This window comes from Salvelinus namaycush, chromosome 15 (genome assembly GCF_016432855.1).
Source record: "Salvelinus namaycush isolate Seneca chromosome 15, SaNama_1.0, whole genome shotgun sequence".
Classification (NCBI taxonomy): Eukaryota; Metazoa; Chordata; class Actinopteri; order Salmoniformes; family Salmonidae; genus Salvelinus; species Salvelinus namaycush.
The window spans coordinates 18,083,752-18,147,880 of record NC_052321.1 but is presented as its reverse complement, the minus strand read 5'-3'; the positions used below and the strand labels follow the sequence as shown (position 1 = coordinate 18,147,880).

At 42.6% G+C, this 64,129-nt stretch overlaps 1 protein-coding gene across 1 annotated transcript; it reads left to right on the top strand.

Moving 5' to 3' along the window:
• Positions 1-21,139: 21,139 nt before the first annotated feature.
• Positions 21,140-54,698, top strand: LOC120059975 (coiled-coil domain-containing protein 9B). Its single transcript, XM_039009052.1, has 10 exons — positions 21,140-21,226; positions 22,927-23,031; positions 23,213-23,368; positions 23,566-23,730; positions 27,215-27,286; positions 49,294-49,402; positions 51,957-52,053; positions 53,380-53,413; positions 53,535-54,243; positions 54,601-54,698. Exons 1-10 carry the CDS (start codon positions 21,140-21,142, stop codon positions 54,696-54,698), a joined length of 1,632 nt encoding a protein of 543 aa, XP_038864980.1.
• The last annotated feature ends 9,431 nt before the right edge of the window (positions 54,699-64,129 follow it).

Sequence of the window (64,129 nt, the reverse complement as noted above, 5' to 3'; positions counted from 1 at the left end):
CATTGCGACCTGTACGCTCTCGTTGGTTGGCCCTCGCTTCATACTCGTCGCCAAACCCACTGGCTACAGGTTATCTACAAGTCTCTGCTAGGTAAAGCCCCGCCTTATCTCAGCTCACTGGTCACCATAGCAGCACCCACTCGTAGCACGCGCTCCAGCAGGTATATCTCACTGGTCACCCCCAAAGCCAATTCCTCCTTTGGTCGTCTTTCCTTCCAGTTCTCTGCTGCCAATGACTGGAACGAACTGCAAAAATCTCTGAAGCTGGAGACTCATATCTCCCTCACTAGCGTTAAGCACCAGCTGTCGGACCAGCTCACAGATCACTGCACCTGTACACAGCCCATCTGTAAATATCCCATCTATATACCTACCTCATCCCCATACTGTATATATTTATTTATCTTGCTCCTTTGCACCCCAGTATCTCTACTTGCACATTCATCTTCTGCACATCTACCATTCCAGTGTTTAATTGCTATATTGTAATTACTTCGCCACCATGACATATTTATTGCCTTAACTCCCTTATCTTACCTCATTTGCACTCACTGTATATAGACTTTTTGTTTTCTTTGTTCTACTGTATTATTGACTGTATGTTTTGTTTATTCCATGTGTAACTGTGTTGTATGTATCGAATTGCTATGCTTTATCTTGGCCAGGTCGCAGTTGCAAATGCGACCAAATGAGGTAAGATAAGTGAGTTAAGGCAATAAATATGCCATGGTGGCGAAGTAATTACAATAAAAAAAGTTGTGAGAATGACACAAATATTAATTTCCACAAAGTTTGCTGCTTCAGTGTCTTTAGATATTTTTGTCAGATGTTACTATGGAATACTGAAGTATAATTACAAGCATTTCATAAGTGTCAAAGGTTTTTATTGACAATTACATGAAGTTGATGCAAAGAGTCAATATTTGCAGTGTTGACCCTTCTTTTTCAAGACCTCTGCAATCCGCCCTGGCATGCTGTCAATTAACTTCTGGGCCACATCCTGACGGATGGCAGCCCATTCTTGCATAATCAATGCTTGGAGTTTCTCAGAATTTGTTGGTTTTTGTTTGTCTACCCTCCTCTTGAGGATTGACCACAAGTTCTCAATGGGATTAAGGTCTGGGGAGTTTTCTGGCCATGGACCCAAAATATCGATGTTTTGTTCCCCGAGCCACTTAGTTATCACTTTTGCCTTATGGCAAGGTGCTCCATCATGCTGGAACAGGCATTGTTCATCACCAAACTGTTCCTTGATGGTTGGGAGAAGTTGCTCTCTGAGGATGTGTTGGTACCATTCTTTATTCATGGCTGTGTTTTTAGGCAAAATTGTGAGTGAGCCCACTCCCTTGGCTGAGAAGCAACCCCACACATGAATGGTCTCAGGATGCTTTACTGTTGGCATGACACAGGACTGATGGTAGCGCTCACCTTGTCTTCTCCGGACAAGATTTTTTCCCGGATGCCCCAAACAATCGTAAAGGGGATTCATCAGAGAAAATGACTTTACCCCAGTCCTCAGCAGTCCAATCCCTGTACCTTTTGCAGAATATCAGTCTGTCCCTGATGTTTTTCCTGGAGAGAAGTGGCTTCTTTGCTTTCCTTCTTGACACCAGGCCATCCTCCAAAAGTCTTTGCCTCACTGTGCGTGCAGATGCACTCACACCTGCCTGCTGCCATTCCTGAGCAAGCTCTGTACTGGTGGTGCCCCGATCCCGCAGCTGAATCAACTTTAGGAGACGGTCCTGGCGCTTGCTGGACTTTCTTGGGTGCCCTGAAGCCTTCTTCACAACAATTGAACCGCTCTCCTTGAAGTTCTTGATGATCTGATAAATGGTTGATTTAGGTGCAATCTTACTGGCAGCAATATCCTTGCCTGTGAAGCCCTTTTTGTTTAAAGCAATGATGACGGCACGTGTTTCCTTGCAGGTAACCATGATTGACAGAGGAAGAACAATGATTCCAAGCACCACCCTCCTTTTGAAGCTTCCAGTCTGTTATTTGAACTCAATCAGCATGACAGAGTGATCTCCAGCCTTGTCCTCGTCAACACTCACAGCTGTGTTAACGAGAGAATCACTAACATGATGTCAGCTGGTCCTTTTGTGGCAGGGCTGAAATGCAGTGGAAATGTTTTTTGGGGATTCAAATAATTTGCATGGCAAAGAGGGACTTCGCAATTAATTGCAATTCATCTGATCACTCTTCATAACATTCTGGAGTATATGCAAATTGCCATCATACAAACTGAGGCAGCAGACTTTGTGAAAATTAATATTTGTGTCATTCTCAAAACTTTTGGCCACGACTGTATATATATATATACAGTCGTGGCCAAAAGTTTTGAGAATGACACAAATATTAATTTTATATATATACACTGCTCAAAAAAATAAAGGGAACACTTAAACAACACAATGTAACTCCAAGTCAATCCCACTTCTGTGAAATGCACATTTGTGGCCTGCTGGAGGTCATTTTGCAGGGCTCTGGCAGTGCTCTTCCTGCTCAAAGGCGGAGGTAGCGGTCCTGCTGCTGGGTTGTTGCCCTCCTACGACCTCCTCCACGTCTCCTGATGTACTGGCCTGTCTCCTGGTAGCGCCTCCATGCTCTGGACACTACGCTGACAGACACAGCAAACCTTCTTGCCACAGCTCGCATTGATGTGCCATCCTGGATGAGCTGCACTACCTGAGCCACTTGTGTGGGTTGTAGACTCCGTCTCATGCTACCACTAGAGTGAGAGCACCGCCAGCATTCAAAAGTGACCAAAACATCAGCCAGGAAGCATAGGAACTGAGAAGTGGTCTGTGGTCACCACCTGCAGAATCACTCCTTTATTGGGGGTGTCTTGCTAATTGCCTATAATTTCCATCTTTTGTCTATTCCATTTGCACAACAGCATGTGAAATTTATTGTCAATCAGTGTTGCTTCCTAAGTGGACAGTTTGATTTCACAGAAGTGTGATTGACTTGGAGTTACATTGTGTTGTTTAAGTGTTCCCTTTATTTTTTTGAGCAGTGTATATATATATATATTTATATATATATATATATATATATATATATATATACATGGGTCAACACTGCAAATATTGACTGGAAGCTTCAAAGGGAGGGTGGTGCTTGGAATCATTGTTCTTCCTCTGTCTATATATATATATATAAACTCAGCAAATGTGTAAATATTTGTATGAACATAACAAGATTCAACAACTGAGGCATAAACTGAACAAGTTACACAGACATGTGACTAACAGAAATGGAATAATGTGTCCCTGAGCAAAGGGGGGGGTCAAAATCAAAAGTAACAGTCAGTATCTGGTGTGACCACCAGCTGCATTAAGTACTGCAGTGCATCTCCTCCTCATGGACTGCACCAGATTTGCCATTTCTTGCTGTGAGATGTTACCCCACTCTTCCACCAAGGCACCTGCAAGTTCCCAGACATTTCTGGGGGGAATGGCCCTAGCCCTCACCCTCCGATCCACAGGTCCCAGACATGCTCAATGGGATTGAGATCCGGGCTCTTTGCTGGCCATGGCAGAACACTGACATTCCTGTCTTGCAGGAAATCACGCACAGAATGAGCATTATGGCTGGTGGCATTGTCATGCTGGAGGGTCATGTCAGGATGAGCCTGCAGGAAGGGTACCACATGAGGCAGGAGGATGTCTTCCTTGTAACGCACAGTGTTGAGATTGCCTGCAATGACAACAAGCTCAGTCCGATGATTCTGTGACACACCGCCCCAGACCATGACGGACCCTCCACCTCCAAATCAATCCCGCTCCAGAGTACAGGCCTCGGTGTAGCGCTCATCCCTTCGATGATAAACACGAATCCGACCATCACCCCTGGTGAGACAAAACCGCAACTTGTCAGTGAAGAGCACTTTTTGCCAGTCCTGTCTGGCCCAGGGGACGTTGTTGCCGGTGATGTCTGGTGAGGACCTGCCTTACAACAGGCCTACAAGCCCTCAGTCCAGCCTCTCTCAGCCTATTGCGGACAGTCTGAGCACTGATGGAGGGATTGTGCGTTCCTGGTGTAAATCGGGCAGTTGTTGTTGCCATCCTGTACCTGTCCCCGCAGGTGTGATGTTTGGATGTACCGATCCTGTGCAGGTGTTGTTACACGTGGTCTGCCACTGCGAGGACGATCAGCTGTCCATCCTGTCTCCCTGTAGTGCTGTCTTAGGCGTCTCACAGTACGGACATTGCAATTTATTTCCCTGGCCACATCTGCAGTCCTCATGCCTCCTTGCAGCATGTCTAAGGCACGTTCATGCAGATGAGCAGGGACCCTGGGCATGTATCTTTTGGTGTTTTTCAGAGTCAGTAGAAAGGCCTCTTTAGTGTCCTAAGTTTTCATAACTGTGACCTTAATTGCCTACCGTCTGAAAGCTGTTCGTGTCTTAACGACTGTTCCACAGGTGTATGTTCATTAATTGTTTATGGGTCATTGAACAAGCATGGGAAACAGTGTTTAAACCCTTTACAATGAAGATCTGTGAAGTTATTTGGATTTTGGAAAGCCAGGGTCCTGAAAAAGGGACGTTTCTTTGTTTGCTGAGTTTATATAGAATTCTTTTCAGGGGGTGATACAGCACCCTCACCACCCCTAATTCTTGCGGCTAAGTTTTCACCTCCAAAGAGATTTCTCTTTTCAAAAGAGAGTTTGAAATGTATTTCTGTTTGAATGAGGTTTGACGTTTGCTCTCAGGTTGCAAGTTGCCTAAGGCCAGGGAGTCTCAGCCATAACTCTGCCCAGCTAGCATATTTGGTTCCTTGGAAGTTGTGGGAACGTATGTTTTTTGTTTCACATTCGTTGTGGGAATGAAGATGTACGTTTCCTGACCAGTAAAGCTAAATGTTTTTTTTAACATTCTGAGAACAGAAGTGAGAATTTAGCCTGTCCTGGGAATGTTTATTTTTTGATTGCAGGGAGGTTATGAGAATGTTTTACTCTGCTTCTTTGAGGTTTTAGAGAGAGGTTTTATTAATGCTCTCAGAACAAAAATGCTAGGTTATTTGGAGGTTTTTGAATACTTCCTTAAAACTTTCACTGAATGTTTTAATCAGGTTTTTAATAACACTGCTAGCTTATTTGGGGTTAACTTGTTTTTTACTCCAAGCACAGATGGGACACATGGAAATTAATTTCCTTCGGCATTATTCAAGGAAAAACATGTATTTTTTTATTGGGACATGGCCTCAGTGAGATTCAAACCTATAATATTCTGTTCTCTATCCATGGAATTAGTCCCTGCACCATCAGGATGGAGCTACTGTAGCATGCCATGTTTTTTACGAATACAAAGCTGTTAATTTTAGTCCATTCAATAGACCCCATTCCAAAGGAAACAAGTACTCATTAAGATCAGGTGTGGCCAATTAGTGGGCGCGGCCAACACACCTGAACACACTTAACAACATCGAGGATAGATTTTTTGTTGATGCTGAGAAGTGAATGCATATAGTTTTAAATAACATTCTTATAATGTTATTTAAGTTTGCTTGTGGTTTGTATGGAACGTTTTCTTAACGCTCTCGGAACAATTTGAGAACCATGAGGAAACCTGTCGGATACGTTATGCTAAAGTGCAGAAATTGCCACAGAAGAATGTTGTTTCTTAACGTTCTTTGAACTATTTGAGAACGCTTCCAATGTCAAACCATTTGGGGAACGTTCCTAGAACATTACCAAAATTGAAATGAAATGTAACCATGTTTGAACTTTTAGGAAAGGTTCTGTTAAAGTCAGTAGTGTAATGTACTTCAGTAAAACTATTTTAAAGTACTTAAGTAGTTTTATGGGGTATCTGCACTTTACCTTACTATTTATATTTCGAGCAACTTTTACTTCACTACATTCCTAAAGAAAATAAAGTACTTCTTACTCCAAACATTTTCCTTGACAACCAAAAGTATTTTGACAGGAAAATTGTCCAATTCACACACTTATCAAGAGAACATTCCTGGTCATCTCTACTGCCTCTGATCTGGCAGACTCACTAAAAACAAATGCTTAGTTTGTAAATGATGTCTGAGTGTTGGAGTGTGCCCCTGGCTAACCGCCAATAAAAAACAAAAGAAAAGTGTGCTGTCTGTTTTGCTTAATATAAGGAATTTTTCTTGTCAAGTTCCTTAGATGTGCTGAGAATGTTCCAAATAAAATGCAACTATCCTGCACCATTCTCAGAAAGTTGTGGGAAGGTTGTATCCAAAATAACCATTGGACAACCATGCTCTCGCCAAGCTCTAAGAAACATATGGTTCTCAGAATGTTATGTGCTAGCTGGGTATCCACCTCACCACATAGAAATGTACAGAAAATGTCTCTCCCTGTCACATCATGCCACTGCTTCTATGGGAAGTAATTATTCCCTTCTCATCTCAAGAAAACATTGCCTGGCTGATACCAAACTCCAAGTCCTCCTTACTTTAGCTTGGCTACACCCATCAGTGATGCAAACAAACGAGACATACAGTTTTACTGATAAATCCTTGTCTTATTGGGTCTATTCTATAAAATATTTTTGTATATGACAAAGAGCTGACTTATTTAGCACTTTACCAGACTGAACCATTAATCCATGGCCCTATGTAACACCATTGACAATGGTCTCATTGGGGCTATCTAACCCTATAGTCTAGTTAATAATAATTAATAATAATAATTAATAGTATATACTGAAAATAATCTGTATATCAAATCAAAATCTGTTGTCTTCTTATCCTTGTAAATATCAAAGTTATTTTCTACATATAAACAAGAATTGCACAAGAACACAGCCATTCTCACATTAAAGTGAAAGCCTTACCTGGTGCAGAATGTTGACAGACTGTACATAAGATGTATATTCAGTTTGTATTTATAAGATAGAGCGTTTTGATACATCGGTAGAGTATAAAATAACCACACCCAGTCCTAATTTGATTACAGGTGGATGGGTGTTTGTTGTTGGCCAGGTAAAGTAGGGCGGAGAGATGAGATAATGAGTGATAATAAGTGAATGACTGAGAGTAACACCCTAAATGTTGTCATGATGATGATACTGACAGTTGAAAATGAGGTGGTTGAAAACAAAGACAAAATTAGGACATCATAATTATGTCAAACCTAAAGATCCAGGAGATGCACATTTCAAAAAGAAGATAAGATGAAAGAAGTCATCTGAGGACAGCTTAACTTGGCCCACCCATCTTAATACTGTACATTTAAAAGGAAGAGCATAAGCTAATTGTAGCTAAAGATGATCAACAACTCCCTTAACTCAAGAGAGAACACTAAAACCAACCATAATCTCTTTAGTCTTTGACAACATGATTGGCAGTTGACAATTCATGCAAATTGCTGAAACATCAGCGGCTCTTTCCATTTATGTGAAATCTACTATTAGTTGAGTAAATATTTTAGTATGTGACAGAGAGCTGGTTTATTTAGCACTTTACCAGACCTAACTCCGCTAACCCATGGCCCCATATGAGACCGGTGACAATGGTCTCATTGGGGCTCTCTAACCTCATAACCTAGTTGTGTCTTTCAGTTGAACCTCTAAAGATTTATCATAGGCAATAAATATTATATATAATATATAAAATGGTCTTTCCTGCATCAACAATGACATGACAACATAGACTTATGCATGAAAACATGCAAACAAAGGCTGATTGATGCAAGCCTGTGAATACCTGCAGTATGGCAAGTGAGGTGTTTACACTACCAACCAGAAGGATAAAGCAAGTGCTCCACCTAGAGGTTAAAATGCGTCCTTACTTGCCATATTTACACACAAATTACATGGCTTGTCATCTGCAATTTGCACAGATGCTGAACAATTTTGATTTGAATGAAGGGTGCACACTTCGCCATGATGATATGTTAAAGTTTTGATAGCCATATATGTCAGAGTTGAGATAAGTTTACAATAATACACACTGCAGTCACCATCTATCCTATAGCAGACACAGTTACCAAAGTGTTTTACTCTGACGAATGTGGCAAATCATCCACCGTGGCTTGCAACATCTCAGGTATAGATAGCTAGCAATATTTTGCTCTATTGTCTTTAAAATAATTTGACTTGCTAAATTGCAATCCGTTGAGGACAGTAAAATGTATTTGTATATTTAGCTAGTTCAATTCATCATGCATGCAGGTTATGCATGACAATTTATAATTGAGTGTCATTGCAAATCTTTTAATGTGCTGTTTAATGCAGTTATTATTGTAAGTATGCAACCATCTTTTTAGCAAACCAACTTTCAACAGTTGGGCAAGTGGGTATGGAATACCTGCATGATGGGATTGGCTATGTGGAAGAAGGCCTAGCCCTGTAGTGACCATGCTGTGAACCAGGGCGTGAGTGTTTCTTCATCTCCACTTCACCTGCTGGAACTCAGTAAGCCTATGCAGCCTGTGACAAGGCCGGCGACATTCCCAAGGTCTTTTTAAACATGTGAATTATGTTTTAAGAGGTCATAGTTTATATAACAAGACTAGCCTACTGTTCTCACCTGTCCTGACATTTGAAAGGTTTCCACTAGTTACCACAGCCACAAAGTAAAAATGGTCTACATTTACATTTACATTTAAGTCATTTAGCAGACGCTCTTATCCAGAGCGACTTACAAATTGGTGCATTCACCTTATGTCTAAATCGTAAAAATGTATGAAAACAAAAATGCCCTTTTTGGTCTTAATTTAAGGTTAGAGTTAGGCATAAGATTAGCAGTCGGTTAGGGTTAGGTTTAAAGTTACATTTTAAGAAGATAAATTGTAGAAATAGGTGACCATTTTGAAACTTGCATGTTCTGATCTAGGCCAATGTTTGATTACACTTAATCGGCTATTCCCAAACAGGGGTACGTGCAATGCCGTCGGGGGTACGCCAAATAAAAATATGATTCACATTTTCAAACAGTCCATTTAGATTTTCCAACGGGGCTATACATTTTGGTGATGTTTTTTTTCTCGCCTGAGTATTTTTTTAATTTTACCTTTATTTAACTAGGCATGTCAGTTAAGAACAAATTGTTATCTACAATGACGGCCTACCCCAGCCAAACCTGGACGACGCTGAGCCAATTGTGCGCCGCCCTGTGGGACTCCCAATCACAGCCAGTTGTGAAAGAGCCTGGATTCAAACCAGCAACTGTAGTGACACCTCTTGCACTGAAATGCAGTGCCTTAGACTGCTGCAGCACTCGGGAGCACCACTCGCTGCGCCACTGAGTAGCCTCGTTTCACTGGCAAAAATAAGATTAAACCATCTAGTGTTCAGCGAAATAACAACACGTCAAATACAGGTAGCCTAGTCAAATAATTAACATCCAGTCACATTAACCGTTACTCTCTCACGGGAAACCTCCACTCTTGCGCGGACATTTAGAAATGAAACATGTACATTTGAAAAATAAGCTACGGGAGTTTTTTGAGCGTGAATTAAGACTACTTTCATGTAGTAAGACATGTATAAAAGCAATAGATACCATTAATAAGAAGGTGCTAGAAGCGTCTTACATGTATATGGTGAGCTACCGAGTGGCTAGGACAGGCAAGCCCCATATTATTGTGGAAGACTTCATTCTTCCTGCTGCCGTGAATATGGCTGGGACAATGCTGGGGGAAAAGGCCCAAAAAACTATACAGACAACACCTTCATCAAACACTGTTTCACGACGCATCAGTGACATGTCAGGAGATGTTTTGAAACAATTACTGCTTCGCATACAAGCCAGTGAATTCTATGCATTACAGCTGGAGTCAGACATGGCGTGCCTGGCACAGCTCCTGGTATTTGTCCGTTACGTTTATGGGGGGTCAATTAAGGAAGACATCCTTTTCTGCAAACCACTGGAAACCAGGACAACATGAGAGGATATTTTTAAAGTACTGGACAGCTTTGTGACATCAAATGGACTTTGGTGGTCAAGATGTGTTGGTATCTGTACTGATGGCGCAAAAGCCATGACAGGGAGACATAGGGAGTGATACTGAGTGAGCTGGGTGCGCAATTATGCAGGTACTTTCCCGAAACGGACAACACAAACAACTGGATTCGTTAGACCCTTTCATGTCCTGCCTCCAGTCCACTTACCGATATCTGAACAAGAGAGTCTCATTGAAATTGCAATAGCAGTTCTGTGAAAATTGAATTTAATCAGAAGCCAGATTTCTGGCTAGGGCTGCGACCCAGAGTTATATCCTGCCTTGGCAAACCGAGCTGTTAAGACACTGATGCCCTTTGCAACCAGGTACCTATGTGAGAGTGGATTCTCGGCCCTCGCTAGCATGAAAACTAAATATAGGCACAGACTGTGTGTGGAAAATTATTTAAGACTGAGACTCTCTCCAATATAACCCAACATTGCAGAGTTATGTGCATCCCTTCAAGCACACCCTTCTCATTAACCTGTGGTGAGTTATTCACAATTTTCAATGAACAAATATGTTTTTATATGTAAGATGGCTAAATGAAGAGCAAAATTATTGATTATTATTATTTGTGCCCTGGTAGTATAAGAGCTCTTTGTCACTTCCCACGAGCCGGGTTGTGACAAAAACTCACACTCATTCTTATGTTTAATAAATGTATCGTATAGTGTGTGTGTGGCAGGCTTATAATGATGGCAATAAACAACATTTGAAAGTGCACTGATCCTGGTGCTAGAGGGGGTACACAGCTGGAGGTTGAATGTTTGAAGGGGTACGGGACTATAACAAGTTTGGGAACCACTGCAGTAAATTACATATTGCTGTTTTTCTAAAATAAGAATCTTAAAGTATTTGTAAAATACCACTGTTGAGAGCATTTGATATGTGTAATCCTCTAACAATGTTTGCTATGTGGGCCTAAGTGTTATTTAACCCAGAATAGTGTGCTGGGATGGTAACTTAATACTCTATCAAAGAAGCTGTCTGTCTGAAGCACTCTGGGAAAACTAAGCAACTGAGTGCAAGTCATAGTGTTTTGATTTCCCTGCCGCTTCCTTGAGCAGTCTGGCATTTGTCTGCCTGGAGCATACCCTTCAGGAGGAGTCGTGGGAAATCCTGCAGCCAACCCCCCACCCCAACCGATACCCTGCCTGGGCACTCACACTCACAGGCAAACCAGCTGTTAAAGAGATGGTAGGGGGATTGTTCTAACGACCAAATACATCCATCTCATTATGGGCTGGTACATGTTTGGAATAACATTATGACAGTGGCTGCAAATAGAACGCTGAATGGTACTTACTGGACTGCTGTTATTAGTATTGAGGGACTGTATCACTCTTAGAAAGACCAAAGATTTGCTTACTAAAAATAATCTCCCGTTTCCCTTTAAATTCAGAGAGGTGGGTAGGAGTGAGTGTATTGGTAGGGGGACAGTATTTAACCAGTGTGTTCTGAGCAGAGACAGAAGGAGGAGGGGACAGGCAGGGAAAGGGGTGTGAGAGGTAATTTTAACTGAGAGCAAGTGCTCCAGAGAGAGGGAGAGAGCAAGAGCATGTGTGTGGGAGGGACAGAGAGTGAGAGAGTGTGAGAGCAAGCCAGCGGACGGGGGCTGTAAATCCATTAACAGGGGCGCTCTGTGCATTTGTTAGACATCTTGGCTGTCAGCCCAACTTGGCTCATTGTAATCAAGGCATGATCGTGGACTCCAAGCAGCCCTCTCCGCCACCTCGGCTGTTGCCTCGCGTTTGGACCCAGCCCAGGTTTCAACGCTGACATGGAGAGACTTGTGAGTGCCTTCTCGCTCCCTCTCACAATCTTTCTCTTGCACTCTCTCTAGCTCTTTCTCTCCCTGCCTCTCTCGTTGTCTCCTGCTACAGGCTAGTATCTCTGCTCCCCCCTTCCTCCTGTCTCCAGCTGGAGGTTATAGTTGTAACTAAATGCAGTGCTTCAGTCAGACATCCTGTCTATATTCTCCTTCCTGGCCTACCAGTAGGTGCTGGGGATGCTGTGTGGGAAGGGACTAGAGAGAGAGAGGCTCTGCCGACCTCGGTTCTGCAGGCCTCCCTGCCTGGACATGGGTGTCATAAACTGGCAGTCTCACAGCCTATGTGGGTGTTTACGTGTGTGGGGCTCAGCCAGATACCGTGGGCTAAGGACCTGCCTCCTTCACAGGCGATCACAGTGACAGGGGCTCGGAGAGAGAAAGGAGGTACCCCAAACCCAGACGGGTACATCCACATCCCCCTCACAGCGTTTTCCACGTGTGGTGTCTCTCCCTCGCTGTGATACTGTAGCTGGCTGTTCTTGTGAGCCGCCATTCGCCTGCATGAGTGCTGGTGGTGTTCCTTTCCCTTTCTGTCCTATTCCTGGTGTCATCATGGCCTGTTTTGTTTGGATACCCTGACAACCAGAACTCTAAAGCAGCTCGGCACTTCCCGCCCTGCCTCTCTGTGAGTCCCAACTTCTATCTCACTGTTTTCACAGGCTTTAGATTGAATTTGATGCTATCTCGTCCTGTTAAAGCAATTTGCTAATGTTCAGTTTGGGCTGTCTGTGAATCATTGCCATTGGCTACGCTGCACTGGAAACATACTTAAATATTTTCAGTCTGTCCATTTAAAAAAAATAGCATGGCTGATGAATGTGCCATTTTCCAACTGCATGTTAAGGTTTTTGAGGAATGTGAATGTTGGTCTTATTAACATGGAGCTTCAAATAATATATTATTTTCTTCAGTCAATTTTAAAACAAGATATTTGACCAACGCCCCTCTTCCAAAATCTCCTACCATCTGCGCCAGGAGTGTGGCAGCCACTCTTTGTGGCCAGTGCAGTGGCAGTGGAATGGCTTGGAAGGATCCCGTGCAGAGTCAGAGTGCTGTGTGGTGTAGGCTACGCTGGGAGTCATTGTTCTGCAAAGTGGAGTGTCACATGGAGCAGCCAGGATCATCTTTTGTCGTCACTTTGGCGGCGGTGGGTGACTGGCAGGCAGGCAGCTTTACAGTGAGTGCACCTCCTGGCTCTCTGTCTGTGGCAGTCGAGCTGTCTGCTAGGTCTGTGCTGCAGACCTCACCGTAGTCCCTTTATATGGGGGAATTGTACAACATGGGGTTGAAAGGGATATGTTTGTTATGGTTTCCTCCCTGGTTAAGATTGTTGTCACACTGCCTCTCTGATGTCAAGTCATTGTATAACTAGATTTGAGAAGGCCTGGGTCTAGCTTTGTTATGGCCACTTGTTTTTTTTTTTATTTGTTTAGACTGTCACCATTAGCGTTATTTGCTGTATATTTTGACCTTTCATACTCTTCATGATAAACCCATTACAAGGATGACAGGGGGAGGACAATGACAGAATTGGCTTTGAATATCCACTTTATTGCCCTCCTGGCTCTTGTTGGTGTGTGTGCATGTGCATTTGTGTGTGTATTGTAGGAGCTCAAGGTTTACTCGCCTCATGAATGCTAGCCTTATATGAAGGATCGAGTGAACTTTGGGAATTGTATCCCAGAGTGGTGTTTCTGCTGTGCCAATACAATCTGGTCACTTTTCTCTGAGCACGGTGTGTGGCTGTCATTTGTTCAGAACGGACACTACAGTTTGTGTGGTGTGGGCGTTCACTTAGTCTGGAGAGGAAACAAGTGTTATTCAGAGCTACGTCATTAGCTCTGCTCAGGGCTTCCAAGTGCCTTTTTAAAATGTTCTCCGTTTGAGTTTTACTCGTCATACACAAGTGTCAGCACAGACACTGCTGGAGTGACATCTAAAAGGACCCACAAGGATCACAATAATGCAATTTCATACCAACACCAGCATTTAATTAGCAGATCAAATAATCATAAGTTGAGCTCAAAACCTGCTGCTTGTACAGTTAGCTGTAAGCACTTGTTTGCAGCTCCCAGATAAGATTTTTGATTGAACGTAGTGATGGTAGGCTACTTCTCTTTCCATAGTATCACATACAGTACCAGTCAAAAGTTTGGACACACCTACTCATTCCTAGGCTTTTCTTTATTTTTTACAATTTTCTACATTGTAGAATAATAGTGAAGACATCAAAACTATGAACTAACACATATGGAATCATGTAGTAACCAAAAAAGTGTCAAATAAATCAAAATATATTTTAGATTATTCAAAGTAGCCACCCTTTGCCTTGAACACTCTTGGCATTCTCTCAACCAGCTTCAAGAGGTAGTCACCTGGAATGCATTTAAATGTTTATTTAACTAGGCAAGTCAGTTAAGAGCAAATTCTTATTTACAATGACGGCCTACCCAGGCCAAACCCGGACGACACTGGGCCAATTGTGCACCGCCCTATGGGACACCCAATCACAGTCAGATGTGATGCACCCTGGCTTCAAACCAGGGACTGTAGTGACACCTCTTGCAGTGCCTTAGACCACTGTGCTACTCGGGAGCCTCAATTAACAGTGCCTTGTTAAAAGTTAATTTGTGGAATTTCTTTCCTTAATTAATGCATTTGAGACAATCAGTTGTTGTGACAAGGTAGAGGTGGTATACAGAAGATAGCCCTATTTGGTAAAGGACCATATTATGTCAAGAACAGCTTAAATAAGAACTGAGAAATGACAGTCCATCATTATTTTAAGACATGAAGGTCAGTCAATGCGGAAAATGGCAAGAATTTGGAAAGTTTCTACAAGTACAGTCGCAAAAACCATTAAGCACTATGATGAAACTGGCACTCATGAGGAGTGCCACAGGAAAGGAAGACCCAGAGTTACCTCTGCTGCAGAGAATAAGTTCATATGAGTTACCAGCCTCAGAAATTGCAGCCCAAATAAATGCTTCACAGAGTTCAAGTAACAGACACAACTCAACATCAACTGTTCAGAGAAGACTGCGTGAATCAGGCCGTCAAGGTTGAATTATTTTGGTCAGGTCAGGGTGTGACGAGGGTGGGTATGATTGTTTTGTATTGTCTAGGGGTTTTGTATGTCTAGGTGTGTGTGTGTAGTCTAGGCATATGTAGGTCTGTGGTGGCCTGAATTGGTTCCCAATCAGAGGCAGCTGTTTATCGTTGTCTCTGATTGGGGATCCTATTTAGGTTGCCATTTTCCAGTTTGGTTTGAGGGTTATTGTCTATGTGTAGTTGCATGTTAGCACTCATATATTATAGCGTCACGGTCGTTTTGGTTCTTTCTTTCTTTCTTTCTTTCTTTCTTTCTTTCTTTCTTTCTTTCTTTCTTTCTTTGTTTGTTTAGTGTTTCTTCGTTTGATTAAAAAGAATGTATACATATCACGCTGTGCCTTGGTCTCATCACTACGATGAACGTGACACTTTGTGAGACGCAGAGTAGGTGAACGAATGATCTCTGGCTGTGTGGTTCACACCGTGAAGCATTGAGGAGGAGGTGTGATGGTGCTCTGCTGGTCAAATCCAATTTTATTGGTCACATACACATGGTTAGCAGATGTTAATGTAAGTGTAGTGAAATGCTTGTGCTATCAAATTCACAATTACCTTATACTGATACCTTTATTTCCATTTATTTAAGTGTCCAGAGATTTGAGTCTATGTAGGCAGCAGCCTCTCTATGTTAGGGATGGCTGTTTAATAGTCTGATGGCCTTGAGATAGAAACTGTTTTTCAGTCTCTCGGTCACAGCTTTGATGCACCTGTACTGACCTCGTCTTCTGGATGATAGCGGGATGAACAGGCAGTGGCTCGGGTGGTTGTTGTCCTTGATGATCTTTTTGACCTTCATGTGACATCGGGTGCTGTTGGTGTCCTGGAGGGCAGGTAGTTTGCCCCCGGTGATGCGTTGTGCAGACGGCACTACCTTCTGGAGAGCCTTGCGGTTGAGGGCGGTGCAGTTGCCGTACCAGGCGGTGACACAGCCCGACAGGATGCTCTCGATTGTGCATCTGTACAAGTTTGAATGTTTTAGTTGACAAGCCACATTTCTTTAGCCGCTTGAGGTTGAAGAGGTGCTGTTGCGCCTTCACCACGCTGTCTGTGTGGGTGGACCATTTCAGTTTGTCCGTGATGTGTACACCGAGGAACTTAAAACTTTCCACCTTCTCCACTACTGTCCCGTTCATGTGGATTGGGGGGGGGGGGGGGTACTCCCTCTGCTGTTTCCTGAAGTCCACCATCATCTCCTTTGTTTTGTTGACGTTGAGTGAGAGGTTATTTTCCTGACACCACACTCCGGGGGCCCTCACCTCCTCCCTGTAGGCCGTCTCGTCATTGTTGGTAATCAGGCCTACCACTGTAGTGTCGTCTGCAAACTTGATGATTGAGTTGGAGACGTGCATGGCCACGCAGTCATGGGTGGACAGAGAGGAGAGGGCTGAGAACGCACCCTTGTGGGGCCCCGGTGTTGACGATCAGCGGGAGTGGAGATGTTGTTTCCTACCTTCAACACCTGGGGGCGGCCCGTCAGAAAGTCCAGGACCCAGTTGCACAAGGCGGGGTCGAGACCCTGGGTCTCAAGCTTAATGACGAGTTTGGAGGGTACTATGGTGTTAAATGCTGAGGTGTAGTCAATGAACTGCATTCTTACATAAATATTCCTCTTGTCCAGATGGGATAGGGCAGTGTGCAGTGTGATGGCGACTGCATCGTCAGTGGACCTATTGGGGCGGTAAGCAAAATGGAGTGGGTCTAGGGTATCAGGTAGGGTGGAGGTGATATGATCATTGACTAGTCTCTTAAAGCACTTCATGATAACAGAAGTGAGTGCTTCGGGGCGATAGTCATTTAGTTCAGTTACCTTAGCTATCTTGGGAACAGGAACAATGGTGGCCATCTTGAAGCATGTGGGGACAACAGACTGGGATAGGGATTGATTGAATATGTCCGTAAACACACCAGCCAGCTGGTCTGCGCATGCTCTGAGGACGCGGCTAGGGATGCCGCCTGGGTCGGCAGCCTTGTGAGGGTTAACACGTTTAAAATGTTTTACTCACATTGGCAATGGAGAAGGAGAGGCCACAGGCTTTGGTAGCGGGCCGTGTCAGTGGCACTGTATTGTCCTCAAAGCGCGCAAAGAAGATGTTTAATTTGTTTGGGAGCAAGATGTCGATGTCTGCAACGGGGCTGGTTTTCTTTTTGTAATCCATAATTGTCTGTAGACCCTGCCACATACGTCTCGTGTTTGAGCCGTTGATTTGCGTCTACTTTTTCTCTATACTGACGCTTAGCTTGTTTGATTGCCTTGTATTCGGTCATGTTTCCAGTCGCCTTGCCATGATTAAAAGTGGTGGTTCGCGCTTTCAGTTTTGTGCGAATGCTGCCAGCAATCCACGGTTTCTGGTTAGGAAAGGTTTTAATAGTCACAGTGGGTACGACATCTCCGATGCACTCGCTAATAAACTCGCTCACCGAGTCAGCATATACATCAATGTTATTGTCAGAGCCTATCCGGAACATATCCCAGTCCACTGTCAGTGATTTATTTAGAATTCAAGGCATACTTAACCAGCATGGCTACCACAGCATTCTGCAGCGATATGCCATCCCATCTGGTTCGCGCTTAGTGGGACTATCATTTGTTTTTCAACAGGACAATGATCCAACACACCTCCAGGCTGTATAAGGGCTATTTGACCAAGAAGGAGAGTGATGGAGTTGACCTGGCCTCCACAATCACCCGACCTCAACCCAATTGAATGGTTTGGGATGAGTTGGACCGCAGAGGGAAGGAGAAGCAGCCAACAAGTGCTCAGCATATGTTGGAACTCATTCAAGACTGTTGGAAAAGCATTCCAGGTGAAGTTGGTTTAGAGAATGCCAAGAGGGTGCAAAGCTGTCATTAAAGCAAATGGTGGCTACTTTGAAGAATCTAAAATCAAAAAAATATTTGGATTTGTTTACATGATTCCATATGTGTTATTTCATAGTTTTGATGTCTTCACTATTATTGTACAATGTAGAAATAGTAAAAATAAAGAAAAACCCTTGAATGAGTAGGTGTGTCCAAACTTTTCACTGGTATTGTATATTTATTTTTCTATTTAATGTTTCAACCAGTTCATGTGGTTGTATCATAACAGTTTTTATTCAAAGCCAATCGGATGTTTTATTAAGTTATTGACAGTTGTGTAAATTCCTACTAGTGGCCAATTTCAAAGCTGCAAAAAAACTTGTGTGGAGGCGTCTCTCGGCTAAACACATTTTTCAGATATTTTTCTGATAAGTGATCATACTTAATGTAAAATTAAGAGATTAATGTGTTGTATATGCACATGATAGCATATTACATGGGTATTAATTACTATTTCTTGCCAGTTGAAAATATGGGATTATCATGCTCGCGGTCGTGCCACGTCACAGTCAATACAGTAGCAACATAACTTGGTGAATCACAACAATATAATAGATCTTAAGCACTGACAGCTAACATTTCTTTTTATACATTTTGTCTTATTTTACTGTGAAATTAACTTGGAATTGTTAAACATTGTTGCCTTTTGTAAATTTGACATTTATCTCGTGTGGGCTTCAATGGTAAAGTAGCACAGAAAGAACCCTCTATACAGAATATAAATGGAAATAAATCAATATTGTTCGGTATGATCAATACTGACTTTGCATAATGTTGTCATATATAGTGTATATTAATACCCCAAACCATAGGTTTCCAAATATATTCTAAGTAAACTTTGCTATTGTGTCTTTTTTACCATAAATCATTGTTGTTCCAGTATGCTCCAATTATGCCCAGTTTGTATTGCAACACATTGTGCTTGTGTGATATCCATAATATTGAATAGACCTGAGCATAAATGTTTATTTAAGTTGAATAAAATACTTAAACTACAGTTATGCATATTATGCATCTGTCCATGGTGCCTTCACCAAGATTTTAAATACAATTAAAAACCCCTGTACTCTCTCCACAACGTTTGGAGTGGACAGGTAGTCATTGATGCAGAGAAAGAAGAATATGTTCAGGATTGAAGGATATCAGGCATAGAAGACCTACAAGTAGTGGACAAAAATTGAAACAAATGAGGGACAGGAAGACGACTATAGGATGACTACTCATGCAGTTAGGGCCGGGGCGTTGTCATATTGTTGGCCCTCATTCATCCAGGTGTTTCTATTTTTTGGATCACCATTTGTAATACAACAGTAGAGCGGGAGATTTGAAACAGTCTTCAGATAGGAAGGCAAGTTAAACTAAAGCCTAATTAACAAGTATAGGAGTACAGCAAATGTTAAACAGCTTTCAGATAATTCATTAAAAGTTGTTTGTGTTATGGTCTTTGTGGATGGTGTCTTATCCACAGAGGGCCGGTGCAGGTTTTTGTTCTAAACAAGCAGTAAGACACCTGATTCAACTAATCAAGTTTTGATTGAAGTCTATGATTAGTGGAATCCGGTGTACACTGGTTGTGTAACGGTCGTCATATTTTTCCTCCTCCTCGGATGAGGAGAGGCGAGAAGGATTGGACCAAAATGCAGCGTAGGTGGAATACATGATGATTTTAATAATAATAATGAAGACGAAAATATACTTGAACAAACTACAAAACAATAAACGAAGTCAACAGACCTGAACAAACGAACTTACATAATAACACGAAGAACGCACGAACAGGAACAGACTACAAACACGAACGAAAACGAAACAGTCCCGTGTGGTGCGACATACACAGACACGGAAGACAATCACCCACAAACAAACAGTGTGAACAACCTACCTTAATATGGTTCTCAATCAGAGGAAACGTAAAACACCTGTCCCTGATTGAGAACCATATCAGGCTAATAGACAATGAACCTAAACATAGAAACACATAACATAGAATGCCCACCCCAACTCACGCCCTGACCATACTAAACAAATACAAAAACAAGGAAAACAGGTCAGGAACGTGACAGGTTGTCAAGAACAAAAGCCTGAGCTCAAATTGATCTCTGCGGATACGATTGGACACCCCTTTTTATTAATGCTACTTCAATGATAAATAGTAATGATCATTTTATTTTAATAATTTTAGGGGAGATTATTGTAATTGTAAGCTTACATAAGAAATGTCATTTTGTAAGTGTTTAACATTTGGAAATGAATTACAATTGATTATTTAAGAGTGGGCTTATCTGGAACAACCATGGGCTTAAAGGGTACATTCAGTACCCATTAAGTCCAGTCTGTACTTTTAACATATTTGATCAAATATTTTGATGTCACATTAAAAAAATTGGGAAATTAAAGTCATAAAACTTCACGAGAGATTAATCTTTCATCTTATCTCCACTTTTCTTATGAAAATTAGGGCTGTGTATGTTAGAAATGTCTAAACTTAGATTTTGGTGGACTTAATAGGTACACTTACCCTAATAACATCAGAGACTGCTACGAGAATGCTCAGGATCAGAAGCCCAAAGTTTACCCAGATTTGTATTTTGGATTAGATTCTCCATCCCTGTGATTTGTGCCCTGAATACATTTCAAAATGGTGTGTCTGTCAACTTACCAGCTGTAGTTTTTATAGTTAATTGGATTTGTGTTATTAGGCCTAGCGGCCTTCATGGTTACTGTAATGACTATTGTTCAGTCAAAACCACAGTGTCACAGTGGTATGACATATGAAATGCCTTCTGTTTTAAAAGTGGCGTAACACACACCCTGTTACAGCCCCCTAAGAAGTCATCGAGGCTTTAGTCAGAGGCATTTTGTCGTATGAGGAGACATGCTGGTCTGTTCTGTAGTGCTGACAGCATCAGGATGTTTACGATGCTATGCTTTGCTCTGGTATTCCTACTGGGTAACTGAGCCCAATTATGAACAATCCATGAGGACACGTATGTTTGTGGGTTTGTGTGTGTTTACTGCTGTTACTGTGCGTGACCGCAACAGACACAATTGGTGTAGAAAGACGGAGATAATATTTCATACTTATGGATGGATCCTTCCGTAAATCACGTCAAGCCGAGAATTATAAGAAGATCATTTCATCAGTGCTTGCTACATATTGTTGGCCGGATTTTGCTGAGAGTTAATCATTCTGAATGCCCATCATGCACTAGATTGTTTATTGTAGATACTGTAGCCACTCACAGGTAGGCTTGGTTTCTGTACAACACTTTGTGACATCAGCTGATGTAAGAAGGGCTTTATAAATAAATTGGATTGATTGATTGAGGTACCAATAAGATTCTACATTAAGGCTCTGATGAGCTGAGTATTCTCTCTCTCGTCTCCAGACCCCCAGTGACATCATGTTGAAGAAAGAGAAGGATGTGGAGCTGGATAAGAGGATTGAGGCGCTCCGCAGGAAGAATGAAGCACTCATGAAGAGGTACCAGGTGAGTTAGTGTTCAACTGTTCTTACTCTGAAACAGAGACACCATTTTAAATCTGCACTGAGAACATGGAGAAGTTAGAGGATTGGGGTTGACAGACCTGAAATAGTTTATTTAATTTGACAAATTATTATACAAAATTCTTGCAAACAATATAATGTTATATATATGGGGGATACAACCATCCAGCTCTACAGATTTTTCTGCGAAGAGACAGAATAATTAGAACATTTGTTCTGGTACTGTCCAAATTATGTAACTTGTTTTTGGTCGCAGGTTCAGGAATGGCTGAAGTATTGCAAAATTTACCTGGAGCTAACTCTGCAAATTGCACTGCTGGGTGATTTTGAAAGTCATAGTCAATCGATAAATAATATAATACTACTTTTAGCAAAAATGTTTATCTTTAATTTACAATCTGTGGAAACTATGAGAATAGAACGGTTCAGAACTTTTGGAAAACATCACAGCACAGTTGAAAAATATATGGCAAATAGAAATCAGAACTGAATGGTGTTCAGATATAGATGGGAGGGGTTGAGCGTAGCTGAAGGATGGGATTAAAAACAAACAAAAGATAACTATTGTAAAATACATTGTGTCTGTAAAATGTACATAGTATGTGTAAGCTGGAAGTAGAAGCCAAAGTGGTGTTGTCCATTAGTTTGCTCCAATTAGGGGAGGGGTAGTAGGGTTAGGGGAAAATAATGAAGGAAAATGTATTTTAAAACATATACAGTACCAGTCAAAAGTTTGGACACACCTACTCATTCAAGTATTTTTCTTTATTTTTACTATTTTCTACATGTCTTAAAGTAATGATGGACTGTTATTTCTCTTCTTGCCATAATATGTACTTGGTCTTTTACCAAATAGGGCTATCTTCTGTATACCACCCCTACCTTGTCACAACACAACTGATTGGCTCAAACACATTAAGAAGGAAAGAAATTCCACAAATGAACTTTTAACAAGGTACACCTGTTAATTGAAATGCATTCCATGTGACTTCCTCATGAAGCTGGTTGAGAGAATGCTAAAGAGTGTGTAAAGCTGTCATCAAAGCAAATGGTGGCTACTTTGAAGAATCTCAAATATATTTTGATTTGTTTAACACTTTTTTGGTTACTACATGATTCCATATGTGTTGTTTCATAGTTTTGATATCTTCACTATTTTTGTACAATATATAAAATAGTAAAAAGAAAGAAAAACCATTGAATGGGTAGGTGTGTGTGTATATATGTGTGTGTATACACACACACACACACACACACACACACACACACACACACACACACACACACACACACACACACACACACACACACACACACACACACACACACACACACACACGTATGTATGTATGTATATGGGGGATTGGAAATTATGCAGACACTTACATTGATTCAAGCTACAATCTATATGCAATATTAAAGCTGATCTACACCCTAAAGAAAGAAAAAAAAGACCTGCCGTCTTTCTGGATTGGTTTAATCCTCATATCCCCAAATCAAGTGACATTGGAAACCTTCGATAATGATAAGTATCTAGCAACTAGCCTTGTATGGAGTGAAGATCTAAGACAAATACTGCATTTTAACTCACCTTTTTTACAGGGTTTGTTGACAACTAATAATAATATCAGGTTCCTGATGTTGTCATGTCAAGTGTTTCATGTTCTGTTTCATTCCATGCAGGAGGTAGAGGAAGACAAGAAGAGAGCGGAGAAGGAAGGAATGGTACTGCAAAGCCCTAAGGGTAAAGCAGGGGACTTAACCATCACCATCAACAAGTCTACCAGCGTGAGTTGCCCCGTCTGCCTACAGAGATGTACACAGAGATGCTTTTACATACAGAATAGTTCTGAAATATGAATATTCTTACCAACACAATTACCATATGCATACACATATTATCAGCAATAGAGATGTTTTACTGAGATACTGTGATTCACACTGTCATGTTCACTTTGCTATTGAGTAGGATCCCCGTGTTGTGATGACCAAACCAGGCACGGGTGGTTCTCCCACCCCAAAGTGGGTCCAGGAGCTTGGGGAGAGGGAGGCGGAGGGGAACCTGCTGTGCTCTGGGCGGGGCAGGAGGAAGCAGCTACTGGTCACCATGGCTGGCAACACAAAGGTAAACAACATGACGAGCCTATGAGGGACAGCAGGAATTATAAAGTTCTGTGGCCAACTGTTGTCAAATGATGCCATTGAATGATACAAATTATGTTTAGGGCCAGGACTTTTTTCTGATAAGGTCACTTGGTCAGGGGAAAGTCCTAACCTCATTGAAATGATTCATATTGATGATCCATGTTTGTTTGATCCCAGGGTAAGAGGGTGGTGAGTGAGAGGCTGGAGAGAAGGCCAGGTCCAGGTCCCCTCAGTCCACTGGATGTGAAGAGCCCTACAGAGGACAACCAGCACCGTGTGGAATCAGCAGCAAGAGGAAAACACCAGCAGACTCACACAGCAAAGAGAGAAACAGGACCACAGGTCATCAGTGCATACTTTGGGCCGAATCCTAGCTTGAGACATGAGACTCTAAACTGAGAGTCCTGGAGGAAACCGATAGGCCTATGTCATAATAGCCTGCTTTTTATAGATTGAGAATATGGCAGTAGTAAAAAAGGCTATGCACTTTTTTACACTGTCAAGACTTTGGCTAGTTTATATTGCTTCCACATCATTCCCTGCTCTGTACCTTGTTGTCTAGCCACCTTCCCCTCCCCTCCCTTGTGTCTGTCCTCTCATACGCTGCTGTCTTGTTTTACATAGTTGTCAGACATGTCGGCAGGCCCCTCCCCTCCTGTAGTAAAGAAGCACAAAGGCTGTTGGACAGAGGGAGGGCTGCAGGGGTGGTGATTGACTGGGGAGGGGGGAGGGGACGGGACTGTGAACTCTTCTGTCACACTGGTCTGACCTGGAGCTATTTGGGCCTGCTGTTTTTTAAAATTGTTATTTTATTTAACTTGGCAATTCAGTTAAGAACAGTCTTATTTACAATGACGGCCTACCCCGGCCAAATCTGGACAACGCTGGGCCAATTGTGTGTCGCCCTATGGGATTCCCAATCATGGCTGGATGTGATACAGCCTGGATTCGAACCAGGGACTTTAGTGATGCCTCTTGCACTGAGATGCAGTACCTTAGACCGCTGCGCCACTCGGGAGCCCCGAGTGTAGCTAGTAGCTTCTGTAGTCAGAGCTGAGAGTGCTCAGTTGACATACAGTTTGTTGAAAAATTAAAATATCACATTTGATGGTATATGGTTTATTGTTTTCCACAGTGTTCTGATCTGGAGGGCCATTATACTGTAGCAGGGCCCCTCAAGCAGTCCTGGTGGGGTGTAGCTGCTGTGTTCAGACAGAGCCGAGAGCCCTTAGCAGACAGCAGACATACAGCTTGTTAGTCCCTCTGTCTCTACAGTGGTCTGGCTGTTATCCTCATGAGACTGTAGGGAGAAGTATTTATCCAGCTGATTCAGGGCTTTCGTTATATTCACTCACACTGGGCCGGCCATTGAGAATGGCTGCAGCGAATAACTTGGAAAATAGATCATAAATGGTTTGTGTGTGTTTTCCTCCAAGGATTTTTCTTTAATTTGGTTTTCAGAGCCATTGTTTAAGCTTACCATTTAAGGACAATTAAGATGGTCCTTATTGAGTTACTGTATTTCAAGTCCCTAACATCCTGCCTCTTAGGGCTACTCTTAGCTCTCTATTACTTCATGAGTTATGATTCGGTGATGTGATATGGTCGTTTATAAATACGTACAGATGAAAACGTTTTAAAAGAACTGCCTGATGCAGGTGGTTTCATAGAAGCTGTGCAGGCACACATACGCACGCACGCACGCACGCACACGCACACACACACAGTACTCCCAGCTGCTCTGTGAAATGCCACACGGTTTCTGATTTAGAGCCCTTGGGCACACAGAGTCTTTGGAACAGCTGCTAGTGCTCTGACTGTCGTCGGGAACACACAAGAACACACACATTCTTACACGCACATGGCCCAATCAACACACTGACGCACACTACCGGCAGCTGATCCTCCAGCACTAAAAAGTGAAACCCAGCCAGTCCTTCAGGCTCTGTGAACAGAGAGAGGATCTGTGCTGCAGGAGGAGTGGAGAGCTGCACAAAGCTGTAGTGTGGGACAGGACAGACAGACCGAAGCTCCAGAATGATCTAGAACACAACCCTGTGGTTACAAGCTGCTGCTGCTACTGCCAGGTCCAGTGAAGTTAACGTGACAAATGTACAGGGTGAACAGGATGTTCCCTGGCTGTGTTTCTGGCCTATATCTATCTGGTCAGACACTCGTAGTCATGCCATGTACACTGAATCAGCGTTTGAGCCATGGCCAGTGTTTGAGACAGCCGTGAAAAACTAGGCCTGTTTGCCAGGTCCACTTCTATTTGGACCCCACTTACATAATGTTGTTTAGCCTCTATATGGGGGCGATTGCTCTGCAGAACACTCTCTTCAGACAGTCAGCACTGTTACTGCAGCAGCATGGTTCCTATTAATCCACAGCTGACTATGGTCCACTGCCCAGTCTTCCTCTGGTCTTCTGTACCACTCATAGTGACCCAGTGAAGTTAATAGGAACCTATAAGCTCAGTGTGTTTGTGACCAGACCAGACGGTCTCTCCAGCGTGGAGGGTGGGGTAGTTACTGTGCCCCAGTGGCAGAACAGGAGGGAGGGGAGTGTCCCTGGGAAATAGGGAGGATGTGGGGGGTTGGTGGAGGTAAGGACTGAGACTGGGAATGGATGATGACTGGAGTATCAGTAGGAAAGGATGAGTGACAGGGAGAGCCTCAGGGTGGTACTATCACTACAGGCCCTGGGATAGAGAGAGGAAGAGATGGAGAGAGAGAAAGAGAACCAGGCTTGCAGACAGGTTGTTTCCAGTCTCTGTTACTCTCCTAAACCACAGAGAGTCTGCTCTCCTCTGCCACATTGTTTCCCCATTCCCGCCGTCATGAAAATCATGATTTAATCTAATTAACATTTGGCTGCCTTTTGTTCAGAATGGGCTCATTATGGCGCCAACGACAGGACAGAGTGGGCAGCATGCCAATGAAGGGGGAAAAAGGGATGGAGATAGGAGAAGAAAGCGAGTGGAATAAAGCGTGTGAGAGAGGGGGAGGAAAAGTGATTTACAACAGTTGTAAGAGAGAGAGAGGGATCCTTTTTGAGTGTGTGCGCACAGGGGAACATAACCCCAGGCTCAATGGTGGGACTCCGAAGGTCTTCTATCATTCCTCGGACAAGCTTCCTGACTGTTTCCAAAACTCCCTGTACCTCTCTCACTCTGTCTCACACTGTTCTGGAGATGGCTGTTAGTAGCACCAGCAGTCTAGGGTTTATTCAGTAGTGGAACGTTTAGAAGGTTGGCAGTAGAGACGTTGAATTTAATGGATACTGGGAAGAATATTGCCTTAAGAATATAAATAGTCAAACATATATGAAAAAGGTCATAGAAAAAAGATTGGGTAAGTGTCAAAGTAAAAAAAAAATGTAAAGTCTCTTGCTCCCACCTCTCCCCAGTGCTTCGCCCTGGGATGTATATAATGGATATATCGGCAAGAAATTAGTACAATTGGGACTGTTTAAAAGGGGATCAGTTAAACATTGCCTGTTTTATTTATTTATCCCCCAGTTGATATTCCGTGAATTCTGTGTAAAATAGGTATTTCATAGTCTTTGAAAAATGATGATACCATGTGTCCACTTGGGGGCAGTGTAAGCTCTCTGAAAGTCTGAATTGTGCTGCTGAGTACAGGAACACATTCATTTTTGTGACAGCAATATCAGTGGGCAGCAGTGGTACCTGCTGTATGTAGTACGATCCTTCTGTATAAGGACTTAGTTGACAGACATAATCATGGTTTTTGTGGTGCTGATAACTTCTTTCTCTCTCCGTTTCTCTCTCTCTCTCCTCCATTCTCTCTTCTCTCACTTTCAGGATGAAGTGGGGCAGGGGAAGTGTTTGACAGAGGAGCGTCACTGGCTGTCAGAGTGTGAGCCTTACCACCAGGTAAGAGACCAGACCCCTTCTTATTGGCACTTAATTGCTTACTGTCCTAAGCCAATCAATTACCATGAATATAAATGTAACCTAAGTACCATATTACCAACATTTCATTATACATTCTTTCACATTTTGTTTAATTGTACAATTGTGCATACTTAATCTTCTTTTGAAGAGTGTGTGCATTGTCCATCATAGGATAATCCATGTCAAATCAGTGTGCACATGTCAGCGTAGGTGTTGAGTAACTCAGGAGTTGCGTGTTGAAACCCAGAGGCGGCAGCTCAGAGGCACATCCGCTTCAAACGGTGTTACATGCAGTCTGACTTACATCGTCATCAGGTTATTACTGCCTTATTACTACTCCATTACTGCAAACCGAGCTTGCTGATGAGCCTCTTCAGCTCACTGGTCTTGGTCTTTAAAACACACACTGCGTACCAGACCTCTGGAGTCTGCCATAGTGTCAATGATTCGCCCCATGAGTTACGTGGAGCTGTAGCATCCACAATGAGCACAAAGTCTCCGGTGGTGAAACTCAGCTTTGTGCTGTTCCACTTTGGACGATCCTGCATCATTGACAGATACTCACATGTCCATCTTCTCCAGAAAAGTTCTGCAAGGTACTGGGCTTGTTTCCATCTCCTTCGAGCATACAAGTCGTCCTTCTTGAACAGACCTGGTGGCAACAATGGTTATCCTTTGAGTTGAATGATGTGATTTGGTGTTAGGGAATCCAAGACACTTGGGCCATTCGAGACTGAAGTTATTAGGCAGTCGTTAAGAATAGCCTCCATCTCACATGGAGCTGTTTGCAGGGCTTCGTCATCAAACCTGCCTCACGACGGGTTGAAGAACACTCTTTACTTGCTGGATGAGCTGTTCCCACACACCGGCATGGTGAGCACTATGAGGAGTGTTGAATCTCCACTTTATACCGTCCTGCAACAGGGCCTTTTGAAATTTGTCTTGGTTTAGATCCTTCAGAGCTTCTCTTAGCTCACGGTTAAAGCTGACAAAATGTATTCCATTGTCCTCTCCTAAACTCAGCAAAAAAAGGAATGTCCTCTCACTGTCAACTTGTTCTCAGCAAAATTAACATGTGTAAATATTTGTATGAATATAACAAGATTCAACAACTGAGACATAAACTGAACAAGTTCCACAGACATGTGACTAACAGAAATGGAATAATGTGTCCCTGAACAAAGGGGGGGGGGGTCAAAATCAAAAGTAACAGTCAGTATAAGGTGTGACCACCAGTTGCATTATTAAGTACTGCAGTGCATCTCCTTCTCATGGACTGCACCAGATTTGCCAGTTCTTGCTGTGAGATGTTACCCCACTCTTCCATCAAGGCACCTGCAAGTTCCCAGACATTTCTGGGGGGAATGGCCCTAGCCCTCACCCGCCGATCCAACAAGTCCCAGACATGCTCAATGGGATTGAGATCCGGGCTGTTCGCTGGCCATGGCAGAACACTAACATTCCTGTCTTGCAGGAAATCACTCACAGAATGAGCAGTATGGCTGGTGGCATTGTCATGCTGGAGGGTCATGTCAGGATGAGCCTGCAGGAAGGGTACCACATGAGGCAGGAGGATGTCTTCCCTGTAATGCACAGCATTGAGAGTGCCTGCAATGACGACAAGCTCAGTCCGATGATGCTGTGACACACCTCCCAAGACCATGACGGACCCTCCACCTCCAAATCAATCCCGCTCCAGAGTTCAGGCCTCGGTGTAACGCTCATTCCTTCGATGATAAACGCGAATCCGACCATCACCCCTGGTGAGACAAAACCGCGACTCGTCAGTGAAGAGCACTTTTTGTCAGTCCTGACTGGTCCAGCGACGGTGGGTTTGTACCCATAGGCGACGTTGTTGCCGGTGATGTCTGGTGAGGACCTGCCTTACAACAGTCCAGCCTCTCTCAGCCTATTGCGGACAGTCTGAGCACTGATGGAAGGATTGTGCGTTCCTGATGTAACTCGGGCAGTTGTTGTTGCCATCCTGTACCTGTCCTGCAGGTGTGATGTTTGGATGTACCGATCCTGTGCAGGTGTTGTTACACGTGGTCTGCCACAGCGAGGACGATCAGCTGTCTCTCCTGTCTCCCTATAGCGCTGTCTTAGGCGTTTCACAGTACAGACATTGCAATTTATTTCCCTGGCCACATCTGCAGTCCTCATGCCCCCTTGCAGCATGCCTAAGGCACGTTCACGCAGATGAGCAGGGACTCTGGTCATCTTTCTTTTTGTGTTTTTCAGTCAGTCAGTTTTTCAGTCAGAGTCAGTAGAAAGGCCTCTTTAGTGTCCTAGGTTTTCATAACTGTGACCTTAATTGCCTACCGTCTGAAAGCTGTTAGTGTCTTAACGACCATTCCACAGGTGCATGTTCATTAATTGTTTATGGGTCATTGAACAAGCATGGGAAACAGTGTTTAAACCCTTTACAATGAAGATCTGTGAAGTTATTTGGATTTTTACTAATTGTCTTTGAAAGACCGGGTCCTGAAAAAGGGATATTTCTTTTTTTTGCTGAGTTTACAAATGAACCGTTGAATGGGACTGAAGCATGAGTCTGTGTCAAAGGAATGAGCCATTTTGAGAAGGATGGCTCAGCAGGTCAGACGTGAATATTACTCCATACCTCTTTACATTACTTCGTCCTCTCTTAACCTCAGTAGGTCTGCAGTAGTCAATGCCTACATGACTGAAAAGTGGTAGATCTGTAGAGATTCTGCCTATAGGAAGAGAAGCCATTTTCTGCTGTCCTACATTTCTATGTTTGCGTTGACAAGCCAGACATTCCCGTATGATGGTGCTTGCTGCAGAGTTGGCACGCAGAACCCAGTATATGCGCTGCAGCCTGGAGAGCATGACATTTCTCCTGCTGTGGCCAACCAGGTCATGACAAAGGAACAGTTTTGAAATGTGTCTGTCTTTGGGAAGAATGGCTGGGTGTTTTGTTTCTTCAGGCATGGCAGAGCTGCTAGCACTTTTTGCACCAAAGTACGTTCATCTCTAGGAGACTGAACGCATCTCCTTCATGAGCGGTATGATGGCTGCGTGGTCCCATGGTGTTTATACTTGCGTACTATTGTTTGTACAGAAGAACGTGGTACCTTCAGGCGTTTGGAAATTGCTCCCAAGGATGAACCAGACTGGTGGAGGTCTACAATTTGTTTTATGAGGGCTTGGCTGATTTCTTTGGATTTTTCCATGATGTCAAGCAAAGAGGCACTGAGTTTGAAGGTAGGCCTTGAAATACATCCACAGGTACACCTCCAATTGACTCAAATTATGTCAATTAGCCTATCAAAAGCTTCTAAAGCTATGATATCATTTTCTGGAATTTTCCAAGCTGTTTAAAGGCACAGTCAACTTAGTGTATGTAAACTTCTGACCCACTGGAATTGTGATATAATTCACTGTAAGTGAAGTAATCTGTCTGTCAACAATTGTTGGAAAAAGTACTTGTGTCATGCACAAAGTAGATGTCCTAACCGACTTGCCAAAACTATAGTTTGTTAACAAGAAATTTATGGAATGGTTGAAAAACGAGTTTTAATGACTCCAAACTAAGTTTATGTAAACTTCCGACTTCAACTGTATATAAGGTCCCACAGTTGACAGTGCATGCCAGAGCAAAAACCAAGCAATGAAGTCGAAGGAATTGTCAGTAGAGCTCCGATACAGGATTGTTTCTACACAGTGCTTATACATCTGCATTGCTTGCTGTTTGGTATTTTCAGCTGGGTTTCTGTATAACACGTTATGACATCTGCTGCTATATAAATACATGTGATTGATTTGAAATTTTATTGTTTCGAGGCAGAGATCTGGGAAAGGGTACCAAAACATTTCTGCAGCATTGAAGGTCCCCAAGAACACAGTGGCTTCCATCATTCTTAAATGGAAGACGTTTGGAACCACCAAGACTCTTCCTAGAGCTGGCCCCCAGGCAAACTGAGCAATCAGAGGAGAAGGGCCTTGGTCAGGGAGGTGACCAAGAACCCGATGGTCACTTTGACAGAGCTCCAGAGTTCCTCTGTTGCGATGGGAGAACCTTCCAGAAGGACAACCATCTCTGCAGCACTCCACCAATCAGGCCTTTTTGGTATTGGCCAGACGGAGGCACATGAGTAAAAGGCACATGACAGCCCGCTTGGAGTTTGCCAAAAGACACCTAAAGGACTCTGACCATGAGAAACAAGATTCTCTGGCCTAAAGAAACCAAGATTGAACTCTTTGGCGTGAATGGCAACCATCATGTCTGGAGAAAACCTGGCACCATCCCTACAGTGAAGCACGGTGGTTGCAGCATCATGCTGTGGAGATGTTTTCCAGCGGCAGGGACAGAGACTAGTCAGGATCGAGGAAAAAAATGAATGGAGCAAAGTACAGAGAGATCCTTGACTAGTCTCTCAAAGCACTTCATGATGACAGAAGTGAGTGCTACGGGGCAATAGTCATTTAGTTCAGTTACCTTAGCTATCTTGGGTACAGGAACAATGATGGACATATTGAAGCATGTGGGGACAACAGACTGGGATAGGGATTGATTAAATATGTCCATAAACACACCAGCCAGTTGGTCTGCGCATGCTCTGAGGACGCAGCAAGGGATGCCGTCTGGGTCGGCAGCCTTGTGAGGGTTAACACGTTTAAATGTTTTACTCACGTCAGCCATGGAGAAAGAGCCTACAGTCTTTGGCAGTGGTTCGCGTTGGTGACACTGTATTGTCCTCAAAGCATGCAAAGAAGTTGTTTATTTTTTCTGGAAGCAAGATGTCAATATCCGCGACGGGGCTGGTTTTCTTTTTGTAATCCGTGATTGTCTGTCTGTAGACACTGTCACATACGTCTCTTGTTTGAGCCATTGAATTGCAACTCCACTTTGTCTCTATACTGACACTTTGATTGTTTGATTGCCTTATGGAGGGAATAACTACACTGTTTGTATTCGGCCATATTCCCAATTGCCTTGCCATGATTAAATGCGGTGGTACGTGCTTTCAGTTTTGTGCGGATGCTGCCATCAATGCACGGTTTCTGGTTAAGGAAGGTTTTAATAGTCATAGTGGGTACAACGTCTCCTATACACTTCCTTATAAACTCAATCACCAAGTCAGCATATACGTCAATGTTGTTATCTGAGGCTACCCGGAACACATCCCAGTCCACGTGATTGAAGCATGGAATCCAATTGGTCAGACCAGAGTTGGATAGACCTAAGCACGGGCGATTCCTGTTTAAGTTCCTGTCTATAGGAGGGGAGCAATAAGATGGTCAGATTTGCCAAAAGGAGGGAGGGGGAGGGCCTTGTATGCATCGTGGAAGTTAGTAGCAATGGTCAAGCATGTTACTCGCTCGTGTACTGCAATCGATATGCTGATAGAATTTAGGTAGCCTTGTTCGCAAATTAGCTTTGTTAAAATCCCCAGCTACATTAAATGCAGCCTCAGGATATATGGTTTCCAGTTTGCATAAAGTTCAGTGAAGTTCCTTGATGGCCGTCTTGGTATCAGCGTGCGGAGGGATATACACGGCTGTGACAATAACGGAGGAGAGTTCTCTTGGGAGATAATACGGTCGGCATTTGATTGTGAGGAATTCTAGGTGAGGTGAACAAAAGAAAACACTCTAAAGTTTCTAAAACTGTTAAAATAATGGCTGTGAGTATAACAGAACTGATATGGCAGGTGAAACCCCGAGGACAAACCATCCAAAAAAATAATAATTTCAGCCTACCACTGTTTCCAATGGCTGTCATGTTTATTATGAGGCGAAATCCTCCCAGATTGCAGTTCCTAGGGCTTCCACTAGATGTCAACAGTCTTTAGAAAGAGTTTCAGGCTTGTTTTTGGAAAAATTAGCTAGAATTTATAGTTTTTCTAAGTGGCTTCCATTTTGGCTGTAGTGTTTCCATGCGCTTGGAAGACAGCGCATTCTTTGTTGTTTTTCTTCGGTAAAGACAATGACGATTCTCCATCTTAAATTGTATAGTTTATTTACGTATTAGGGTACCTAAGGTTTGTTTGACTTGTTTGGAAAAGTTTATTAGTAATGTTTGGGATTCATTTTGTATGCATTTTGATGGAGGAAAACTGGATGGATTATTGACTGAAGCGTGCCAGCTAAAATGAGTTTTTATGGATATAAAGAAGGACATTATCGAACAAAGGGACCATTTGTGATGTATCTGGGACCTTTTGGAGTGCCAACAGAAGAAGATCATCAAAGGTAAGGCATTAATTTTATCGCTATTTCTGACTTTCGTGGCGCACCTGCCTGGTTGAAATATGTTTTTCATGCTTTTGTATGCGCGGCGCTGTCCTCAGATAATCGCATGGTGTGCTTTCAGCGTAAAGCCTTTTTGAAATCTGACACAGCGGCTGGATTAACAAGAAGTTAAGCTTTATTTTGATTTATTACACCTGTGAATTTATGAAAGTTAAATATTTATAATTCTATAGTTTGAATTTCGTGCTCTGCAATTTCAATTTCTCTGCAATGTTGACCAGGTGGGACGCTACCGTCCCACCTGCCCATAAGAAGTTAAGTGTTGCAGTCATTTCAGTCACTGTAGTAGCTGACATGTATAGTGTTGAGTCATCCGCATACATAGACACACTGGCTTTACTCAAAGCCTGTGGCATGTCATTAGTAAAGATTGAAACAAGTAATGGGCCTAGACAGCTGCCCTGGGGAATTCCTGATTCTACCAGGATTATGTTGGAGAGGCTTCCATTGAAGAACACCCTCTGTGTTCTGTTAGACAGGTAACTCTTTATCCACAATATAGCAAGGGGTGTAGTCAACACATACGTTTTTCCAGCAGCAGACTATGATTGTCAAAAGCCGCACCGAAGCATAACAGCCCCCACAATATTTTTATCATCAATTTCTCCTAACCAATCAGTCATTTGTGTAAGTGACCTGTGCTTGTTGAATGTCCTTCCCGATCAGCGTGCTGAAAGTCTGTTGTCAATTTGTTTACTGTAAAATAGCATTGTATCTGATCAAACATTTTTTCCCAAAACTTTAAGGGTTGGTAACAGGCTGATTGGTCAGCTCTTTGAGCCAGTAAAAGGGGCGTTACTATTCTTAGGTAGTGGAATGACTTTTGCTTCCCTCCAAGCCTGGAGGTTCACACTTTCTAGTAGGCTTAAATTGAAAATATGGCAAATAGGAGTGGCAATATCGTCCGCTATTATCCTCAATAATTTTCCATCCAAGTTGTCAGACGCCGTTGGTTGATAGTGTCATGACCTTCCCTCCTGTGTGAGGATCAGAGAGAGCCCCTCTCTCTCCCACCAGAGAGGAGGGGGTGGAAGTTGACCATTTTATGACGGTCATAAATACCTTGCAGGAACTTTCTCTCCCACTCTGCAGAAATGGAAGTAAAAAAATCCCTTTTACAACAGAGATAATTATTTTGTAGTACTGTAACATCCAATATTGGATAATGAAACAGTATTTCTGTAATCCAAACATTTGGAATGGTCCGTGGGTATTTAAATAACAACTCTGTCGAATTCATTTCGATTTTGTGATGTCATTAAAGACGGTAGAACAACATAACTATCTCTGAAAGTGTACATTTCCAAGTTGTCAGGTTTACATCTATGTTGTTTAACTTATATGATTAAATATGAAACTATTTGTGATAAGATGAAATGTGATGTTAGCCTTCTAAATGAGAATTGTTTTTCATATAAATGTTTTACCCAGTCAGTGACCACACCCACGTGAGCACAGACATTATGTCGGCGTCATGGAACGCCCCCTTTTGCCAGAGTGCATAAAACCCCTTTCACATTAGACCAAGCAGAATACGGTGTTAGCCGGATGTTGCAAATGGTTAGACTCTACCAGACCAGTTACGTGCAGCACGAGCTGAATACGTTACAAATGGTTAGGAACTCTCGATGAGTGAAGAAGATAAAGACTACACATTCACAGTCTGCAGCTGTATATGTAAAATAGTCTAGTAAACTCGACCGAAGATGAGAAAAGAAGAACATTTCCCTATCAAACGACCATTGGTAGACCTCTATTTAATTGCGTAATAATTGAACGTGGTATGTAATTATTTGATAAAATAATCGTCATTGCATTAATGGTACTAACATCACAACAGTAGACATTCATTTTTTCACCTCTTCCACACTCACTTTAAGGAATTCAAAATTACAATATCTACTTGGCTGTGTAGTGTCAGCTTTTGTTGCAGGCAAATATTCTTTACATCAATAACATAGGAATCACTATAAAACTTATTGTATTACCTCATATACACTATATTAGGCCCAGCCTTTGGAAATCTGGTTTTCCTAGATATGGCTACTATATTGTGCTCACTACATCCGATGGATCTGGATTCTGCTTTCAAGCAAATTTCTGCAGCCTTAGTAAAGATGTGATCAATACATGTTGATGATTTAATCCCTGTGCTGTTTGTAACTTCCCTGGTAGGTTGACTGATAACCTGAACCAGGTTGCAGGCACTGGTTACAGTTTGAATATTTTTCTTGAGTGGGCAGCTTGATAAAAGCCAGTCAATATTTAAAATCATCCAGAAAATATACCTCTGTTGATTTCACATACATTATCAAGCATTTCACACATGTTATCCAGATACTGAGTGTTAACACTTGGTGGTCTATAGCAGCTTCCCACCAGAATGGGCTTTAGGAGGGGCAGTATTTAACATGAGATCCTCTCTAATCTTTACAGGAATGTGGTTCTGAATATAAACAGCAACACCTCCACCATTGGCATTTATATATGTTTTGTAAATGTTATAACCTTGTATTGCTACCACTGTATCATCAAAGGTATTATCTAAGTGAGTTTCAGAATGTCATCTTTTACTAGCAAATTATTGATTTCATGAACCTTGTTTCTTAAGCTACACATGTTAACTTGGGCTATTTTGATCACTTTTCTTCTGGGATGCTTACTTATTTTTATTGCTTTACTGGGAAGCTTAGCAGAAGTAGATAAGCTCCTGTTATTTATGTTAGTGCAGGGTGAACTGCAAACAGTGAACTTCCTCCTAGGGCATACCGGCTCAGTGCCAGCAGTATAAATCATAGGCACATGATTACTGCATACAATAGCTGTAGGATCAGCAGAGGCATTCAGGACAGTTAAGAGAGACATTAATTAGGTTACTTACATTGTGTCTACCAACGCCCCTGGTAATGTACATTTGCTGAAGCATTATGACAACTCTGCGTCACAATGGTAGGGATTGGCTGAGCTGGGCTTGGGTCATTGATAAGTCATTGTCTCAACACAGCCTTATGATGCTGTGAAAGGGTCCAGGAACCCAAATTATTTAGATGGATCCCATCCTCCTTATAAAAAATGTGTTTTGTTTCCAAAAGTTATCAAAATTGTCAACAAAAGTTACACCCATTGAGCTGCAATAATCACGTAGCCATTTGTGAAGAGAGAGAATCCTGCTAAAGCGTTCAATGCCACGATTCAGAGGGGGCACAGGGCCAGATATGAGGGTTATTTTGTTAGTGTCTAGCAGACTCTTTAAAATCCAGTTTCAACTGTTCAGAGCTGCCCTTCATAATGTATTCGGGAGCAGCTTAGTAATGTATTTTACTCGAGCTCCGGGGTAGGACGTTGTTTTTGCACCAGGAATTGTCACATTTCTTACCAGGGAACTACCCAAAATCATATCTGGCGAGAATGACGAGGAAATCCACCCACTCCCACGCTTCACAGGATTTGGAGAACCCTTTATGGATAGGCAAGAAGCAGGATAACTTGATAACTTGCTCCCGGCGCCTGGTGCAGGCCTCCAACAGATGGAGAAGCCCTACTTGATCCAGAGTAGGGATGGAAGGTTGCCAACGTCGACTTCGAAATCGTAGTAGTATGCACTGCGGCCGCAGACACCGGCACCCCCAGCGACGAAGGTGCAGGAAGATCAGGCTCCAGGACGTCTAAACTATTCGTTGTTTGTATCCGCCCCGGGCCTCTCGTTGGGAGTGTAGACTGCTTTGTGGGAGGCCGCCGTCTTTGGCTTCCACGGCTCGTGACACGCAACCATCATTGATTGCCTTGCTCCTCTTGCTGTGCTCCTTCGACTCCGCTATCAGATGGGGGAGCTCCGGGCAGCACCGGCCAGTCGGATAACAAGGAGGAGATGCATCCAACAAGCGTGAACGCCGTCCAGCCACCGGCGTATAAAATGTAAACATTCCACTCTGTGTTTTCCCCAGTTTCTTACGTAGGCTGGCGACCTGCGTGATCAAGAAAGCCACCTCAAGCCTATAATCCCTGGCAAGTTAACAATTGCATTGGAACTCTGAGTGATCCGGTTTGTCCCGAAACAAAGCATAGTAGATACAGCACTGGAACTGTTCATTTATTTCTCCAGACAAAGAGGGCTCCATTGCAAAACTCATCTGGTACCAAATTAATTAGCTTGATGGCTAACAGCTTAGCATCTCTGTCAAGCAGGCTTCAACCTGTCTGTTAAGCGGGTCAAGAAATAGCAGTCCTAGCTGTTAAAAGTTAACCGAGATGAGGAATCCACACAAAAACAAGTTTGGTTTTCACTTTATCATTATGGGGTATTGTGTGTAGATTGATGAGGAAAACAATTAATTTAATGCATTTTCAGAATTAAGCTGTAATGTAAAAAGAAAAGGGGAAAGGGTCTGACTACTTTCTGAATGCACTGTATTTGACCCGTTTCAATAAGCTCGGCGTATGTCGCACCTCACTATTTCACAGGAGTAGCATTTTAACTTTTTTTCCCCTTTTAAAATGTTTTTTTTGTTGCAGAAATGCCTTCTGGAACATGTGAACTTTCATGTGCCTTAATAACAAACTTGTATGCCATCTGTAAATACGAATACAATTGTTAAATTTTGAGCCTAGTTGGTTTAGCCACTAGCCATGATTGGCTGCGATAATGGGTGGGCTGGACATGCCGAGAGATGAATTCGGATTGGTCTGCCATTTAGCGTGCCTCTGTCTATAACATGAGATGCTCAGTTTGTGTGGATAATCCTTTCTACTGCAGCTTTTTTAAATATTCTTTTTAAGATGCCATGAATAACTGAAAGTTTTGCTACTGCTCTCAACATTGCTGCCCTGAAGTTAGTAGCGCTATCAACAAAGCTCAGTGGGAAAAAGTTGGATGATGATCGTGCCATGCTGACACTGACTCTGAAAATGAATTAGAGGAATAAGGAAATCCCTGATTTAGATAAAAACATTTTAATTGAACCAGACATTGTAGAGTCTTTTGATGACAATGGTGGCGAAGAAACGGTGTCGTTGTCACGGAAGAAGTTGACAGTTTTGAAGTCAGTGGAATGCCCGGTGGAAGCAGCGAGATTGCCAAAATGCGGAGAGAGTCCAAAAAGAGAACACAACGAAGGCTGTTGTGTAAAATACCTCACTCCGGATTACATCTTCAAACTAAGGGCAACCATGGCATCCATGACAGAGGGAGAGAAGCGTTCATCCATGCATACGGGTAAGAGTCTCACTACATTTTCAGATATTATACGTTTCTAATTTGTAAGAAAGTTGTTTTCATTGCAAGTTAAAGGATACTGTTAGCTAGCTCGCTAACATTAGCTGGCTGGCTCGCTAGCTAACATTACTTGTTTGATCTGTGTAGTAATACTATTAGTATCTCAGAAACCCATTTGTATTGCTAGATATAGCCTAATGTTAGCTAGCTAGCTAACATTGAACCTAGTTGTTAGCTTTAGCTTCCTCCATGGTAGTATTGCTGCGTTGAAAACAACTGGGAACTCTGAAAAAATACAAGCTCAAAGCATGACGTCAGTGATCTTCAGGTCGGAAAAGTCGGAGCTCTAGAAAGAAGCCTGATTTCTCGAGTTGGAATTCTGAGTTGGATGACCGTTCAAATCTATTTTTCCCCAGTCGGAGCTTGTTTTTTTAGGATATAGGCAGTTCTCAGTTTTGGACTGTTTCGTTCCGGAACCTATTTGCGAGAATCCGGTACCTCACGTGGTATGAAACATAAATGTTCACTGTTTGCAATGTAAATATTCAAATAAAAGCAACTAGTGTTCATTTGAGTTTCCACCTCTGTAATTATCCTGCCCCCTAAAAAACGTTGCCTAATGTGAAAACATATATTTTCAGCCCGCGCCTGATATTCTAAGAATTGATTCGGGTTGGGTAAGTCCGGGTATATGATTTGAGCAACATTGTAGCCTGGAGACCAACTCATAGCAGTTACTGTGGTGTGAGAGAAAAGCATGCCTGTATGTCTCAGAACCAGAATGAGATTCACTTTCTATGAGCTCTTTCCCTCGCTCTGCTCTGATAGACTTGAGCCTGCAACTACCATCATCATAGTCATGGGAATGGTGCTGGTGGGGCTGTAGCACCCCTGATAAATGTAAATACATTTGCCAAAGTTATAGAATTACTGCTGTCTGTTCAGAAATAACATAATTCAGAATACTACACCAGGAGTAGGCCTATAATTTAGACACATGGGATCAATAGCTTTTTTTTTTAAATGGCCTAGCATGGCCTACATTTGGGAACGAGTGGTAAATGTCAGTGAACAGCATGCAGCCAAAACAGGCCTTTCGCAATATTTCAAATACAATCGTGGGATAGTACAGGTTGGAAAGCAAATGGCCCTTGCTGAAACAAAAATACATATCTGTCTGTAGGCTATGCAACTATTTTATCAACTTACAAGTAGGCCTATTGAGCGAACAGCATTGTTTTTACAAACTGAAACGAGAGCGAGAGGCTTTTGCCACGAGCGCATCGGCCATCGCAGGCGCATCATTGGGTGAGTCATTGAAACAGGAAAGTTTAGGACTAAGCTTAAGACTATAATTTCCTCCTCATATTGTATAATATGGGTGTCTCCTCCACACACACACACCTAGGCTATTGATGGATTGAAGACAAGTTATTATTTTTTTAATTCTCAGTTTGTCAGTGTCAAAGTAGCCTGACATTTCAATCATTTGTGCGGTATTAAAAGAAATTCTACTAAAGTCTCCAGTCATGTAAAATTACATAGAATTGCATGAAATGCGTTTATAAAAAGGCCCAATTTGTCCTGCACCCTAGGCTACAAAAGAAATTCTGCAAGCCCCTCTGCTCTACTGCTATAGTCTAGACCACTATACAAATGCGATGATATGCATACAATGCTTTACTATAAAGTTGATGTTCTGGTACCTCAGAGCTCTCCAGGTCACCTTCCTCTCACGCTCACTTTTTTGTTCCGGCACCTACCGATTTACAAATTAAGCAGTGGATGTAGGCCAAGGACTAGATAAAGTGCATTTTTACTACTACTTTCATCACTTTTAGTCTTGAAATCTTTGGTTGTTTACTACACTGTTAATCCTTAAAGAGATGGATGGGGCTAAGGCTTAAGAGGGTGTCAACGATGCTGAATGGCTGTAGACAAAGAAGAGCTCACCAGTAGGTGTACCAAAATATTCACAGGCCATTTTCTCAAACGTGGGGTTACAAGTTTATCAACTTTAAAAGCAGAATTACTTTCCCATTGTTCCTCAACTGTAGTGTATAATATAACATTTTCTAGCCCTGAGTCTCTACTTTTTATACTATACAAAACACAATTTAAAATGTTGCTACATAGGACCGTGATCTGATTGTCTGAAGTGGGGCCGGGGGATGGATTTGTACGTGTCACAGATGTTTGTGTATACATGGTCAAGCACGCCGGATCCTCTTGTGGGGCAGGATACATGTTTTAGATGGGCTTGGTTAAAGTCACCCTCGACAATAAAGACTGCTTCTGGTTGAGACGATTCTTCTAATATTCTTGTACAATTCACTGAGTGCCACCCTTGGTGTTTGCTTGTGGCGGTATGTACACAGCTGTGATAATAACACATGTGAATTCTCTCTGCATATAGTGGGGTCGGCATTTTATCGTCAGAAACTCCAGGTCAGGTGAACAGGAGCTTGCAATGTTTTCAACTTCGGTACACCAGGAATTGTTTGAGGAAACATCCCCCAACCCCCCGACTCTTACCAGAAGCCACTGTTCGATCCATTCAGAATATGGAGAAGCTGTCTGGCAGACGAGTGTAAGCCACGTCTCAGTAAAAACAAAGACACAGCATTCCCTGGTATCCTGCTGTGATTGAAGCCTTGCTAAGTTCAAAGTAAAAAATGTCCAGCGATTGGACATTAGCCATCAGGATACTAGGAAGAGTAGGCCATGTAGCCCGTCTTTTCAGCCTCGCTTTCCTTCCTCCTCTTCGTTGCATGCTTTGCCTTAGGTCATCTCGGCCAGGGGGAACAGGTAAGCCCGCTGTGCGTGGAACAAAGTAGCGAATCTACTATTCCAGATCTGGGAGACTAAGCTGTAAGTGTGTAGCTTCCGATTCATGACCCTCCTCAATAGGTGTTGGTGCAGGGTTTTGTGCCATAATTTGCATTAATGCCTCAGATGCGGTGGTCAAGTTTATTCCAGTTTCTTTTGTCACCCATTGATTGTGATGTTGAAGGGATGCATCAGGCTTTGTGTTCAGCATCGGCCCAGTTTCTTTTGTCATCAATTGAACTTTTCCTTGCCTGTGCAAGAGGATTTTTCACATTCCTCTTAGACTTGCATTTTGGCAGCTGATGCAGCCAGCTCAACTTCGATTTCCACAAATTAACTATTTGCCTTTATTTGTGTTTCTTCCATATCAAGGACATTATTTTCCAAAACTGCATATTTAGCTTTCAAAGCAGCATTCTCAGACTGTGCTTTAATTCTAGCACCGGATCACTTGACATTGTGCTGGATGCATGCAACTTTTTTGATACAGCAGATGCACTGTCATGTGGAACAATGGCACTTTGCAATTCTGATTTTTTTTTCGACTTGGTTGCACTTTCTGATACAACAGAGACACTTTCATCTGAACTAATGACACTTTGCAGGTGTGAATCCTTTTTCACTTTACCATGCAACCAAAACACCACTTGATCAAGAAACTCCTTTGAAAAGCAATAATTTTTGTTCATTCCAATCAGCATGATCAGACTCTTTCCTCTTCAGGAAATATATTATGCACAGCCACATACAGTTCCATAAACTCAGCCAATTAACCATTGAACACATTAACGTTACTACTGACGACGTCATCATTTTCGCCACCATCCATCAATGCTGGAATTATATTATTTTTCTTTGTTTCTTTCCATCCACCTTTACAACTTTTTTCCCACCAGAGCTTCAGAATGGGTGCCTGCCATTTCCATTCACAATTTTCAGTTCCACACTTCAATATCAACAGTGCATTTCCAATAGCGCTTAACAGCTTCCCATCGCACCGATGGCTCATTCACAGTTGAATAGCTTGTGACAATGTTTCCAAAATAGACGCGTCAAACATTTCCAAACCAACAATCACAAAGAAGTGGCTTAACTTGAAAATTATACCCGTACTGTACTCACGGTCTCTTTGGTTGGCAGCGCTGATTTGCTCCAGGTGACTTGATAAATCTATAAAGTGTGGAACTCCACTAAATCCATGACATTTTAACTTAAATGTGGTGGCTTTCGAATAGCCGTGGGAAAACTAGTTGCACGTTTGAGACGCACATCCAAAATTCATTTTAGAAAACCCAAGAATCCAAATGAAATCGATGGCATGATGAATTAAACTTCACGTTTTATTTGTAGAATCCAAAATGATAAATGCAAGGCAAAGGTTTCAATATTCCAGGTAAACAAGAAAGATCAGGGTAAAAACGTATATGGTTCAAAAAATGTATGCCATCCCAGTATCACAAACATTTTCCATAACTAGTAGGCACTTACATACCCAATATGCACCTATCTATCTGGGCAAACCCACCCGTACTTCCAACTGATTGAGCCCCATACTTCCAACTGATTGAGCCTAGAGGGCGTAATTGCCATATTTTAATTCAAATTATAGGACCATAATAAGAGGCCACATAACCAAATAAATGCAAACACCATATATGTATATAGAAATTCAATATTATATTCCCTAATGAGCAATATCATCTAATAAACACATATTTGCATAACCAAGGAAATATAGAAACAGACTCCAACACTCCTGGTCTTCGGAGTTGAAGAAGACTGCATCTTTCCCAAAACAAAAGTACCGCCCCCTCCCTTACACCCCCCACTCCCTCTGGTAAGTTGTCCCCATGTGCCACCTGTGCTCTTGGTCTGTTAGTGTTGCCAGTCAAATATAGGGTAGGAGCAGGGCAGGTAGGGTAACAGATCAGGAGTGTGATAAACACCCAGAAGCAGGAGGCAGGCAGGGAGGGAGGGAACAGAGCCTTCAGAGGAAAGGGAGATATGTAGTCAGTTGTACAACTGAATGCATTCAGCTGAAATGTGTCTTCTGCATTTAACCCAACCCCTCTGAATCCGAGAGGTGCGGGGGGCTGCCTTAATCGACATCATTGGTGCCCGGGGAGAAATTGTTCTTGGGGGTTAACTGCCTTGCTCAGGGGCAGAATGACAAATATTTACCTTGTCGGCTCAGGGGGATTCGACCCAGCAACCTTTCGGTTACTGTCCCAACGCTCCTACCCGCAAGGAAGGAGCCACATGACAAGTGATGCTGTTCATGTCCCACTCTGCTATACTACGTTGGTGTGTTCTCAGCCCGGCTGTGGAGAATGCTATGAGTTACGCAACCTCTTCCATCGTGGCTGGTTTTTGGATGCCAGCGTTGCATAAGAAGAACATGATCAGAGCTATGTTAGCAGCTATGATCTGATATAGCCTAGATATGAAGTTGTTCTGATTTGGGAGGTATCCAACACCGCTTCGGAATAAGTATGGCCATAGAGTTCAAGACAAGACAGAGCCCAGGGTATTCAATGGACACCAAATAGAATAATACATATAAAACCTATTGAACTTAAGTCCAATCAGTCTTGTTTTCATTTTCTGTTGAAAAATGTTTTGCTACAATGCCCTAATGAATATGACCCAGGTTTTTTCTGTTGGCCAGTGTGCTGCTCCTCCCTGAACCCCTGTAACCCTGGGAGGGAGCCCCAGCAGAGGCAGGAAATTGAAAGTGCTAACTAGTGGTGTGCTTGGCGGAGCCAGCGGGGGCAGGCCTGTTAGAACATGTGAGACGTGCCGTCCCCTGTGGCCCCTGCATCCTCCAGGACTGGGGAAGAATAGACAAAGAAGAGCGAGGAGAAGCAAACCGAGAGATGATCACGGATGCCACGTTCACGATTCTGCCTGCAGGAGAGCCACATGTTTACCTGTCTCTGATTGGTCCACACCGTGGAGGAAAACATCTTTCTGCCTGTCCCTAGTTTATCCCTCTGTGCCCAATCAGTGGCTTTCGTCTGTCTGTCGGTCTCCATTATTCTTGTCTCCTGACTGCTCCTGTCCGGTCGTAAAAACCCTTCACAGAAAGAGCATGAATGGATCCACACATCGATTCTCCTGGTTTGTAGAGTAGTATCTACACTACATGGCCAAACGTATGAGGACACCCCTTCAAATGAGTGGATTTGGATATTTCAGCCACACCTGATGCTGACAGGTGTATAAAATGAGCACACAGCCATGCAATCTCTACAAACAAACATTGGCAGTAGAATGGCCCGTACTGAAGAGCTCAGTGACTTTCAACGTTACACCGTCATAGGTTGCCACGTTTCCAACAAGTCAGTAGTCAAATTTCTGCCCTGCTATAGCTGGCCTGGTCAACTGTAAGTGCTGTTATCTTGAAGTGGAAACGTCTAGGAGCAACAGCCGCTAAGTGGTAGGCCACACAAGCTCACAGATCTGGACCACCGAGTGCTGAAGCACACAGCGGGTAAAAATCGTCTGACCTCGGTTGCAACACTGATTATCTTGTTCCAAACTACCCCTGGAAGCAACCTCAGAACAATAACTGTTCATCAGGTGCCTCATGAAATGGGTTTCCATGGTCGAGCAGCCACACACAAGCCTAAGATCACCATGCGCAATGCCAAGCGTCGGCTGGAGTGGTGTAAAGCTATCCGCCATTGGATTCTGGAGCAGTGTGTAAGTTATTTTGTCTGTAGCAACACACTCTCAGGAGACACACCCCTCACCTGCACAGTGCACACACTCTCAGCAATGACAAGCTCCAGCCTTTTTCCTCTCCCTGCTGTTGCCAAGCATCTAGTCTCCCTAAAGACAGGAGTTTATTGATATTTGAGATGCATCTTGGGGCCATGTGACAAGCACATCCGTCAACATCCCTGTGTCCCTGAGAATGTTGTGAAGGGCATTTCTTAGAGCTCATATTAGTAGCAGTTTAGTTTGGCCAGCCATGGAAGCCTTACCACTAGTATCATCACGCTACGTTACCACTAGTATCATCACGCTACGATACCACGAGTATCATCACACTACGATACCACGAGTATCATCACGCTACGTTACCACGAGTATCATCACGCTACGTTACCACTAGTATCATCATGCTACGTTACCACTAGTATCATCATGCTACGTTACCACGAGTATCATCATGCTACGTTACCACTAGTATCATCACGCTACGTTACCACGAGTATCATCACGCTACGATACCACTAGTATCATCACGCTACGTTACCACTAGTATCATCACGCTACGTTACCACTAGTATCATCACGCTACGTTACCACTAGTATCATCACGCTACGATACCACTAGTATCATCATGCTACGTTACCACTAGTATCATCACACTACGATACCACGAGTATCATCATGCTACGATACCACTAGTATCATCACACTACGATACCACGAGTATCATCACACTACGATACCACGAGTATCATCACGCTACGATACCACGAGTATCATCACGCTACGATACCACGAGTATCATCATGCTACGTTACCACTAGTATCATCATGCTACGTTACCACTAGTATCATCATGCTACGTTACCACTAGTATCATCATGCTACGTTACCACTAGTATCATCACGCTACGTTACCACTAGTATCATCATGCTACGTTACCACGAGTATCATCATGCTACGTTACCACTAGTATCATCATGCTACGTTACCACTAGTATCATCATGCTACGTTACCACTAGTATCATCATGCTACGTTACCACTAGTATCATCATGCTACGTTACCACTAGTATCATCATGCTACGTTACCACTAGTATCATCACGCTACGATACCACGAGTATCATCATGCTACGTTACCACTAGTATCATCACGCTACGATACCACGAGTATCATCACGCTACGATACCACGAGTATCATCACGCTACGTTACCACTAGTATCATCACGCTACGATACCACGAGTATCATCACGCTACGTTACCACGAGTATCATCACGCTACGATACCACTAGTATCATCACGCTACGATACCACTAGTATCATCATGCTACGTTACCACGAGTATCATCACGCTACGATACCACTAGTATCATCACGCTACGATACCACGAGTATCATCACGCTACGATACCACGAGTATCATCACGCTACGATACCACGAGTATCATCACGCTACGATACCACTAGTATCATCATGCTACGTTACCACTAGTATCATCATGCTACGTTACCACTAGTATCATCATGCTACGTTACCACGAGTATCATCATGCTACGTTACCACTAGTATCATCACGCTACGTTACCACGAGTATCATCACGCTACGATACCACTAGTATCATCACGCTACGTTACCACTAGTATCATCACGCTACGTTACCACTAGTATCATTACGCTACGTTACCACTAGTATCATCACGCTACGATACCACTAGTATCATCACACTACGATACCACGAGTATCATCACGCTACGATACCACGAGTATCATCACGCTACGATACCACGAGTATCATCACGCTACGATACCACGAGTATCATCACGCTACGTTACCACTAGTATCATCATGCTACGTTACCACTAGTATCATCATGCTACGTTACCACTAGTATCATCATGCTACGTTACCACTAGTATCATCATGCTACGTTACCACTAGTATCATCACGCTACGATACCACGAGTATCATCATGCTACGTTACCACTAGTATCATCATGTTACGTTACCACTAGTATCATCACGCTACGATACCACGAGTATCATCACGCTACGATACCACTAGTATCATCACGCTACGTTACCACGAGTATCATCACGCTACGATACCACTAGTATCATCATGCTACGTTACCACTAGTATCATCATGCTACGATACCACGAGTATCATCACGCTACGATACCACTAGTATCATCACGCTACGTTACCACGAGTATCATCACGCTACGATACCACGAGTATCATCACGCTACGATACCACTAGTATCATCACGCTACGATACCACGAGTATCATCACGCTACGATACCACTAGTATCATCACGCTACGATACCACTAGTATCATCACGCTACGTTACCACTAGTATCATCACGCTACGATACCACTAGTATCATCACGCTACGTTACCACGAGTATCATCACGCTACGATACCACTAGTATCATCACGCTACGTTACCACTAGTATCATCATGCTACGTTACCACGAGTATCATCATGCTACGATACCACTAGTATCATCACACTACGATACCACGAGTATCATCACGCTACGTTACCACTAGTATCATCACGCTACGATACCACTAGTATCATCACACTACGTTACCACGAGTATCATCACGCTACGATACCACTAGTATCATCATGCTACGTTACCACTAGTATCATCATGCTACGTTACCACGAGTATCATCATGCTACGATACCACGAGTATCATCACGCTACGATACCACTAGTATCATCACGCTACGTTACCACTAGTATCATCACGCTACGATACCACGAGTATCATCACGCTACGATACCACGAGTATCATCATGCTACGTTACCACTAGTATCATCATGCTACGTTACCACTAGTATCATCACGCTACGTTACCACTAGTATCATCACGCTACGATACCACAAGTATCATCACGCTACGATACCACTAGTATCATCACGCTACGTTACCACTAGTATCATCACGCTATCATCACGCTACGTTACCACTAGTATCATCACACTAGAAGTCTTCACGGATCCACCTGTACCAGAATACCCGAGACCCGATCCGAGACCAGAACGGGTCCAGATCCAGAATTCGAAATAATTTCACGAGTCTGGGTCAGATCTGATATGATTGTCAGTGGTCTTGGGTATGTGTAATTTTAACTGACTTGTCTGGAAGGGCCTGTACAGATCCGAATGCGACAATAGGCTAAAGTCATAGAGCCTCCGTGGTGGCAAAAGTTAGGAGATATCTAATCAATGGAAATGGAATTAAAATGTTGGAATTTAAAGCTGAGAGCCAACAGGCAGGCTGCTACTTAATATTCTGAACGGAGTTGTTGTTATTTGTAACTTTAGGATGAGAAAGTGCATGCACTGCAGCCTCAATTAACCTAGCTAGCTGACATTAGCTAGTTTAACAAGCTTCTCTTGGTTTGATGCAGTCAAGACAGGTACTGTGTAATCATATTTGATAATAGCCTCGCTATGGCAGCTGTTAGTCAACTATAACGCGAGTCGGCTTGGTTGCTTTCTGTCTCTCGTCTCTACCTCTCTGTGTCACTTGCTCACAGTACAGCTCCTTCAGACAGTGTAGCACTCTAGGACCCCGGGTGACTAGTCACAATGATGTGATGAAAGCCCATCCAATCTACAGATATGACCTCTTTTATGTATGAACCAAGAGCACTTGTTCAGTTCTCCCTCAGACCCCTGCTGTTCCTCTGATCTTCTGGACTGCCCAGAAGCCTCACCAACCCAAGGCCAATTATTATATAAGGCTGTTATTTTGACCTGTATTGCCACTGTCTCACACAAAGTGTTTGAAGAAAGCTTCCTCTCACAGCCGAAGTACAGATTGGATATCTGACCCTGATAGGCCTTTTGCAGTTTTCACCACTGGCACTAAGCTATGACTGGTACTTGTGTTCTCCTTGCAGGAGTCTGAGAGGCTAGACCCAGCAGGCGACACAGACCTCACCATCCCCACGTCTAAAGAGGAGCAGCAGGAGTACTTGTGCTGGAAGAAGGAGCGTGAGCAGATCGACCGTGAACGCTTGGCGCGCCACAAAAATGCCAAGGGCCAGTGGAGGCGGGCATGGGACATGGACAAAACAGAGAATATGTAAGCCCACTCCCATCCCTGGCTGCTTTGCACTTCTTCACTTTAGTTTCCTCTGTCAATCATTTCAGTTTGGCTGTTCTGTTTGCTTGATGCATGTCTGAGTGCTTATTTTCCATTTTGATTATAAATTAATGTTACAATTAAAAAATGAGTACTCTTCTGTATGTGCTCGTCTTCTGGTCTTGTTCTCACAACAACTACAGCTAACTACCACACATCTCATCTGTTACCATGCAAAATAGGCCATTCTCTTGTCATTGTAACTAAACTAAAACGTTAACTCATTCACTCATCAAGCAGATTACCTTCTCTATTACTTCCTCTATTGAACAATGATGTATCTCAGTCTTTCTATCTTCTGTACTTCTAAACGTAGAAATGGTTGCATTGAATTTTCTAAAGAAGCACAGAATGGTGTCTGCGGAGAGAAGATAGTGGTACAAACTTTTTTTTAGATTTTTGCCCTAGCAGTACAGAGCTGATTCAAATAACCAACTCATTATCAAGCTTTGATTATTTGAATCAGCTCTCTAGTGCTATGGCAAAAACCAAAACGTGCACTTGGGGACCGAGTTTGGTAAACCCTGCTCTAAGGTACTTACAGAATGTTAATTTACTCTGGTGGAAGATTTCCATTGTTGGAGGTATTCACGCCATCCACATTTTGGACCATGCCCTATCCCATGATACTGATTTCACACTGTCACAAGACTTAATCCAATCAAGTCACAAGACATAAATAACAAGTCACAGCAAATGTAATGATGTTGGATGGAGACTGACAAATAACGCTATTAGAGGGAGGAGAAGGAATGACCTGGCAAAAATGTGTTTGTTCTCTTCTGAAGTATTGTCTTTATTGGATCACCTCTGTTTATGAGCTGTTCTTAGAAAATGGCTTTGATAAATCTTGAAAGGGTATTTATCCTATAATCTAACTACCCTCTCCCTAGTACTCTTACCACCCTCTCCCTTTGATTGCTATGCTAGACATTGGGCACTTTCACTAGAAGAAGTTTGTAACAAGCTGACATGCAATGTTTTGGAACCATGGAGAAAGGATAAAAGGCCAGTTTTAGGCCTTGAGCGCCACGGAATGAAAACATCTGCTTATATATAGCTTACATGATTTGAATTTGGAACCCAGTATTTTACTATGTATGGAGCCGCTGTCCTTTCACACAGTGGTGTCCTTACTGCTTAGGAGCAAAATATATGAACACCCCTCTTTCTGTTCCTTGTTGGAATTCAAACACAACAGATGTGCTGTGAGCAGCACAGTGGCTGGATAAATACACGTTCTGTTTAGAAGAAAGAAGCATCAAACTTTAAAGAGACAAGATAATAGGAGACTTTTTAGCTGGTGCTGGGATGCCTTTCCTTTTGTGGCATGGTTTCAAAAAGGCCTCAGAGACTAACTAGAGTAGGAAAAATATTTTGGATTCAGCAGTTTAGATGTTATCAATGAATGAGGAGTATAGGATCATGACCTCTAGCTACAGATTTGTAACGTGATTCTCCATTAGCCGTTACAGGAAAGGTACTGTTTGGCGTAGAGCAGAGAATTTTCGACCAACCTTAACGTGGCGATACTATCTTCATTCTCGACTCGGCCAAACATGAATCTTCTAAAATGTTTGTGTCCAGTTGCAGGTGGTTTGTTTGAATTTAAAAAATGCACCGTTATTAAAATAAATATATTTTTTGCTCCATTAATAAGTAATCCAACAATGTGTAAGCAGCCATCTTGTCCATTTCAAATCTTCTCTCATTGATTGAGAGCGTTAAAAATCTGTAGCTACATGACCTCAAGATACCACAGTCATCTCTGTACAATGTCTCATTCTAGCTCTGAGCTCAGCGTGTAATGATTACTTGGAAATGAAAATGGCTGTTGAATGAAAGTAATGGAATGTAAATTGTTAGGTTAGTGGAACAACACAGATATTTGAGAAATGTCCAACCAAATGCATTGGACCCTTCATTAACCCTGGTAGGTAAGATTTTGTCTGTTTACTTTAACACCAAAACCATGGCCTCGTTATCTGGTAGTTCATCTGTTAATGGAACATCCCAGCTGTGTATTAGGTTTGAATTATTTCACTGTAAACTAAATGTTTCTCTTTAGGTTTTCAGATAAATCTCCTAGGGAGAGAGAAAGGGGGCCTACAGCCAGAGGTGAGAAATTTACTCTGTAGTAAATTATCTTCAACTCAAACACTGAGGAATAGTCAGACCATAATCAAGTATGTCTTATTTCAAATGATACCCAATAATTGTTGAACTTGTTTGATTTCCAGGAGGAAGAAATGCAAAGAGAGGTCACCCCAAATCAAATGCTGATTCACGGGGTGAGTTTGAATGCTTTATACTGTGTACCAGCAGCTGAATCATTTAAGCTCAGTACAAGCTACCAATCAGCCAATTATGGAGAACTATTCTGCTGTTTCTCTTGGCTTTGCTTGTTTTCATCTCCAGGTCAGCAGCTGTGGGGCAAAGACAAGCGGGGTAAAAATGTTCCAGTGGTCAGCAGTAAAGCCAAGGGCAAGGACCGGCTGACTGGGAGGGCCAGAAGGTGAGTGGCAGTAACAGCAGATTTAATCATAACAGCCTGTGTTGATGTAAGGAAACCACACACCTAGCCTGGCTGTATGCAAAACACACTGGGACTTATTCTAAAGAGCACAACGTGTCAAATGACCAAAAACAGCTAATTCACTTGTGCATTCTTCCGTTTAATTTCAAAAAGCTCACTGTTCCAGCTTTTTGTTCTGAAGCCATTGGTGAGGCTAGACTACTTTTAGGTTCTGTTAGCGGTGCTTGAGAGGCAGGTATTGGTGGCTGTGCAGTCCTCTGTGAGATTGAGCTGACCAGGGGGAAGAGCAGTCAGGTATGTCCAGGCAGAGTGATCTCTTGCCTCAGTTGTCTGTTATTAGGTTTTGCTACTGGTGCTAATTGGAAAAGAGCAGAGCGTGAAGAGAACTGCTCAGACCAGCCTTACCTCTTAGAAAAAAAAGTTATATCTAGAACCTTAAAGGGTTCTTCGGCTGTCCCCACAGGATAACATTTTGAAGAACCCTTGTTGGTTTCAGGTAAAACCCTTTTGGTTCCATGTAGAACCGTTTTGGGTTCCATGTAAAACCCTTTCCACAAAGGGTTCTACATGAAAACCAAAATGGTTTTACCTGGAACCAAAAAGGGCTATACCTGGAATCAAAAGGGTTTTTACCTAGAACCATTTTTTATTTAACTAGGCAAGTCAGTTAAGAACAAATTCTTATTGACAATGACGGCCTACACCGGCCAAACTCTAACCTGGACGACGCTGGGCCAATTGTGCGCCACCCTATGAGACTCCCAATCACGTCCGGTTGTAATACAGCCGGACAGTAATACATTGTTCAATAGAGGAAGTAATAGAGAAGGTAATCTGCGCCACCCTATGAGACTCCCAATCATGTCCAGTTGTAATACAGCCTGGAATCTAACCAGGGTCTGTAGTGACGCCTCTAGCACTGAGATGCAGTACCTTAAGACTGCTGCGCCACTCTGGAGCCACAAAAGGGTTCTCCAATGGGGTTAGCCTAAAAACCCCTTTGGAACCCTTTTTCTAAGTGTAGACTGTAGAGCATTTCTCAGGATGTACAGAGGGCAGCCATGATTAAACACACAGGTGTGTAAGTGTATCTACAATCATCCTTCTCTATTTTGTCTCACTCACACTCTCTACATATCTCTCTCTATCTTTGACCCCACACAGAACAGATATCATAACAAAATATGCAGAGTATTTTCTGTGTATTTTTTCTAAGTGCAAAAGCACTAACTTTGTTATCAGGATACTTTGAAGAATATAGACCACTCATTCTGAATGTTTCTAATAATTATTTTAATATTTCAGATGGGATGCCAGCGAGGATGGGGAGGAGTTGCAGGTGAGAGGTTTTGATGATATAGCTGTGCTTTGGTGAAAAAAATGTCTGTGCTTGGGCTCAACAAAAACATCTTTGTCTTCTTTATCATATTACTAATGGAATTTTATTTTTGCTCCTTCAGGCCTCTAAGACTAGTTTGGAGGAATTCTTAGAAGAGCTTGATGCTTTGGCTGACCCTGACATAGATGACTCCACTGCAGAAACTCCAGAGGTCAAAGATGGTGACCTCAAAATGGAGTCTTCGCTAACCCTGGATGTGGTGAAGACCGAGAAAGTGAGTGGAAGCATCAGTCCTGGCCTAGACAAGGCCGAGACGGCTCAGGCCCCAGCCGACCCCCTGGAGGACGAGACATCCAGACAGGGGAAGGCTGAGGCCTCGTCCCCTCAAGCTACAGAGAAGAAGGTCCGCTTCTCAGAGGAGCTCATCAAGGGGCCCGGGGCCTACGAGAAGCCCAGTACTGGAGCCCAGAACTCTGGCCGCTCAGAAACCAAGGGCACCAGCGCGTTAAAAGTTGCCTCCCCCATCAAAAACGGACAGAAGTTGGAGGAGCAGAAGCAGTCCCCCGAGGGCGACCAGGAGGATGCTGGTAATGCCCTGGACTGGGGGGATCAGCAGGCTGCAGCTGTCCAGGCACAGAGCTCATCTGATGGGCAGAGACAGGGTCAGGAGGGCCCTCCGTTTCTTGATGCCTCCAAAACAGAATGTGCTGAAAGCGGCCATGACGGTGTGCTCAGCCCTGTTCTCCCCATTTCACACAGTGATGTCAAAGACCCTGCCCCTCCACAGGATAATTCTGTCCAGCCTTTAGAGCATGCCAAGAGCAATACAGGTAGGCAATGGTTTTGTTCGTGGTTAGTCCCTGTCAAATATCCATATCTACATGTACATACTACCTCAATCAGCCTGACTAACCGGTGTCTGTATGTAGCCTCGCTATTCTTATAGCCTCGCTACTGTATATAGCCTGTCTTTTTACTGTCGTTTTATTTCTTTACTTACCTATTGTTCACCTAACACCTTTTTTGCACTATTGGTTAGAGCCTGTAAGTAAGCATTTCACTGTAAGGTCTACTACACCTGTTGTATTCGGCGCACGTGACAAATACATTTTGATTTGATTTGAAATAGGTACAGTGTATAGTTATCACTATGATGCAATGTAAGTAATGCTTGGTTCCCTTCACAGAGGAGCTGATTGACTCCAGTCTGTCTGTTCTCAGCCTGGAGTCAGGAGAGACTCACCCAACCCACACCACCAGTACCGATAAGGTCAGTATGGACTGAGAGAATATGAACAACTGGATGGATGGATGGAAAGAAATGAGTGCATGACTCATCTGCATTGTAGTCTGGACTACGAGAGGGAGTGAATGAAAGAAAGAAACTGTGGATGGATTGAAAAGGTGATGAGTGTATGATTCATCATCACTGCAAATTTGGGATTTTTGATTAATGCATGAGTGCATTCCCTATGGTCTTCTGTAGTGTTTAAGTAGATTTGGAATAGACAAGAGAGACAATGCATGTTCAGAACTACTGTAGCAGAGTGATAATGCATTACCAACCACCGTAGCAGGGTGATAATGCATTATCAACCACTGTGGCGGGGTGATAATGCATTACCAACCAATGTAGCAGGGTGCTAATGCATTACCAACCACCGTGACAGGGTGATGATGCATTACCAACCACTGTGGCAGGGTGATAATGCATTACCAACCACTGTAGCAGGGTGATAATGCATTACCAACCATAAATATAAGTACTGTATATGCCTTCCTTTTGAGTAAAAACAATAATGTACTTTTACACCTATGTTTAACCCCTTTTTATTGTTTTGTTTCATAGGCAAGAGAAAATGGGAAGATTGTTTGAAGGACTTTTGACGTTGCTATAACATTTTCTAGAACTGAACAACAACATGCTTAATTAATTCAAGCGTTTACCATGAGCCTTTTAGTTTAATACCGCACTTGCTTCCAATAGCTCTTTGTAGATGTCCTGTGTCTAGTTGGTCAGGTTAAGACTAACATGCGCAATGTTGTTTCTTTTGAAAGGATGCTAGCTGCTCAAGGTGGGAAAAGGAAACGATACATGTTCAAGTGAAGTCATTTTGAGCCTTTTGTCTGCTTGAAAATACTTTGCTTACAAGCACTTTATTCTTTATGAGGTATGAGTATTGACATGTCATACATTACTTAAAGTTGGAATCCTTAATGGTGAAACAGCTACGTCCGTTTGCGATATTACAACAACAAAGAAGTTACTGCAAACAACGAACACAGTTTTTTCCCCTCTGACATCATTACACGCGTGATAGAAGAGCACAATATGTATTGCAATTTTTTTTACCATGCTGCACTCAGCTCAGCAACAATAACAACGGTGGTGGTGGGGCAGCCAGTGGTGCTGTTTCCCCTTACTGCGGATTCCATCTTTAAGTGTGTTATTTGAATGGCTGTTTTTGTTTACATTTTAAGTATTATTTCAAGGTACCAGTCCTAATGCTTGTATTAGTTCAGTTCCTATGGATGACTAACCTACATAACCTGAACAGGCCCTGCCATTAACCTTTGCCAGCCTTAGCAGTTGAATGACAAAATATAATTAGCATTATATGCTAATAGTTGTACACTGACTTTATTTACAGTACTAGTCAAAAGTTCGGACACACCTACTCATTCCAGGGTTTTTCTTTATTTTTTACTATTTTCTACATTGTACAATAATAGTGAAGACATCAAAACTATGAAATAACATATATGGAGTCATGTAGTAACCAAAAAAGTGTTAAATACATCTAAATATATTTTATATTTGAGATTATTCAAAGTAGCCACACTTTGCCTTGATGACAGCTTTGCACACTCATGGCATTCTCTCAACCAGCTTCATGAGGTAGTCACCTGGAATGCATTTCAATTAACAGGTGTGCCTTGCTAAAAGTTAATTTGTGGAGTTTCTTTTCTTCTTAATGCGTTTGAGCCAGTCAGTTAGGTTGTGACAAGGTAGGGGTGGTATACAGACGATAGCCCTATTTGGTAAAAGTCCAAGTGCATATTATGTCAAGAACAACTCAAATAAGCAAAGAGAAACAACAGTCCATCATTACTTTAAGACATGAAGGTCAGTCAATCTGAAAAATTTCAAGAACTTTGAAATTTTCTTAAAGTGCAGTCGCGAAAACCATTAAGCGGTTTGATGAAACTGGCCCTTATGAGGACCGCCACGGGAAATTAAGACCCAGAGTTACCTCTGCTGCAGGGGATAAGTTCATTAGAGTTACCATCCTCAGAAATCAGCTATTAACTGCACCTCAGATTGCAGCCCAAATAAATGTAACAGACACATCTCAACATCAACTGTTCAGAGGAGACTGCGTGAATCAGGCCTTCATGGTCGAATTGCTGCAAAGAAACCACTACTAAAGGACACCAATAAGAAGAAGGGACTCGCGTGGGCCAAGAACTTGAGCAATGGACATTAGACCGGTGGAAATCTGTAATTTGGTCTGATGAGTCCTAATTTGAGATTTGTGTTCCAACCAGTGTGTTTTTCTGAGACACAGAGTAGGTGAATGGATGATCTCTGCATGTGTGGTTCCCACTGTGAAGCATGGAGGAGGTGGTGTGATGGTGTGGGTGTACTTTGCTGGTGACACTGTCTGTGATTTTATTTAGAATTCAAGGCACACAACCAGCATGGCTTCCACAGCATTCTGCAGCAATATGCCATCCCATCTGGTTTGCGCTTAGTGGGACGATCAATTGTTTTTCAACAGCAAAATGGCCAAAACACATCTCCAGGCTGTGTAAGGGCTATTTGACCAAGAAGGAGAGGGATGGAGTGCTGCATCAGATGATCTGGCCTCCACCCTCACCCGACCTCAACCCAGTTGAGATGGTTTGGGATGAGTTGGACCGCAGAGTGAAGGAAAAGAAGCCAACAAGTGCTCAGCATATGTGGGAACTCCTTCAAGACTGTTGGAAAATCATTCCTCATGAAGCTGGTTGAGAGAATGCCAAGAGTGTGCAACGCTGTCATTAAGGAAAAGGGTGGCTACTTTGAAGAATCTAAAATCTAAAATCTGTTTTGATTTGTTAAACACTTTTTTGGTTACTACATGATTCCATATGTGTTATTTCATAGTTTTGATGTAATCACTATTATTCTACAATGTATAAAATAGTACAAATAAAGAAAAACCCTTGAATGAGTATGTGTTCTAAAACTTTTGACTAGTACTGTATGTAACTTTTCTAAGTAGAAAGCTCTGACCATTGCACTTAACTACTGAGATATGATAGCTCATTCATTCATATGGTAGTTTACAGCTTGGTTTGGTGAAACCAGTTACATGAAGTAAAAGTAAATTAAAGTGCATTATTTTAGTGTGGGAATGATTATTTTGTAATATAAAGTTAAATAGTTATGGTTTTCAAATGCTAAAAAGTTAAAATATAGTTAAAATTGTTTCATATTTATTCAAATGTTTTCGGGGAACCCTTTGACTTCTCATTTTGAAATGTTGTGGTATTAACTAACTGTCATTATTGATTTTATTTATTTATTCTCTCATTTGGACTACTGATTGTCAAATATAATTTGCTGGAGAATAAACCCTTGTTGACATGCATTAGCGGCTGGATTGTTTTATTTTAAGTAGGGAAAGGCAATTTATTTGTACCCCTTTGTTGTTTTATTATACTTTAATAGTCTGACAACATCATTTGACAAAGAGCCTTATCATATAATAAATAGTGTGTTAATGAAGCACTTACATTGTTCTTTTTAGAGCACTTATTTAGGCAATTCAGTGTACAGCACATGTTGGAGAGGGAACTGTGGCAGTTAACATCTTCAGTTATCTTCTGACCTGCCAAAGCAATTTTACTTTCAGTAGGACTGGCTTTCCTTAAGCATTATAACACTGGCATTAAAAAGTGCATTGCCATAACCAGGTGACAAGTCACAGTATTAGGTTGAGGTCATTTCATTTGTAATTGAAATGACTTTTGGAGCTGTGGAGGTGAAAAAGAAAAGAATGGCTGGAATTGAGAGCTAACAGAACTGAAGTTATTTGTTGGGAGAAAAGAGAATTTCCTCCATAATGTATTGTAGTTGAACGGATCAAATTTATCCTGGGAGAGGGAGAAAGGGAAAGAGTTGAACATAGGGATATTTTTTTATGAGAAGTAGTGGAATTTACTTCAACCATGTGACTAGTGCAGAACATACTTCCCTGTTCAGTGACTGTTTGCTTATACATAATGGTTGCAGTTTGTTTGGTAAATGTATTTATTCAAGGTTCGCTTGATATTTATGTTATCACCAAGCCTTGCCTAAGGCCTCTTGAAAATTGAGAAGTGATTGTCTGACATTACTGCTCCTTTCGACGTCAATGTGCATCACCCAACCATGTGCTCAATGGACTCACACAGGACGTGTGTGTGTGTGTGGGCATAGAGCTTTATTCACAGCTTTTTTACTGTCAAGTTCCTTGTTTGTTTAACTTGGAAGTTAGCATACAGCACATAAATATAGTACCGCTGCTACAGATTCTGTCTTGCTCTTTTTGTCGTGCTTTACTAGGGTTGCAAAATTCGGAGAACTTTCAATAAATTCCCTGGTTTTCCAGAAATCCTTGTTGGAGGGTTTTGGATTTCCTGTTTATTCCCTCCTGATTCTGAGAAAAACAGGGAATTTATTGAAAGTTCCAGGAATTTTGCAACCCTATCTTTAGACAGAGTATGTCTTGTCCCCTGTCCCTTCCCTATAACAGCATGAAAACAGAGTGAATGTGAAATTTATTTTTCCTATGTTATATACACACAGTGCATTCGGAAAGTATTCAGACCCCTTGACTTTTTCCACATTTTGTTACTTTACAGCCTTATGCTAAAATGGATTTAATAGTTTCCCCCCCATCAATCTACACACTATGATGACAAAGGAAAAACAGGTTTTTGAAATTTTTGCAAATGTATAAAAATAAGAAACTGAAATATCACATTTACATAAGTATTCAGACCCTTTACGCAGTACTTTGTTGAAGCACCTTTGGCAGCTATTACAGCCTTGAGTCTTCTTGGGTATGATGCTACAAGTTTGGCACACCAGTATTTGGGGAGTTTCTCCCATTCTTTTCTGCAGATCCTCACAAGCTCTGTCAGGTTGGATGGGGAGCATCGCTGCACAGCTATTTTCAGGTCTCCCGTAGAGATGTTTGATCGGGTTCAAGTCCGGGCTCTGGCTGGGCCACTCAAGGAAATTCAGAGACTTGTCCCAAAGCCACTCCTGCGTTGTTTTGACTGTGTTCTTAGGGTCGTTGTCTTGTTGGAAGATTAACTTTCGCCCCACTCTGAGGTCCTGAGCGCTCTGGAGCAGGTTTTCATCAATGATCTCTCTGTACTTTGCTATGTTCATCTTTCCCATGATCCTGACTAGTCTCCCAGTGAAAAACATCCCCACAGCATGATGCTGCCACCACCATGTTTTATCGTAGGGATGGTGCCAGGTTTCCTCCAGACGTGACGCTTGGCATTCAGGCCAAAGAGTTCAATCTTGGTTTCATCAGACCAGAGTATCTTGTTTCTCATAGTCTGAGAGTAATTTAGGTATCTTTTGGCAAACTCCAAGCGGGCTGTCATGTTCCTTTTTCTGGAGCTCTGTCAGGGTGACCATCAGGTTCTTGGTCACCTCCCGGACCAAGCACCTTCTCCCCCGATTGCGGAGTTTGGCCTGGAGGCCAGCTCTAGGAAGAGTCTTGGTGGTTCCAAACTTATTCCATTTAAGAGTGATGGAGGCCACTGTGTTCTTGGGGACCTTCGATGCTGCAGAAGTATTTTGGTACCCTTCCCCACATCTGTGCCTCGACACAATCCTGTCTCAGAGCTCTACGGACAATTCCTTCGACCTCATGGCTTGGTTTTTGCTCTGACATGCACTGTCAACTGAGGAACCTTATATAGACAGGTGTGTGCCTTTCCAAATCATGTCCAATCAATTAAATTTACCACAGATGGACTCCAAGTTGTAGAAACATTTTAAGGATGATCAATGGGAACAGGACGCACCAGAGCTCAATTTCAAGTCTCATAGCAAAGAACCTGAATACTTCTACAAATAAGGTGTTTTTTAAATATATTTTTTATAAATTTGTTTTCGCTTTGTCATTGTGTGGTTTTGTGTGTAGCTTGATGAGGAAAAAATGTAACAAAATGTGGAAAAGGGGAAGGGGTCTGAATACTTTCTGAATGCACTGTATGTCACGTTTTAAATACAATTGACTTCCCATACTCAATTTGGGGACTGATAAGCAGCACCAGTGAATTTCCCAAGAGAAGTTTCTGATGATTCGCATGCATATCAGCTGCCAACTTCCCCATATTGGATAGCTTATGCAAAGTACTTAACCACCATTGATAACAGGCCAACTTTAGAAAAATATGATACTGTGTGATCTGTGTTCCATAAGAGTTGGATTGAATAATGTAATATGACACAATAGCAGCACACGATAACCCTTGATTTGACTGAAATTGAAGGCAAAAACTAATTGTGTTTCAGAATGGGGGACTGTGACAGTGTTAAGCTGCCTCCATTTGGGAGTCATTTCTGATTAATTTCAAATGAGCTCTCCATGGGCCTGCTCTAACACCCCGTTGTGTTGGAGACAGTTTCCTCCATCTTCTCTGGTGAGAATCCTCCAAGGTGTTAATCTTTTAATTACCTTTTCCTCTGGCGTTCACTAGGGCCACCTGTCATTAAGGCCCTGGGTCCTGTGACTTCAGCATGGTGCTTTGTGGCTCCTTGTTTTTTAGTTGCATCTGCATCAGCCCTTACTTTCATGTTTCATAGCTTTTTACCTGGTAGAAAACAATAGGCAATCTATCCTTTGTCCCTTTAAAATACCGGATTCTCATTTCATGGACATGGGGCCACCGTCTCTAGGTTTTCATTCCATTAATGAAAATGAATTAACTCACTGAGCCACCAGATATAATTTACAGTTTGAACACAGTGTGCTCTACCTCCTCTGCTCCCAGTGGTGACTAATAATTTTTTAGGGGTGTGATGCACCTCTATGCTTTAACTGTGTGAGTATGAGTAGCTTTGGAAATAAGTGGTACAAACTGATGAGGGATTAAAGAGGAGTATGGGACTATGCCACCTTCACACACAGCAAGATAAGAATTGAAACGCAGAGCGTTTTCTGTCGTAAAGGATGTGACAGTAGCTCGGCTGTCAGTCCAAAGCACCCTAACATTTGGTAGCAGAGAGGCTCTGAGCGGGAAGCCAATCCTGTCACCATGGGTGATGCTGTCACTGCAGGAGACAGGGCCTTTCAAGGGCATTAATACGTTTCAGTCCTGACTGCTGCATTCTCACCCGGGGCTAGAAGAGAGGCCTCACCAGGAGTAAGCTGTCTCCTTCAGACAATCATGTTCTGTCAAAGCAAAAGCCTTATCTGAACCAGGTTCAGAAATGCTTGTAACCCCAAGTGCCTTGGTGAGGAAAGTAAGCTCCTAAAGCTACGCTCTGGATATGCAACCAACTTTCTCTCGCATATGTTAGGGTGATAGTGAATCTGAGGCGCCATGACATTTTTACATCTCTATATCTGTAGTTGTAATAACCTCTTTCAGATCATGGTCTGGTTAATAGTCATTGCATTGATTGGCGTGGGTTAAACAGAGGAACCACCTTATCCAGCCCTGTGGCCCTGACACTCTGTACAGACAGGTGGTTTTTGGCAGGCCTCTTCCCCTACTGAGCGTGTGCATCATCCCTCTGCCCTTATATGGCGACCCATGCTGTACCAACCAACAACGCCTAAGCAGCTGGCCTGGTCCATCACAGGCACACGGGAGGGATCTGAACGTGCTCTGCTCTTCCTTTTCTCCCGCCCCCCAGAGAGGGGGCTAACAAGGCCGTCAATGTACAGCTTGCCTTATTGATCTGAGCCATGGCGTCATGGTGCCTCCGCTGGTAATGTGTCGTCAAACAGCTCCAGCAGACAGCCTGTCAGACTACCATATTGATTGTTACTGTGATGTTTTGTATGAAGTAAATGTATTGCTTTTCCCTGAAGTCATATTTTGTCACCCTCTGATATTTCAGCAGGAAACCCTCCATTGGTTAGAGGTCAGTCTTCAATCTAAAGGTAAAGGCAGCCCCCAGTAGCCTTCTATATAACAGAATATGGTGGGTGTCAGTAACAAGCATTTTACCTATTCATTTTTTATTAATCTATCATATAGGGAACCGCAGCTAAACTGACTGAAGACCAGCACTTCCGTTGTTCCTTATAAAATAAATGCATTGTTATGAAATATCAGCATAGGGTCTTGGCAGGTGTCGTTGAGATGTTCAATAGACAGCCTGGTTCTGAAAAAAATAGGCGGATAAAACGTCTACCTCACCATGTGCTTTTGCATTACGTCATGGTTCTACACCTGTGCCCCATGTTGTAATGGTGAAATCATATACACTTTCATAGTCCAGCGATCATCTGAGAGGTCCTGGTTAAAAGGTCCCTGAAAACAAAGGGCTCAACTCAACTGAACTGGCATTGAGGTATTTACACAGTAGCTCTGTTTCCCATGGTCAAATAAATCCCAGCATGGTTTGAGGCACTGTATAAACCTCGATACTTTATCATATGGTATCTTGTGGGAAAGAGTGACTATGACACCATGTGCCTGACTTTAGTTTGATTAATAACATCTGGGCCGATAATTCTTCCCGGACTTTAATAATTGAAGAGCCTATTATGAGCTTGCTTCATATTGTTCTCCTGTGTTGAAAGAGCTCATTAATTATTCACAATTCCTGTGATAGTATCTTGTTCAGACAATGGGGTTCTAAACTTATATTATTTTGCCTTTGTTTTAAAAGTCTCTCCAGGGTGGCATTTTGGCACATTAAAATAATGCTTGGTGTCACTGCAGTACATGCAGAGACTGATAAACATAAGAAGTTCTGGGATATCCAAAGGCAAGTAGAGGAGAGCTGCTGTGGAAGAGTAATGTCCTGATGACTAACACTGTCAACAGTATCAACAGTCACTCATCCTCCATAGCTGGCATTGAGCTAATCCCCACTGGTAATGTAACTCTCAACTCCCTGGGACGCAAGATGTTGCCCGCTCAGCTTTGCATTGTCCAAGTAGTGGTAGCTGTGCTTGAACTTCAAATACTGTAACATAATCCAGCTGGAGCTGTGAGATTGAGCAAACTGTTGTTTTTTAAACAGATGCCTTAGAAAAGAGGATAACAGGACATCTTTCATCTTTGCTAGAATCTCTGACTCAGGTGTGATGTTTTGAGAGTAGTGGGATGACTAGGGCCAGTCCACATGGTCAGGAACAACTCCTGGCCCCAGTGATGACAGAGCAGCAACCCCCATCTCCTACAGAGTACTCCATCATGTAAACATTCTCCTGGGCGACTGAGTTTAGAGGTCAAAAGGTCACTAGCCCCTCCCCCTCTTCTTCGTGGGCAGATATAGAAGAATAAGAACATCAGATGAGACCGTCAGATCCACTCCTTCATCAATATCCTGCTCCATTATTATTTTCATCCATAAGCATAGGGTCTTGTAAGCATTTCACGGTAAGGTCTATTCGGCACCTACATTTTTTGTTGTTGATTTGATTTTACCAACTGAAACATTCAAAACATGTCACTGCCGTGTTGTAGGGCCTATGGGGA

Coding starts and splice junctions, on each gene's coding strand:
- LOC120059975 (XM_039009052.1), top strand. CDS start 21,140: ATGTTGAAGAAAGAGAAGGATGTGGAGCTGGATAAGAGGATTGAGGCG. Junction 53,414..53,534: donor AGGATGGGGAGGAGTTGCAG/GTGAGAGGTTTT, acceptor TTGCTCCTTCAG/GCCTCTAAGACTAGTTTGGA. Junction 54,244..54,600: donor GCATGCCAAGAGCAATACAG/GTAGGCAATGGT, acceptor TTCCCTTCACAG/AGGAGCTGATTGACTCCAGT.